Source organism: Pseudorasbora parva, chromosome 1 (assembly GCF_024679245.1).
Source record: "Pseudorasbora parva isolate DD20220531a chromosome 1, ASM2467924v1, whole genome shotgun sequence".
NCBI lineage: Eukaryota > Metazoa > Chordata > Actinopteri > Cypriniformes > Gobionidae > Pseudorasbora > Pseudorasbora parva.
Window position 1 is genome coordinate 17,473,264 of NC_090172.1, and position 72,089 is coordinate 17,545,352.

The 72,089-nt window shown below is 41.7% G+C and overlaps 1 protein-coding gene across 1 annotated transcript; it reads right to left on the reverse strand.

Annotated features, from left to right (window-relative positions):
- Positions 1–26,508: 26,508 nt before the first annotated feature.
- On the reverse strand, positions 26,509–29,512 carry LOC137080215 (putative nuclease HARBI1). The gene is made up of 3 exons (XM_067447593.1): positions 29,366–29,512; positions 26,810–27,643; positions 26,509–26,712 (listed from the first exon to the last, which is right to left on the reverse strand). Exons 1-3 carry the CDS (start codon positions 29,510–29,512, stop codon positions 26,509–26,511), a joined length of 1,185 nt encoding a protein of 394 aa, XP_067303694.1.
- Between the last annotated feature and the right edge of the window lie 42,577 nt (positions 29,513–72,089).

A 72,089-nucleotide genomic window follows, 5' to 3' on the forward strand; every position in this document is an offset into this window, starting at 1 on the left:
GTCTCATGGCAGCAGCGTCCAACGTTATACCTCTTGGCCTACTGTACATGAGGCCACTGCAGTGGTGGCTCAAAACAAAGGGATTCTCCCCAAAGGGGAAATCCGCTCCGCACGATCACAGTCACGCGGCGATGCCTACGTGCTCTGGTCATGTGGAAAAACCCGGGGTTTCGATCTCAGGGTCCCGTGTTAGGGGCTCATGTTCGTCGCGTAACGCTAACGACAGATGCCTCTCTCACGGGCTGGGGGGGCGACCACGAGTGGTCGCTTATCCCAGGGTCTATTGCAGGAACATCAGCGGCACTGGCACGTAAATCGGCTAGAGATGCTCGCAGTGTTTCTTGCATTGAAACAGTTCCTGCCCGACCTCAGGGGCCACCATGTGCTAGTCAGGTCAGACAACACATCGGTGGTCGCCTATATAAATCACCAGGGGGGTCTGAGGTCCCGTCCGTTGGACAAATTGGCACATCGGATCCTCCTGTGGGCCCAAGGGAAATTGCTGTCAGTCAGAGCAGTATATATCCCGGGGGTCCTGAATCAGGAAGCAGACAGCCTGTCGAGGCAGGGGCCGAGGCCCGGGGAATGGAGACTCCACCCAGAAGTGGTGGAGCTCCTATGGAAGGTATATGGGAGCTATTTGCTTCGGCGGAGAGTTCTCACTGCCCGCAGTGGTTTTCTCTGACCCATCCAGCCCCGCTGGGGTTGGATGCCATGGTACAGGAGTGGCCGAGGCTACCTCTGTACGCCTTCCCCCCGATTGTCTTGCTTCCAGGAGTTCTGGAGAGGGTACGCCGGGACGGGGCCCAGGTACTTCTAGTGGCTCCGTACTGGCCGACCCGAGTATGGTTTCGGACCTGATATCTCTCCTGGAAGGCTCTCCGATGGAGATTCCGACCAGGAGGGATCTACTCTCTCAGGCGGGCGGGAGATTCCTGCACCCACGCCTAGAGATGTGGAAACTGTGGGCCTGGCCTCTGAGGGGGCTAGGCTCATAGAGGAAGGTCTCTCGGCCGAGGTCGTGGAGACCATCCTTCACTCCAGAGCTCCGTCCACGAGGAAACTGTACGCTCTGAAATGGAAACTTTTCTCAGCATGGTGCAGAGAACGCCAGTGGGACCCAGTTAACTCCCCGGTTGGTACAGTGCTGGAGTTTCTGCAGGCAAGGTTCTCGGCAGGGTTGACCCCCTCCACAATAAAGGCGTACGTGGCGGCCTGGGGTGCCTTCCACGTCCCTTTGGGTGGAGTGTCTTTGGGAAGACACCCTCTGATTACACGTTTCCTCTGTGGCACTTTAAGGTTGAGGCCTGTTATGCACTCGAGGGTCCCAGCATGGGACTTAGCCATTGTTTTGCGGGGCTTGTCCGAGCCTCCGTTTGAATCCTTGGAGGAGGTGTCGGATAAGTTCCTCACCCTCAAGACTATATTCCTTTTGGCTATTTCATCTCTCAAAAGAATAGGAGATATTCAGTCCCTGTCTGTAGGGCCCTCATGTCTAGAGTTTGCGCCGGGGATGGTGAAAGCATTTCTACATCCCAGGCCGGGTTATGTCCCCAAGGTTCCTACGAGCCCACGGGGCCCCATTACTCTTCAAGCATTCTGTCCTCCTCCTTTCACGACGTCAGACCAGGAAGGATTAAATCTGCTGTGCCCTGTTAGAGCACTAGATACTTATTCCACAGAGCTGCCCTGTGGAGGAAAACTGATCAGCTGTTTGTCTGTTTCGGGCCCCCTAAGAAAGGGGCCCCAGTATCTAAGCAGAGAATGAGCAAGTGGGTGGTCGAGGCCATCTCACTTGCTTATGAGGCGGTCGGGCAGCCATCTCCACTGGCTGCCCGGGCGCATTCTACCAGGGGTATGGCTGCTTCTAAAGCATTGTTGTCGGGGGCTTCCCTCCTTGACATCTGTAACGCGGCCGGTTGGTCGTCTTCATTAACTTTTGTCAGGTTCTACGAACTAGACCTGGCATCTACTGTTGGGGCACAGGTACTCTCGTAACCGTGTGCGCTTCGGCTTCACACATACGAGACACTTGGTCCTATGGCGTTGTGGGTATAAGCGTTCTCACAGCGTTTCGACGCAGCTCGAGTTCCCCGAAAGGGAACGTCTCAGGTTACGTATGTAACCCTAGTTCCCTGAGGGAACGAGACGCTGCGTCGCTTTGCCATACTCCCGGCGTGTCCGTGATCACTTACTTCAGGCTTTATCAGAAGTTAGTTCCTGTTTGTTTGCACGGACGTTTTATAGCTTCCGGTCGATGACGTCATCACGCCGACGATCGATCTTTTTTCCGATGGAATGGTTCTACAGGCGCTTCACGACGCATTAACGCAGAGGCGTTCTCACAGCGTTTCGACGCAGCGTCTCGTTCCCTCAGGGAACTAGGGTTACATACGTAACCTGAGACGTTATCTCTACTGAAAAAAATTTGTTGAAATAACAAAATCGCAAAAAAAATTTTTACAGTGAAGCTTTTTGAAAGTTTTCTTCAGGCAAGTTGTCTTTTCATTAGGGAGTAACGTACATCTCTCATTATTTTTGTGACTCCAGGTAAGATTTGTATTTACTTAACGTTGCTTTTTGTGCCAGTTGTATTTCTGACACAAAATGTAATTGTAATAGCACTTCTTTTTCGTTTTCAGCTAGCGTTAAAAGCTAAGTTACATTAAATTTGACCATCAGAGCCAAGTTTTCAAATCTACATTTAATCGAAGCAGACAGGAAGAGATGAAGATACTCCCCACAGAAGTTACTGGTAAGTTTAGTTGCTTTTTGCATAAATAGCTCACTGTTCAGTGTTTTCCTTGGCTGCTATGCATTTGCTAGCTAACAGTGATAACAGTTAACATGATACCGACACCAGCTAATGTTAGATATCTAGCAACTTCAGCACTGGGTAATCATAATGTATAAGGTCCCTTTGTATAGACTTTGATGAATCTGTTTAAAAGTGATGTGGTGGCATTTGTCTGTCTTAAAACAACTATAAAATGCATCAGCAGAAAGCATAATTAAGTCATTTTAACATGTAAGTTACAAGATTACATGAATTCTTTTTATTTGCAAAATGTAGTTGTATATTTCTGATTTCCTGAGAAATGTAACTTCATTGTATTGAGGTAAATGATCTTTGAAAAGTTTGAAATAACTTTGTTATGAACATAAATGTACTTTGTCTTGAGCTGACCCATACGGAAATGTAATATATGTACATATATGTCCCTATATCCGAGTAGTGATGTCATATATGTTTCATATAAGGTGTTACGCTAAAGAGTGAAGTGAATTATGCTGCTCTGTTGCGGTTGTGCTGCTGCTGTTCCTTCTGTCTCCCCTAGAGGCCGCGCTGTGTCCCGCTGGTTACTGATTGTGGGTTGGGCAACCGCTTTAAAAACACCTGCCTGATGTCCGGGGAGGAGGCTTCTATTTTCCACCTGCTCCTTTTCATCGACGGAGCGAAAGCACCGCGCTCGTACATCTTACTATGCTCCGGAAAGGGGATAATCATGTGTTTTAGTTTATGGGTTACTTTGAGAGCTGGTGGGGAAAAGGTGAGGGGTTTTCTTTCACGTTGTTTATCTTGTCGGTAGTTTAGTGTAGCAGCTAGAGGAACCGGAAGACTCACGACAACTTGTCTTTTGTTTGGACGGGAGGTAGGCAAGTTTCACCTTTCTTTACAGACATGTGTAGTCAGGGTTGTTTTTTTGTGTTAATTTCCCACCATGCTCTGTTTGTTAAGTCTTATTCTTTATTAAACTAATTTGTTGCACCGTCATTGCGTCTCTATGGTCACTTTGTATGTTATGTTATTCCATTTTTCCTGTTTATTTAATGGTGACGTAACATATAAATGGGGGCTCGTCCGGGATTGTTACGCTAAAGAGTGAAGTGAATTATGCTGCTCTGTTGCGGTTGTGCTGCTGCTGTTCCTTCTGTCTCCCCTAGAGGCCGCGCTGTGTCCCGCTGGTTACTGATTGTGGGTTGGGCAACCGCTTTAAAAACACCTGCCTGATGTCCGGGGAGGAGGCTTCTATTTTCCACCTGCTCCTTTTCATCGACGGAGCGAAAGCACCGCGCTCGTACATCTTACTATGCTCCGGAAAGGGGATAATCATGTGTTTTAGTTTATGGGTTACTTTGAGAGCTGGTGGGGAAAAGGTGAGGGGTTTTCTTTCACGTTGTTTATCTTGTCGGTAGTTTAGTGTAGCAGCTAGAGGAACCGGAAGACTCACGACAACTTGTCTTTTGTTTGGACGGGAGGTAGGCAAGTTTCACCTTTCTTTACAGACATGTGTAGTCAGGGTTGTTTTTTTGTGTTAATTTCCCACCATGCTCTGTTTGTTAAGTCTTATTCTTTATTAAACTAATTTGTTGCACCGTCATTGCGTCTCTATGGTCACTTTGTATGTTATGTTATTCCATTTTTCCTGTTTATTTAATGGTGATGTAACATATAAATGGGGGCTCGTTTAGTCGGGTTTTGAACCATATTTGTTAAAAAAAAAATATATATATATTTTTTTTCTGATTTTCATTTTTGTGAAAATCTTTTCTGTGGTGGTCGCACTGCGCGCTGTGAGTGCGCATTTGTTTGAACCGCCCTTTGTTCTTTATGGCCGTAGTTTTATGGTGTATATTTTTCTTTTTTTCCCCTTTTGCTCGTTTAGGGAATTTTTTGTCACTCGCAATGTTCGATTTAGACGCGTTTATTCTGGCTCCTTCACAGGATATTTTGTTAAGTGTTACGCGTGATGACCTTGTTAGAATCGCTGGCCACTATAAGCTTGAGGTGAGTGGTAGCCCTTCCAAGGCTGATTTGCAAGATAAACTTATGGAAGATTTGCGAGAAATTGGAGTGTTTGGGAAAGTGTCTTCGGATGTATCTACGGCACCCGATCAGGGTAAACGTCTTCCTATTGATTCGTCACCTTCACCCAGTAAAGCAGCACTAGAATTGAAACGTTTACAGTTAAGAGAAAAGGAAATTGAATGGGAGCGCGAAAAAACTAGGTTGGAGGCTGACAGACAGACAGTACGAGAACGAGAAAAAAGAGATCACGAGTTTAGATTGAAAGATCTTGAGCTTGCGCAGGCATTACGTATTAAAGAGCTTGAGCTGAAAGCCCGTGAGGCTGGTGTTCCGTTCAAGCCAGATCAATGTGATATAACTCGTAATATTCGCCTCGTTCCACCTTTTAGTGAAAGCGAGGTTGACAAATTTTTTGCACATTTCGAACGCGTAGCGACAACGTTTAAATGGCCCAAAGAAATTTGGACCATGACGTTACAATGTGTTTTCACTGGGAAAGCGCAGGAAGCTTACTCCTCATTAACTCTTGAAGACGCAGCAGATTACGATAAAGTCAAACATGCTGTTTTACGCATCTATGCTCTTGTGCCGGAGGCTTATCGACAAAAGTTTCGTAATTATTATAAACCTGAAGCTCTTACCTATGTCGAGTATGTTAGAGAGAAAGAAATGTTGTTTGATCGTTGGCTTAGTTCTCAAGAAGTAACAACTTTTCAAGCTCTTCGTGATCTGATTATTCTTGAAGATGTTAAAAACGGTCTTCCTCAAACAGTTGCAACGCATGTTAGTGAACATAAGAATTTGACTCCTGCTCGTGCGGCTGTGCTTGCTGACGAGTATGTACTCACACATAAACGTGTTCCTTCTAATCCTAGATTTTCAACCAATGTTTCAAATCAATCGAATGTCTCTAAGATGTCTAGGGAAAACGTGCCTGTTTCTGCCCGCTCTCCGGACCGGCGTTCGTCAGGGTCTAACGTTACAGTTCCGACCTGCGCCTATTGTAAGAAACGTGGTCATGTTCTGGCTGAGTGTTATTCTCTGAAGCGTAAAAATAAGGCGGCGGGTCAACCAGCTTCTTATCGATCTGAGGTGGGTTTGTGTGTTGCGAACATGCCTGTGAGTGGGGACAATGCTAATACTGACAATCATAGTTTTGCACCTTTTATAATGGATGGCTTTGTCTCTTTGCCTGGTGAGTGTTCAAAAATTCCAATAAAGATTCTGCGTGACACGGGCGCCTCACAGAGTTTTATCGTGCAAGATGTGTTGCCTTTTTGTGATAAGACTTTTACTGGTGATAGCATTCTTGTACGTGGATTTGAAATGGGGTATGTTAATGTCCCTCTGCATGAGATTTCTCTTGTGTCTGACTTAGTTACTGGCAATGTTATCATGGGCGTACGCCCCTCCTTGCCTATTAAAAATGTAGCAGTGCTACTTGGTAACGATTTGTGTGGTGGAAAAGTTTTGCCTTGCCCCATAGTGTCTCATGCATCGTTAAAAACATGCTCTGATGACTTGTCAATTAACTTCCCTGATGTTTTTTCTGCTAGCGTGGTTACGCGTGCTATGGCGAAAGATGAAAAGGAGAATGAAATCGAGGATCAACTTGATCTTAGTGATACTTTTATGGCTCAACCTTCACTCCCTAGCGACAGTGATTTACTTTTGAATTCTGCTTCACTGTCGTTTCCTTACGATGTTCTTAATTTGTCTATGAGTCGGGAGCAGCTTATTAAAGAACAGAAAATTGACCCATCTCTGTCTTCTTTTTTTTCAGAAGCTAAGTCTGAAGAAGACATTGAGCATTCGCCACACGGCTACTTTTTACGAGATGGTGTCTTAATGCGCAAGTGGAGACCTCTTATGGCCTCCGCACAAGATGAGTGGAGAGTTTTTTTGCAAATGGTTGTTCCAGTCTCTTTTCGGGATAAGGTTTTAAGTTTAGCTCATGACCATCACTTTGCGGGTCATCTTGGCGTAAATAAGACCACTGACAGAATTTTGCGCCATTTTTTTTGGCCAGGTATTAAAAGAGATGTTGTGAGGTATTGCCGAACCTGTCATTTATGTCAGATCATTGGTAAACCTAATCAGGTGATTCCTCCTGCGCCTTTACAGCCGATTCCTGTTACGTCTGAGCCTTTTGAACACGTTATATTAGACTGTGTGGGCCCATTGCCTCGAACAAAATCTGGGAATCAATGGTTACTAACCATTATGTGTAGTGTGACTCGTTTTCCAGAGGCTGTTCCGCTTCGTAAAATCACCACTCCTGCCGTTATTAAGGCCTTGATGGGTTTTTTCTCTCTCTTTGGCCTTCCGAAAACTATTCAGTCAGATCGCGGTACTAATTTTATGTCCCGTGTATTCGCTCAAGCTATGCGCCAGCTCGCGGTCCATCATGTTACATCCAGCCCGTATCGTCCTCAAAGTCAGGGTGCACTCGAGAGGTTTCATCAAACGTTGAAAAATATGCTCAAGAGTTTTTGCCTCGAGTTTCAGCGCGATTGGGATGAAGGTGTTCCGCTAGCTCTTTTTGCTGTGCGCGAGGTAGTGCAGGAAAGTTTGGGATTTAGCCCGTCGGAACTTGTTTTTGGGCACACAGTTCGTGGGCCTTTAAAACTGTTGAAAGAATCGTGCCTCGCTGAGCCTAAGAAGTGTCTCAGTTTGTCTGATTACGTGTCCAACATGCGTAATAGGCTTCGTTGTGCATGTCAGTTGGCCAAAGATAATTTGGGTCTTTGTCAAAAAAGGATGAAGCAGAGGTTTGATCAGAAGGCTGTTTCTCGAAGCTTTAGAGAGGGTGATAAAGTTCTTGTGTTGATTCCTGGGATGGGTTCTGCTTTGCAGGCTCGTTACAGTGGGCCTTATCGTGTCGAACGGCGAGTGAATGATTTGAATTATGTCAACTCTACACCAGATCGAAGGAGAAAGACCACACTATGCCATATTAATCGTTTGAAATTGTATCATGATCGAGAGGAGGGTTCGATTTCTAAGCTCAAATCTCCTTGTACTCCTACTGTCAACAATGATGCTTGCGCAACAGAAGTGGCGCTGTCTAAGAGATGTGGTGCTGAAGTTGTTTCTTCACTGGTGACTGTGAAGCCAGCTAAACATGTGTCTCTGTCGGTACAACAGGGTGCTGTGGCGAATGCTTTGCTGGAGGACGAGGGTCGTGTTCCATCTGTTGAAGTTATTGAAGGGAGAATGAAGAATTCTGAGGTTCTTAATGACTTAGATTCATTTTTGTCTAAGCTGTCCGCGTCAGAACGTAAGGATTTAATCTCTTTGATTGAACAACATGAGAGTTTGTTTCCTGATGTGCCTCGTCGCACAACGGTAATTGAACATGATATTGATGTGGGGGCTACATGCCCAATAAAACAGCACCCTTATCGCACCAACCCATATAAAAGGTTGTTAATTCAGAGTGAGGTAAAATTTATGCTGGAGAATGGGATCGCGGAATCTAGCAATAGCCCGTGGAGCTCGCCATGTTTACTTGTTCCAAAGAGTGATGGTTCCATGCGCTTCTGCACAGATTTTAGAAGGGTGAACGCCGTTACTAAATCTGACAGTTACCCATTACCGCGTATTGACGATTGTGTTGATCGCCTGGGTTCCGCTGTATTTGTCAGTAAAATTGACCTGTTGAAAGGTTACTGGCAAGTCCCGTTGACCCTTCGTGCCAAAGAGGTCTCCGCCTTCGTGACTCCAGACCACTTCCTGCAATATACCGCCATGGCCTTTGGCCTTCGAAATGCCCCTGCCACCTTTCAGAGGCTCATCAATGGCGTTCTTGATGGTGTGCCTAACTGCGAAGCCTATTTGGATGACTTGGTGATTTATAGTGCCACATGGCCTTCACATATGACCCACCTTTCAACTGTCTTTCGCAGGCTGTCGGGAGCTAATTTAACCATTAACCTGGCTAAGTGTGAGTTTGGCCAGGCTACCGTGATATATCTGGGTAAAGTGGTTGGCCGTGGGCAGGTGCGTCCTGTCCAGAGTAAAGTTGAGGCGATTTTGAATTATCCTCCTCCAACTACCCGTCGCGAGCTCCGTCGTTTTCTTGGCATGGTAGGTTACTACCGGTCATTCTGTAAAAACTTTTCAACTTTTGCCTCGCCTCTTACTGATTTGCTTAGTTCAAAAGTAACCTACAACTGGACTACACGAAGTCAAGCTGCTTTGGAGTCAGTTAAAGCTCTGCTGACTACTGCGCCCGTGCTGGCCGCTCCTGATTTTTCCCAGCCTTTTTCCATCGCTGTGGATGCAAGTGACTTGGGAGCGGGAGCTGTTCTTTTACAACTTGACGGGGATGGTCTTGAACACCCCGTCTGTTTCTTTTCGCGCAAATTTAATTGTCATCAGCGTGCTTATTCGACAATAGAAAAGGAAGCCCTTTCTCTTATGCTCGCCGTCCAGCATTTTGAGGTTTATGTCGGAGGTTCTGCATGCCCGGTTGTGGTTTACACAGATCATAACCCTTTGGTTTTTCTTGATCGCATGCGTAATAGTAACCAGCGCTTAATGCGTTGGAGTTTGATTCTTCAAGGTTACAACTTGGAGATTAGACACATTCGAGGACGTGACAATGTAGTTGCAGATGCATTGTCTCGTGCTTGAGAGAAATATCCCTGCAAATAAATTGTGGGATTTAAATATAAAAAAAAAAAAAAAAAAATGCACTGTTGCCCATTAATATATATTTTCTCATTTGTTTCAGTTTAACAGGTTATGGAGCCGTTGCTGAATGGTTTGTAAAAAAAACACGTTCATTTGTAAAAAAAAATTTTAATTTTGTAGTTCATTTAAACCCCAATTTATTTTTTTTAAGGGTAGGGGTGTTACGCTAAAGAGTGAAGTGAATTATGCTGCTCTGTTGCGGTTGTGCTGCTGCTGTTCCTTCTCTCTCCCCTAGAGGCCGCGCTGTGTCCCGCTGGTTACTGATTGTGGGTTGGGCAACCGCTTTAAAAACACCTGCCTGATGTCCGGGGAGGAGGCTTCTATTTTCCACCTGCTCCTTTTCATCGACAGAGCGAAAGCACCGCGCTCGTACATCTTACTATGCTCCGGAAAGGGGATAATCATGTGTTTTAGTTTATGGGTTACTTTGAGAGCTGGTGGGGAAAAGGTGAGGGGTTTTCTTTCACGTTGTTTATCTTGTCGGTAGTTTAGTGTAGCAGCTAGAGGAACCGGAAGACTCACGACAACTTGTCTTTTGTTTGGACGGGAGGTAGGCAAGTTTCACCTTTCTTTACAGACATGTGTAGTCAGGGTTGTTTTTTTGTGTTAATTTCCCACCATGCTCTGTTTGTTAAGTCTTATTCTTTATTAAACTAATTTGTTGCACCGTCATTGCGTCTCTATGGTCACTTTGTATGTTATGTTATTCCATTTTTCCTGTTTATTTAATGGTGACGTAACATAAGGCAATACATTATTAGCACATTTATCCATTCTCATGATATATGAAGATATAGGTTTATACCATGTATGAAACACCCATAGAAGAATTATTATATATACATATATTAAAATTATTTATATGTTGACTTTTTATATGGTACTGTATGTTAACGCCATATATGCAAACAATATATGTTGAATTTATATATATATAAGTTTATTTAAACATAATGTATGCAAACATTCAGTATGCTTGTATAGGATTTTATAAGGATTTATATAGTGGTGTTTGAATCCTGGCATTTCATTCTAATTTAGTTTTGGTTCAGGCTTCGGACATTAAAAGCTCCATGTGTGTTTTTCTCCCCGTTGTGAGTGTACAGTTTGAGCATTCACTTGGTCTCGTGAGCATCTAGTTTTGCTTGGACAGTATATACTCTTTTGTCCATGTGTTTAGGGTTGTTTGTTTAGCATGCGGCTTCTGCTCATCATTAGCCATGGTGTGTACACTCATGACATTTTTCATCCTGTCCTCTAGAGGGCAACAAAGGGAGGAAGGGGTTTTAAGGTTACGAGTAGCATAGAGGAGAGGCATTGCAATGGAGCATGGGTGAAAATGCCTGGAATCACATTGCGTTTGAGAGTTAAGTGAATTGTACATTCTAATGCTTTACAATCTTATTCAAATGCACATTTTGATGTACCCATAAAAATGTTAATTCATAGTGTTTGGAAGTTTGCAGAGAAGCTAGCAGAGGACTCTGTTATGGGGCTTGAGTGCACTGATACCTACTTCTGACCTGTGTTGGATTGTGCCAGTGCCTAATCTAGGATTTAGTATTGTATATCTTCATTGCCTGCTTGGACTGGGCCTTCTACAACACTCAAATAAGAGACTTGCATTGCAGACTGTATATCCTTTTCCTTCTACGGCATTTTGAATTGTTTGGTACTGTTTTTTGTTTGTGTATCACTAGTATTTTGAGTACTGTTGTTTTTTTTTTACTTATAGTGTTAAGCTTCGATATTCACAATGCTGTCTTGGATATCTGTCCATGTGCTAATTGTTACTATGTTATCTAATTCAGTGGTTAAATAGATACAATTTATTTCCACTCCCACATTTAGAATCTTACAGTTAGTTTGAACACAAACTATTGGCAAAAGTGAATTCCCGTTTTTTTTTAGGCTTTCTTGTTGTATAAAAAACTAAGGAGAGCCAGTTACAAGCATGACAGGGTTTGTTTGTTTCGATTGTTTATTTTTGAAGTCTAATAAAAAGCCCATTAACCTCTGCACCCTTGAGTCCTTCATCTCTTGCCTCACCTGACAATAAGTAACATTATAAATATTTGTTTTATACATAGTATATATTTTAAGACCCTACGACATTTGACATTGATAGTGATTTGTCACATATATAATTTAAACATATGTTGACTAAAGATATATGTCAATATATGGAATTTCTGATGCTGTGCATATATGTGCATTTATGTTTTTACTCTATATGAGCATATTAGGATATTCATATATGAGACCTATATGTCAAAATATGTATTATACATTCATAAACATATATAATATATGGGATACATTTATATGTCAATATATGGAATTGTTCCAATTTCTAATATGTTTCATATATGTTTTTACTTTATATATCACATATATCGCATATATTGATATTTCATATATACACATATATTGCATTTCCGTATGGGGACAGCTAAGTATGGCAACATTAGATTGGCGTTATTTGTTCAAGCTTGACAACATGACTTTTTTATTTTCTAAAATATATTTTTAATTACAGATAAGTAAAAAGATTAAATTGTAAAACGGGATGCTTATGAGTGTAACGTTACATCTGAAACTGCTGAGGATGTGAATGGTTTGTACTATATTATCCACCAGGTTCATTATACTCAGCATTCTATAATTCTTAAAAATAAAACAAATCACCATCTGCTTGTTTTTTATGAAATATTAATTCATTTATTTTTCCCTTTAGATCAGTTGCTATAGAAGACAAGCTAAGAAGAGAGTAGTAAGTATGATTTAATCTCATGGTCACCTCTGTTGTAGAGATTTTGAAACAGGCCTAATGCAGTTAGGGTTGCCACCTTCAATACAAAAAAATAAGGGACGCCTGCCGCAGCGGTGGCCACACCCCTCGGGGCCACGATGACCACAGTCCCGATGGTGTGCATAACTTAAAACATGTTTTCATAATTTGTATATATATATATATATTAAGATTGATACCAATGGACATTATAATAGGATATCTGCTATTGAAATCAGTGTGAACAGATGCACTCAGTATAATACAGCTATGACAATGAAAAACAAACTCAGCTGCTGTAACCTAGAGGGGAGTAGGATAAGAAATTGCTAATTAACTCAAGTAATTTTATAGTGTTGTGAACAAAGATTTTGACTAAAATATTTGTCATTGTTTGCAGTAACACCATCCAAACAGTGAAACCACACCTAAACAACTGTACATTATATAATATCTACAATCATTTCTTATTTTAATAAAACACTTAACAACATTTTTATTTTTGGTAAGTTAAGTAAATATATTTATGTATTATTCCGTTTTTTATAGGCTATTGTTAATTCTATAGTATTGGATGATGCAATTATTTAAACTTGTTAAGCATAACAAATAGTTGTTTATTTTATTCCTAAATGGTCCTATTTTGATTAAATATGTATTAAATACTTAACCTTAATAAACAAATCATGCCATAACATCATTAATGTAGCCTACATTATTAACATTATTTCTTAATAGGCAGCATATGAAATCTAACGTTATCAATCAAAAAATTATTTTGATATAGGGTTTTTGGACCTGCCTCCGCCATCGATTCAAATGGATTCTGCCCATATAGAAAAGAACCGGCGACGCGGGGTCCCCTCCTCTTCTGACTCTGATTGGCCGTGATTCACGGCCGTGAACCTGAAACAAACCAATCAAACAAACCAACAACGGCAGCGACCCAATTAGGGGCAGAATAGGACGTGTCTTCACACAATGCGGGTGGACCTATATAAAATACGGGACAAATCGCGTCCCGTATTGCTTTGATACGGGACGCGTAATATTTCCTGAAAATACGGGACGATTCCGTACTTCACGGGACGGGTGGCAACCCTAAATGCAGTGTGATTCATTAAAGGCTTCATTAAAGGCCCTTATGTATTTCGACACCCATAAGACTTTTCTTCATCTTTGGAACACAACTGAAGATATTAGTGTTGAAATCCGATGGCTCAGAAAGGCCTTCATTGGCAACAATGTAATTTATTCTCTCAAGACCCATAAAGGCACTAAAGACGTCATTACAAAGCCCATCTCGCTACAGTGGCTCTACAATAGATGTATAAAGCGACGAGAATTTCGTTTTTGTGCGGAAAAAAAACAGAACAACTTGTATAGTGATGGACCGATTTCAAAACAAAGCTTTGAAACGTTATGAATCAGTCTATCGATTCGGATCGTATGTCAAACCGCCAAAATCACGTGACATTGGCAATTCGAATTATGACCCTTTAAGTCTTGATAGGAAAATGATAGCAACTGGCTCCAAATGGCTCATTTGTGTGCTTCCTTTGAGTCAAAACTGTCCGTTATTTAATAATAAAAAAAGAAATTGGTAAAGCCGCAGGTCACTTGTCATAGTCGTCCTGGCATGCAGCATTTTGCACAACTTCTAATTTCCTTAAATCTCTGCAACAGAGGTGAAGCGTGCATGTTATCATGACCACAATATACACATTCATGTGAAATATAGGTTTAAATAAAACACAATAAAGTGGCGAAGGGGTAATACTGGTGTGTTTTATTTCATAGAATAAAACAAGAAAGTGTCTTGAGCTTGTGTTCACCAAAGACCTTATTTCAGCCATTTAAACAAAATGGCATTCAAGAAACACGTTGACATCACTACAAGAGAACCGGAAGTGCAAAATGCTAATTGGCTTCCATGTTTTGGCTTACAAAGTGATGTCACACCTGCACCACTCTATTATCACTATACAACCTACCCTGATAAACAAAGGTTGCATTATTGCTTCAAATAACAATATCAGTGACTGGTGAATCTCTGCTAACTGTAAGGCGTGTTGATGGTCTTCTAATCTTATGTTCATTACAGTGACCGCACCATCACTGGCTGCAAGTGAGGTCAAATAAACGAAACATACTATTAAATGTATTAAAAGTGTACTTAAGTATTCTTTTAGTACAATTGAAATATAATATAAACATACTACTTGAATTTCAAGTGCATTTTTTTATACATTTAATAATACAGCCTTTTCAACCTGGGCTTTGTTCTCCAGTAACTTTTATTCAATGATGTCATATTCCAACACAATCACATGAGACTGTGTATTAATAGTATAAGTGTGCAATCGTGGAATGTATGCCAAAATGAGTTTTGGTGTACACACACTAAGCAGTTTTTCGCGTGCATATGATACGTGCTTTATAGCGTGTATATGGCCCTTGGGTAGGATGGGGGTGGGGTTTGAGCATAATACGCCAGAAAGTGCATATCCTATTCACACGAAAACTGGGTACCATATGCAAAAACTAATTTTGCTGTATACATTTCAAAACATTGCACACTTGTATTATTTATATGCATTTTTGTGAGAGAGAGTGTGCTTTTTAGTAATACAAGTAAACTGAAATGTTCTACAAAATGTATGAAAATAGCTCTGCTATAGCACTTCATTGATCTTTCATTTATTATAATGTATTTGTCAAGAGAATATGTGTAATAACTCGTCACTTGAAGTGGGATCCATATGCGAGCTTTAATTCAAATGTTGCGGTACAGGCAATGGGCAGGCACCAGTAAACACTGAAGCAAACGTGGTCAATTGGCAGGCACAAAAACAGTCACAGGTCCAAAACCAAACAGAAAGTAAACAATGGGCAGGCAGCAAAAGATTACAGGAGAAGATGACAGAAAGGTCTCAATACGTAGGCAAAATGAGAGAATCACTCAGAGATGTTCGCTTTAGCAAAACAAAACTTCGCAGTGGGGAACAGGATTGGGCCAGCTTAAATAGGCCAGAAGATGAGTTACAGCTGGAACGACTCATCAGTGTCAGTAGCAGGGTTGATGGGAATTGTAGTTCGAGGAATAGAAAGTCAATACTTGGGCGAAGGAGCCCTCTGGTGGTTAGAGCAGGGGACCGCAGAGTTCGTCCTTGTGACAGAGCCCCCTCCCTGCGAGCGGCTCCTGGCGCGAGGGAGCAATCGGCGCCGAGGCCTCCCACGTGGCCGAGGGGCTGGCCTATCTGGGTGGGTGCGGTGGAATTCCTCCACAAGGTTGGGATCGAGGATGTCATCTGCGTTGACCCATGATCGTTCCTCCGGGCTGTACCCCTCCCAATCGACCAGATATCGGAGCGTTCTTCCTCTGCGTCTGGAATTCAGCAGCTCTCGGACCTGGTACGCCTCTTCCCCCTCCACCAGAATGGGTAGGGGGCACTGGTAATTGGACCCCCCCCCCCCCCCTCCTCACTTGGACCAACCGCGGACTTAAGCAGGGAGACATGAAACGTGGGGCAAATGCGGTCCTGGTTAGGCAGGGCAAGGCGATAAGACACCTGGGTGATTTGTCGGACAACTTTAAATGGGCCCACGTACCTGGGGCTGAGCTTCCAAGAGGGGAGTCGGAGTCGTAAGTCCCTCGTGGACAACCATACCCACTGGCCCGGGCTGTATTCCGGACCAGGGCGCCGGCGACGATCAGCCTGTCCTCTCTGTCAACGAATGGCGCGCTGGAGGTGAGTGTGAGCCTGGTTCCAGGTCTCCTCACTCCGGTGTAGCCAGTCATTAACCGCCGGGACATCAGTGGATTCTCCTGACCAAGGAAATAACGGCGGTTGAAATCCCAGTACGCATTGGAAGGGGGTCAAACCCATAGTGGGCTTCCGTAAGGAGTTCTGGGCATACTCTGCCCATATCAAATAGCGACTCCAATCGTTCTGATGCTGGTTGCAGTAGGATCGTAGGAAACGGATGATTTCCTGGTTTAATCTATCGACCTGTCCATTGGACTGGAGCTGTTCAAAATCCAGAGTAGCAGCGGCTGACCATTTGAGGCGATTGGCACCCTTCTTGACCATGGACGTCAGGGGGTTGGCCACAGAGCTGAAGTTCCTGATGAAGCGTCTGTAAAAGTTTGCAAATCCCAGGAAGCGTTGAAGTTCCTTCAGGGTTGTGGGCCGTGGCCAGCCAAGAACTACTCTGACCTTACTCTCGTCCATGGCGACCCCTTCTGGACTGATGACATACCCCAGGAACGTGGTAGACGTCCTATGGAACTCACACTTCTCCGCCTTGGCATAAATCTGGTGCTGAATGAGTCTCTGGAGTACAGCCCTGACGTGCTGGATGTGTTCCTCATAGGTGTCTGAATAAACCAAAATATCAATATATACAATAACAGACCGATTGAGCATGTCTCTAAAGACATCATTGATGAAAGACTGGGAGACAGAGGGACTGTTCACCAGGCCGAAGGGCATCACAAGGTACTCATAGTGCCCTGTAATCGTGGAGAAGGCGGTCTTCCACTCATCCCCTTCTCGTATGCGAATGAGGTTGTATGCACAGCGTAGTACTAGTTTTGTGTAGCATTTGGCCGTTCGGAGCTGTTCCCGGGCCGCGGGGACCAAAGGTAAAGGGTATCGGAACTTGACCGTTATCTCATTCAGGCCTCGATAATCAATGCAAGGCCGGAGGCCACCATCCTTTTTCTGGACAAAAAAGAATCCAGCTGACGCAGGGGATGTTGAGGGTCGGATGAAGCCTTTGGCTAACTCCTCATCTATGTACTTGGTCATGGCCGCAGATTCAGGCTGAGAGAGCAGATCGATGGCGCAATCGCAGGCCCTGTGCGGCGGTAGTTGGGATGCTTTGGCCTTGCTAAAGGCTATAGACAGGTCAGCATACTCGATTGGGAGGTTGGGTACAGAAATGCTCTCCTCCGTGGCAGTTATAAACCGGACTGGCAGGTGTGGAATCTGAGAAAGACATTCAAGGTGACAGGATCTGTTCCACTGGGCGATCTGACCGTCTCGCCAGGAGATGTGAGGATTATGTCGGCGGAGCCAAGGTAAGCCAAGGATGACAGGGGTATGAGGCGTGGAAAGGAGGTAAAATTGAATGTTTTCTGAATGGAGTACACCAGTGTGCATCAACAGTTCTTGGGTGATGAATGACACCTGTCCCGAGCCAAGTGGACGTCCATCTATCGCCTCCACTGTCAGGGAAGAAGAACAGCGGGTGAGAGTAATGTGGTTACGTTGAGCGAATTCCTTAGACATAAAATTTCCAGCTGCCCCTGAGTCTAGTAGGGCGGTAGTGGCGATCTTATGACGATTAACATTAAAGGTTATGGGTACAGTCACACACAGGTCAGGGTTTAGAGCATCTAGAGCAACACTCACCGACTTTGGGGACTCGGGTACTGGCCTTGAAGGGCAGGAGACTCTAAGGTGACCAGGTTGTCCGCAGTACAAACATAGGTGCTGAGCCATGCGCCGATCTCTCTCTGCAGCAGACAAGCGGTAGGTGTTTACTTGCATGGGCTCAGTCGTGTCTGTGTCACAGGTGTTGGGCCTCCGTGATCTGATCAGATTGTCGATCCGAATGGCGAGCTCGATGAACTGGTCTAAACTCCTCCCCTCATCCCGACAAGCCAGCTCAGACTGCAGTTCATAACGTAACCCTTTCCTGAACAAGGTTTTCAGAGTATCGTCAACCCAGGAGGTTTGTGCGGCGAGGGTGCGAAACGCAAGTGCATACTCCGCCGCGGTCCTTCTGCCCTGAAAGAGTTCTAGAAGGCGATCACCAGCACTCTTGCCCTCCCGGGGATAATCGAAGACCTCACAGAATCGTCGCAGGAAGATGTCAAAAGACGTGAAAGCTGTGCCTCCTTCTCTCCACACCGCCGTGATCCATTCTAGAGCTTTGCCAGTAAGCAAGGAGCATACAAAAGCGATCTTACCAGCCTCGGTGGAGTATAGTGTGGGTTGTTGCTCCACAAACATTGAGCATTGGAGAATAAACCCCTTGCATTTCTTTGGGTCTCCGTCAAACTTGTCTGGGAATGCGAGGCAAGGACTCACTTGAGATGGCACCCCTGACACGGAGGTGATAGCGGCGGTGGGCTGTGTGGCAACTGCCTCTGGTGGGGAGCTGTGAAGGTTTTGGAGGGCTTTCACTAGTTCTTCTGTGAGCGACGTTAACCAGTTGAGCTGATGCTGGTGCACCGCTAGTTGATTGGCCTGGGCAGACAAGGCAGACTCCAGATGGGAAACGGTCGCTGGATCGTGGGGTGGCGAAGTTTTCTGTAATGACTCGTCACTAGAAGTGGGATCCATATGCGAGTTTTAATTTAAATGTTGCGTTACAGGCAATGGGCAGGCACCAGTAAACACTGAAGCAAACGTGGTCAATTGGCAGGCAGAAAAACAGTCACATGTCCAAAACCAAACAGAAAGTAAACAACGGGCAGGCAGCAAAAGATTACAGGAGATGACAGAAAGGTCTCAATACGTAGACAAAATGAGAGAATCACTCAGAGATGTTCGCTTTAGCAAAACAAAACTTTGCAGTGGGGAACAGGAGAAGGCCAGCTTAAATAGGCCAGAAGATGAGTTACAGCTGGAACGACTCATCAGTGTCAGTAGCAGGGCTGATGGGAATTGTAGTTCGGGGAATAGAAAGTCAATACTCGGGCGAGGGAGCCCTCTGGTGGTTAGAGGAGGGGACCGCAGAGTTCGTCCTTGTGACAATATGTATGCTGCTGTACTTTTTTAATGTACTCAAGGAATTTATTTTGTAATGTATATAATAAAGTACATTAAAGTTTTCTATACTATTTCAAAGTGTGTCCGTGTCTTAACATTTATATGTAATGATTTTGCACTTTTTATACCATTCTGAATACTGAAAAAACAGCATTATAATATACTATTAGTGTAAAATTAATGTAGTTGTAATATACTGAAATGCTAATAAAATCTTCTTGAAGTCCATTAAAATTAATTATTAAAAATATATTTTAAATACATTTTTAAAGAAATACATTTAAATTGCACTAAATGTACTTAAATTGTTCCATTTTAGCACAATTTAATATATTAAAATATATTGCAAATAGCTTAAAATTGAACTTAAGCATATCTTAAAATACACTTAATATACTTGAAGTTGTTTCAAGATAATACATTTAATATGCATTTAGTATAGTGTAATTTAAATATTCTAAATATGTCCAAAAAAGCACAATTTAAATATATTTATTTTTGACCTGGGAAATTATGATTATAACATAATTATAAAACTCCCTTGTGTGTTTGTTCATTAATCAATTACTTATCGCTTTTAGTACTTCTGTTCGATATTTTGGCACAAATATTCACTAATCAATTACTTTTCTCTTTTAGTACTTTTGTTCGATATTTTGGCACAGTTCACACTGAAAATTTTCTTACATTGCTTATAAATATCCACTAATCTTTCCTTATCTTATAAATATCCCTTAATCTTTCCTTATCATATAATATCTTAATTCCCCCCTCAACATTCTTAGATGTCACAAACCATGCACATCTTAGAATGTTCAAAAGGGTTGTTGCAACAATTTGTCCTTTATCTGAATGGCAAATATCTTCTTGGCCCTCTTTTGTTGCCTTATAAGGGCCTACTTTTTATTCAATTTGAATAATATTTTTCAATTATGGTTGTGGTTCTGTAAGCACTACTTGATAAATATTCAAATAAGTTGTATCATATTGTCATACTAAATCAAGCTACAAGCTTTTGAATTGAAATGTGTGGTAATACCTATAGTCCTAATTAAAACTTTGTTTTAACTTTAGACTGAAATTTATTAGGTATACTTCTGGAGTCGTCTATTTTGAGAAAAATGGAGCGCAGCTGGAAGAAAACAAAACTGCAGGTTTTTCGCAATTTGTGGAAAGAGAGCATCATGGCATATAGAAAGGCCATAAAAACTGCTAGATCTGCTTATTTCTCAACTTTTAGAAGACAACAAACACAACCCTAAGTATTTATTCGATACAGTGGCTAAATTATCAAAAAATAAAGCTTCAACTTCTGATGTTTGTAAACAACACAGCATTTATGACTTTATGAACTTCTTTACTAGAAAGATAAATGCAGTCCATTGATAATATTAGGAATAAAATTATAACCATGCAGCCGTCTACTACAGTATCATTTCAGACAGAGCATTGTAGTGTCACTGAGGAAAAATTACACTCATTCACTACTATAGGAGGAGAAGAATTGGCTAAACTTGTTAAATCATCAAAATCAACAACATGTATGCTTGACCCTATACCGACTAGGCTATTAAAAGAGATACTTCCAGAGGTCATAGATCCTCTGCTTAGTATCATTAATTCATCCTTGACATTAGGATATGTACCGAAAACTTTTAAGTTGGCTATAATTAAACCACTTATTTAAAAAACGCAACTTGATCCTAAAGAATTAGTCAATTACAGGCCAATCGCGAATCTACCATTTATATCAAAAAATACTAGAAAAGGCTGTGTCTTCACAATTATGTTCCTTTTTAGAAAGAAATGGTATCTGTGAGGATTTCCAGTCAGGATTTAGACCGTATCATAGTACTGAGACTGCTCTAATTAGAGTTACAAATGATTTACTCTTATCATCTGATCCTAGTTGTATCTCTCTATAAGGGTTACTCGATCTTAGCGCTGCATTCGATACTATCAATCACAATATTCTTCTGAATAGAATCGAAAATTATGTTGGCATTAGTGGAACTGCTTTGGCATGGTTTAAATCGTACTTATCTGACCATTATCAGTTTGTAGCAGTAAATGAAGAGATGTCACACCGATCACAAGTTCAGTATGGGGTACCGCAAGGCTCAGTGTTAGGACCGTTACTTTTCACCCTGTATATGCTACTACTGGGAGATATCATTAGGAAGCATGGCGTTAGTTTTCATTGTTATGCTGACGATACTCAGCTCTATATTTCCTCTCACCCTGACGAAACCTACTGTCCTGGCCCTGCCAGTTTTAGTCAAGTGACCTCTAAAGGCTATTTGGAATATAGCAGGAAGTTTGAGGAGTGTGACCTCATTAATGAGGGACGATGATGTCATTATATTCAGACTCAATCTGACTGTAGCTGTGTCCCAAAGTCAAGTGCGCGCACTTCGAAGGCCGCATTTGAAGTGCGATTACGTCATACCGGCACTACGAAGACTGTCCCAAAGTGAAGGCTGCACCCTCTGAAGGCCGCATTTGAAGTGCGATTACGTCACAGCGGCACTACGAAGGCTGTCCCAAAGTGAAACTGCACCTCTGAAGGCCGCATTTGAAGTGAGATTGCGTCACATTGGCGCGACGAAGGCTTCCGCAATTCATGAGCGACTTCAAAATGCGCCCTTTGGTTCTCAGGCAAAGGAAGGGTACAGCAGATGGGACCTTCCCACAACTTCACAGCCTTCCCTATCCCAGAATTCATAGCACACTGGTGACTGACTTGTGCGGGCGCGGGATTATATTTCCCAGTTAAAGACGGTAGCGGTCGGTAACATAATTGTAGGCCTATAGCCTGGATACTATTGAACACAACAGCGCAAGCGCTTGAACTTGAAGAAAACAAAATGTTTAGTGCATTACTGCATTTGTTCCCAGTTCCCTGACTGAGCAACCTACATCAACTTTAATTTCCCAAGTAGCAAAAATGTTATTTATTTCTCATTCTCAAGAAGGAATGAGTCCATTCTCCCCCTTTTTGCTCTTTCTGTCTCTTTTATTTTTTCTTTCTTTTTTCTGCGCTTTATTTAAATACAAATTAGATCTGCGCAGGGCTGTTATTTCGACCCATCCCGCTATAGGATGTATTCCGCACCGCACCATCCCACTCACCCTTAAAATTCACTCCATGCTCAAACGCTATAAATTAGGCTATTTTATTCCCGACCTCACCAATCCAGCTAAATTTAGATTTTGTTTCCAGGATCTCTCTTTTAAATGTCTCCTGCAGAAAGAGAGACGGGATAACAAAAGTAATAGGCCTAGGCTATGCTGACCATGCAACATTTTTTTCTCATCATAGGCTGTATAGCCTACACCATATAGGCCTAGCAAAAAAATAATAATAATGTCACAGAGAAAAATATCAAAGAATTAAAAAAAAATCAAGATATTGAAAAATATCAATACCAAAAAAATATGAAATATTTGAGAAATGGAGGCAAAATGCAAATAAATGAGAACTGCTGGCTTGCGTAGTTGTAGTGCAAAATAAATATATGAATGAATATATATATATAAATTATATAATATTTTATATAAATTAATGAATGAATATGACGCTATCTGACGACGGTCCATTAGGCTAGCGAAAGTGTTCTCTAAGGCTGAACGTGGCCGGGATGCACAGAAAAATTTCTCTAGACTATAGTTAGCCTATTATTATTATTTTGTTTGTTTTATGCAAATAATTTCTGAATGAAACAAAAATTGCTATAGCCTATTCTTAATTTTCGTTAGGCCTAAGTGTTGGTTAAATACAAGTGAAGTGCTTGTTCTGTAGCCTACATTGTTTATTTGTGTACGCTAATGCAAGTTATAATTTGTACATTAAATTCACATAGGCCTTCATAGGCTACATATATTTTATTGTCATGCAAATAAAATATGTAGCCTAAATTAGCCTCAATTAAATTAAAGGGTTTATAGCCTACTTTACTTTTTACAACTATTATGCTAACTTAAGTTGAAGATCAGAAACCACCGAAATTCAATTTAACAGCTAAGAAAATATTTCTACACTTTCATTCAGCTGAGCGGAAGACCAGGACAGTACTAATGCATAATAGAGACCCTGGAAAGGCCTGTGCCCGCGGGACATCATCTTCTGGGATGATGAGGCATATTTCCACTGTCCGCAGGTTGCAGGGATGAATCGGTCGACGGCCATAAGTCTATGCTACAATGCATCTGAGATGATTTGAGTTCAATAAAAATATAGGCTAGCCTACTTAAATAAAGACTTGGACGTAAATATATATATATAGGCCTACATTCTAAAATCTCCTCACGAACGTCCGCTGTCAGTTGTCACACACCTGTGTTGCCAAGTCTGGAATTGGGATGCATTTAGCCTAGGCTCTGCTGTGGGTTGTTTTTAGCCTAGTCCACAGGTTTAAGTTGTCTTTATTTTAGCAATATTTCTACCAGGCGCAACCTGCGGTTTGACATATTTAGGCCATTTTTTCCCGTGATTCCGCTACTTTTGATTAGCAATTGGAGGGGTTTTGTTGTTCCGACCAGGCAACCCTGTCCATCGGGTTCGGCCTTTGAAGGCTACAACAGATGGAGCCTTCGTAGACTACCCTACCCATGAATTAATTGTGCGCAGGTGATAGGCAATTTGTATTTCAAGAACATGGCTGGAGAGAGTTCTGTGGCATCCGAGGATTTCACATTTAAATGTAAGTATTGTGTTTTATTTTACCGAAATGCTTTAACTAAAAATGTTAGCTGTGTGAAGCTAATCTCTTACGTGATCTTTCTATTGGTTTTAGGGAGCAATGAGCACACAGCTCAATTTATTAAATTAAGAGGTGAAAATGACCACCTATTTCATGGGGCAAAAAACTCCAGCGTCGCTTGGAGGTAAGGCGACAAGTAATGTTTCCATTAGGCCATTATATTATTTATTTATTTTTTCGACTTTATTTTTCTGTTTTGTAGGCCTGTTAGGCTACTTGATTATGCGATTTCTACACCTGTGCGGGAATTCAGCTAATTGGTCAGCTGAAAATCAAACCGTTCCGTCATCAGTTCTTCCTCGGTCCTGCACACCAGAATCATCTGATTCTTAAGTCTTATTGCAGTTTCATTTTTTATTCATCAAACAACCAGAATGGACACAACCCGTCCCGGGTCTAGACCAGCAGTTTTACACCAGCAAAGTGCCAGGGGGACTTGCATCAATTTGAAGTCCCCCTGCCACTTTACTGGTGTAAAATCGCTGGTGTATACACCCGGGACGAGTCTAGTGCATTTAACGTCAAATAATGTAAATGTTGATTTTTAAAAGTAGGCCCGTCAATTAGGCTATTTGGTAAATGTAAACTTATTAGTGGTGTGTGTCAAAAAATATGTTCAAGGACACTGACATGCGCTAAAGCAGTGCATCCAGTTGTTTTCGTTATTTTTTCAAAGGCATCACATTTTATTGTAAATTTGGATATAACCCATAAAACATTTTACCGTTCCAATAAGGAGAAAGTCCATGTGATGGTGCGACGTTTCTGGCAAATACGTTCAATTATAAAATTAGCCTATAAAAAATGCATAGGATGCACACCATTTGCGCTATAGGCCTATGCCTATATAATATGAATGTAGCTACACAGTACCTACACAAAGAAAGCCCAGTATAGGGTCTGGCTGGGGACTGCTTGTGTCGAGCCATTCGACTGTGATTGTTTGAGAAAAATATGGCATGTAGCTGTAACAAACGCGTCCAGCTGAACTGATGACAGAACAGCTTGATATTCGGCGGACCAAGGAGCGCAGCTATAATTATGCTGCATTCATGTGCTCTCGGAATTATCGTAAATACGAGTTTCCTTGATAAAAAAAAACGGCACATTAAAAAAAAAAAAAAAAGGCCTCCCATTTCAAAATGTCAATATGATGAGTTTGTAATTACGAGTTCAGAAGTGGGAATTATCAAATTTGCATGTGAAGGCGGCATTAACGCACAGCTGTACAAATCAGGCCGTTTTAAAGAAAAACAAAAAATCAAGGAAAAATCAAATGTTTTATTTTTTTCCTTTTTCAGAAAACAAGAAAAATGAGCTATTGTCATTTTTGTATGTTAGGCCTATATGAAAGTTTGTATGTTACTTAAACACTAAACGAATGATGCACGGATTTGTATGCATGTCCTGCTGAATCATATTTGTAATTTTAACATTGCATCCTTGTTTTAATATTTTTCATAACGGTTTTCATTTTCTCTTATTTCAGGACAATTCTGGAAAAGATGGCTCTGCTGGGCAAGGTCACTCCCTTTCAGGCCAAAAAAAAATGGGAGAACCTAAAAAAAAAATACAAAGTAAGCAACACAAAACTTTGCTGAAATTAATTATATTGTTGCTGCTGCTGCTGCTAACATGTATGGCTTATTTGCTCTGCCTTAGGATTGCAAGTGTCCTGGGACAGGCCAAGGAGTTGGTGGAAAACCCACTGCTGCAACTTGGCCATGGTTTGTCCTCATGGATGAGGTGTTAGGACAGAGGCCTTCAAACAACCCCCCTGTCCTAATTGCCTCCATCCCTGAGGAAAGACCAGGGCCAAGTTCAGCAGTGGGTGAGGAGGAGGAGGCACCAGCACCAGCACCAGCACCCAGAAAAAGAGGCCGGGAGGATGAGTTGATTGACCTTCTCAGGGAGGACATTCAATTCCAGAGAGAGGCGGAGGAGAGAAGAGCCCAGGAGAGTCGGGAGCGCATGGATTGATTGTTTTATTAAAAATTATTTGTTAACCATTCTCTCAAGAAGAGAAAAAGTTAAAGGCTACAATTGTTTTATTTTGTTTTTGTGTACACTTTTGTTACATGTAAATAAAAGACATGAAATAGGTCTGTATTGTTGTTATTGTTGTTTTTTTAATGCAACAATTTTGCACATAAGCCATTGCCTGATACATGCATTTTTGCCCAAGTACATTTAAACAGTTAACTTGGTAAAATAAATGGTTTGATGCATGACTGACATATTTACAACATAACTTTAACGCAAACAGCATAAGAAAAACCTAAATGTTAAAATTGTGTAAAAAAAGAAAAGAAAACAAAAAAACATTTCTTTATGCATTTATTCAGATGAGCAGGGAGGCCTTTATCGTGCTGCTGGATGGGATGGGATGCCACAATAGAGACCCTGGTAAGGCCTCTGCCGGTGGGACATCATCTGGGATGGTCTCCAGAGTGTTTGTGCATATTTCCACTGTCCACTGCATTGTCTACAAATGGGTTTGCAGGGCTAACACAATCGACGGCTGTCATGTCGCTGCAATATTTTCAGAAAGGGGGAAGAATACATTAATCACACCATAAACATTTCAACATGCTAAAAAGTTATATGCTGCATTTCATTTGTGTCTTGTGTATATAGCTTCACAATTCTCTTACTTGCCTCTTACAAATAGTCATGGTTGGCGGGTACCTCCTCCAGGGCAGACACCTCAGCAGACAGCTGGTCTCTCCAGGGAGCACCACTGACTGTCTCCAAATCCTGCTCCCCCTCATCCTCTGCCATATCCTCCTCGTGCTCATCCTCCGGGGCTATGATGTCACCAACCCCAAGACAGATGTTATGGAGGATGGCACAGGCTGTTATGACCTGAAATGGTAAAAAAGGGAACAAAAGTATAGCTTCACAAAAATAAATCTGTTTCTACTTTCACAGTATTTTGCAAATGTCTTTGCAATTGACTTACATGGTGTACAAAGGTGTGGTGCACTTCCAGCGCTTGCAGGAAGATAGCCCTGAACCTGGTCTTCATCATCCCAAAAGCACGCTCTATAATAGAGCGTGCCCTGGAATGATGGACATTAAAGCGCTGGGCTCCCACACCTTGTACTGGCCTCTTGTAGGGAGTGATGAGGGGGAGTGGGTGTTGGAGACATGGGTACCCTCCGTCTGCCAGGATGAAGTGCCCTGGAGGAGGATACGCTGACCTCCTGTACAGTGGGCTGTGGCGGAGCACTCGTGCGTCATGCACTGACCCCGGCCAGCCCACGTAGGTGTCAATGAAGTGGCCCTGATGGTCACAAACTGCCTGCAGGATTATAGATGGGAACAGTTTCCTGTTCCTGTAGCACTGACCATCAGGGCCGCTTGGAGGCTTGATACGGACATGGCAGCCGTCGATTGCTCCTGCAGCTTTCAGGAAAGCTCTGTGCCTTGACAGCCCTGCAAACCCACGGCAAACTGCTTCCAGCTTCTCTGGGGTGTTGGGGAGGTGGATAACTTTGTGGCGAATGGCCACCACCTCATCAGCGACTCGGTGGACAATGCGGTGGACAGTGGAACGGGGCATGTCAAATGCTCTGGAGACCACCCTGTATGATGTGCCACACGCCAGCCAGAAAAGAAACACCAGGGTCTCAATTGTGACACCCCATCCGTGTTGTCTTTGACTTCTCAACAGACCCAGCAGCACTGTCAGGGCCTCCCTGCTCAGCCGAAAGTCAGGACGTGTGTCACCATCTCCAAAAAACCTTTCCAGGAGTGGGGCACTGAGGTTTATCCTGCAGTACAGGGGTCTGCTCTGATTTAGGGAAAGAAGGAAAAGAGAAATTATGTACAGCTATATGACAAAGTAGGCTAATTGGTGGAAGAAATATAAAGATACTTGAGTAAACTACATTTAGTAACTACTTATAGTACATAAGGGGAACAAGTAGTCATGTGTAAAATCTTACACTGTCAAAATGTATCATGTGTCTTGTAATTTTCACACAAAACAATGAAGGTGATAAAATAAAAATAATGTGTATATTTTCTTAAGAACATTTTCATAAAGCTTTGTTGTGTAGAAATTACTGGTGCACTACGGTGGATGTTGCAATTAAGGTTCTTCAATTTAAAGTAGCCTCCTTGATTTACTGTTGGCTATGTAGAACAATGCACCACATAGTAAAAGGGCACAATTTTGTACTGTTTTTTATGTCTTTGCTTTTTTTAATGTATTCTCACAATATAACCAAATAGTTGCTAAGTGCGTCCCATATTAAAGCCTGCATCCATGAAATGGAGCACTGTTCACCTGTGCAGTGGCAGGACTGATCAGCGGCAGATTAATTCATTCATTTATTCACTGTATTTTATGCTTAACTGCCATGGTGAAGAGAATAAACTATATGAAATTGCACCATGAAAAGACATTAGTCAGCATTTCAACCATCAGGTTTTTTTAATTTTTTTACATTAAGCATCTCTATCATTTATTAATATAGGCCTACATTTAAAGGTGTAAACCAGGAACTCAGCATGCACGCTGCCTCTTATTGGGAAGGGGCAAAGCATTTTAACTTACCTGATGATGGTCTTGGCTAAGCCTGAAGTACATCACCCGGCGCCGCCGGGGGTGACATATTTGCGCCATCTCCTTCATCAAAAGATACAATATATATATATAAAAAAAAACATTTCCATCTCCATACTTGCAATTTATTTCTTATATATATATAGATATAAAAATAGCTGTAGGATAGCTGTCCTCTTGCACCATTGGTATCCGATAGGAATCAATGCAATAGCAATCGTTAACACCTGATAGCGCAATTACGAAATCCAACAAAACTTGGCTGCGCCCTTTGAAGGGCACTCACTCGTTTGGGGCGCATCGTTTTCACCCGTGTTTAGAATGCTTTTATTCTCGACCATCCCACTTTAGATTTACTTTCCAGGATGTGAAATTTAAATGTCCCTTACAGAAAGAATGTGGATAACAATTCAAAAATGTTGGCTATTGCCAAGCCTACAATAATTGTGTTGATGTAATTCACACTGTTAAAAATAGCTCCGAGGAAAAATAGGCTACGACATATATCACTCAATATTTACACACCAATAAACGAAATAAAAAATACAAATAAAGGAAAACCATTGGTTACTAGCATGTAAAATACAGTCTTGTATATGAAATGATTATTTTTATTATTATTATTTTACATGTAGCCAGCTAGCCTACCTAGTAGGCTATATATTATTTATTCCTACATTACATGAAACAATTTGTTCTTGTGCTAGTTAAATGACAATACATGATTCAATAGTACATTACTCAAAGTAGGCTACTTTTTACAAATGAAATAACTGAAGTTTAACATCCCAATGAAGTTTGTTCAATTGGAGTACCATTTACACCGTTGCTGTGGGTTTTAGTTTAAGTCCCTACTTGAGCAATATTCATCCAGAACTTCCCCCGCGTTTGGGTGTGTTTTGGCATAGTTTTGATTAGCAATTGGAGGGCTTTTGTGTTGCAGACCTGGCAACCCTGTCCCTCGGTTCGCCCTTCGTGCACTTCGTGCACTTTGAAGGCGTGGCCTGGCCTTCGAAGTGCATGGCCTTCGAAGTGCGCACCCTTCACTTTGGGACACAGCTTGTGAGTCAGAGACACCATGAGGTTGCACATGTTGTGGGCTTCTTAGTCCAAGGACATTTTCTGTTTGGAGTTTGATGGGGCATTCTTTGTGAGTTTTGCTGATTTTGTTATCTTTAAGTTAAATGCATTTTGTATAGTGAAATTTGATGTATTATATTGTTTGAAATAGCCTGCATGTTTTTCATGGTTTCATGTGACATTGCTTAACGTCTTTAATGATTTGTTTGTCAAAGCAGTTTTTGTTCACATGTATCAGTGCTTATAATTTCTTTCTTTTGTATTTGTATTTTCAGTTTTACACCATTCATTCAGTAAACATTCTCAAACATCACTTCGTGGTTCCGGGAATTATTGTATGAAGGAGTTTAACTTGCTGGATAATTGAAAGTGGACTCAATGAGGCCAGTACAGTAAAAAAAGAGTTACAATCAAGAATCTAAATGTCCTGACTGCCTTGTGTCTGATATTGCCTAGATAAATATGGCAACAGGAGTTACTAGTCTTGCTTGAGGGTGTTTGTACACATCACATCTATCAGAGATTCCAAGGCCAGCCACCCTAAAGTCTTCTGATTGATATGGAGGACTCCGATCTAGAGGTACGATCTGTTGCTTCCAGCTCAGCTAAGTCAAAGTCAAACAGGTCCTCCTGTTCCAAGGCTTCAGTTACTTCAAATGCCAGCATGGTTGCAGCCAAGGCACGTGCAAAGGCTGAGGCTGCCTTGGCTCGTGCTTCATTCTCAAAGAAAGAAATTGAAATAAAAACAGAGAAAGCCCGTTTAGAAGCTACCTTGGAAGCTCTAGAGAGAGAGCGTGAAGCAGAGGCAGCTCTGGCTACAGCTGCTGTAATGGAGGCTGTGGCTGTAAAATTTGAGTCAGAAAGTCAAGGCCTTGCTAAATTTCTACCTGAGCAGAGCACACGACAACGCACTGAAGAATATGTGAGTAAATATAGAGCTAATGGTAGAAGCATGAATTTACCCAGAGCTATACCTTCACAAAACACTGGTAATGCAAATATAGATGCTCCCAACTTACCAGGAGACCAAGGGTCAGATAAGAAGTCACCTTTACTGGGTCATCCAATGAATAGCATCCCCGCAGATAATGCAGATGCCAATCATTATAATTCCTTTAACAGTCGTTCACGCCATGCTATGGATACTCCAGCAAGTATTCCCAATTCTGGTCAACCTGGTCGCTATCTAGTCAGTCCTGCTCGTCGTTGTGGTGACAATTCTTCAACAGATTTGGCCAAATATCTTGCAAGGAGCCAACTGGTTTCATCAGGCCTTATTAGATTTGATGATAGACCAGAGAATTATCTAGCATGGAAGTCCTCATTCATTGGTAACATTGAGACCTTGGATCTCACAGCAGGAGAGGAGATGGATCTTCTGATTAAATGGCTGGGTAAAGACTCAGCACAACATGCTCAACGTATTAAGTTGGTAAACGTAAGGAATCCATCTGCAGGACTGAACGCAATATGGCAAAGGCTGGAAGATATGTATGGGTCACCAGAAGCCATAGAAGGGGCCTTGTTTGTCAAACTGGAAACATTTACCAAAATAGCACCCAAAGAACATCAAAAGCTTATGGAATTAAGTGACTTGCTTTCTGAAGTTGAATTTGCAAAGCGAGAAGGATATTTGACAGGGCTTTCCTACTTAGATACGGCCAGGGGAGTAAACCCCATAGTTGAGAAGCTTCCGTATGGACTCCAAGAGAAATGGATGATGAAAGGTTCTCATTATAAGCAGGAAAACAAAGTTGCCTTTCCGCCCTTCTCCTTTTTTTGTGGAGTTTCTGCATAGTCAAGCTAAAGCTCGCAATGACCCTAGCTTTCATTTTAACTCCTCCTCTGTGTCTTTAAACAAGAGAGACCGATTTGGTGAGAGTCAGAGTAATGCTCGTAAGATCGTTTCAGTGCATAAAATAGATGTTATTTCCTCTTCCAAGTCTACTCGTATTGCTGAAAGCCCAGACAAGCTATGCCCTGTGCACCACAAGCCACATCCACTTCAAAAGTGCAGAGGTTTTAGAGAAATGACGTTGGAGGAACGGAAAAGAATATTGAAGGGACATAATATCTGTTTCAAATGTTGTGCCTCAAACACACATGTAGCTCGAAATTGTGAAGCAACTGTGCAATGTTTTGAATGCAAGAGTTATAGACATCCATCAGCCCTTCATCCAGGTCAAGCACCATGGCTTTTCAAGCCTCCCCTTTCCTTTGTACAGCATGGTGGGGAGAAGGAAGAAATATCAGAGGCTGAGGTTTCGCCTAAATGCACAGAGGTATGTGGAGAAGGCTTTAAAGGGAAATCCTGCTCAAAAATATGCTTGGTTAAAGTATACCCAGAGGATGATCCCAGCAAATGCAGAAGGATGTACGTTATGCTTGATGACCAGAGCAATAGGTCACTTGCTCGGTCAGAGTTCTTTGATGTGTTTAGTATTCATGGCCCTACAGTCCCTTTTACACTCAGGACCTGTGCTGGAGTAGCTGAAACTGCTGGTCGTCGAGCTGTTGGCTTCATAGTACACTGAGTATTCCATTGCCCACACTCTTGGAATGTAATATGATTCCTGACAATAGGGATGAAATCCCCACTCCGGCTGCTGCTGCTAGTCACCGTCACCTTAAGTCCATAGTTCATGAGATACCATCACTTGATGCAAATGCTGAAATCCTGTTGCTATTGGGTAGAGATTTGTTAAGAGTGCACAAGGTACGTAGACAACTCAACGGTCCTAATGATGCAGCATTTTGCACAAAAGTTGGACTTGGGCTGGGTAATTGTTGGTGATGTTTGTTTGGGAAACACACATCGGCCTTCACAGATTACTAGTATGAAAACATATGTTCTTGAGAGTGGCAGACCAAGTCATTTTTCTCCCTGTGAAAGCCACTTGTCAGTCAAGGAGAAGTTCATGCCTCCTCTGCCACACTTGTCTTTTAGTAGAAGTCTTTGTGAAAATCACCTGAAGGGGATCATCGCGGATACAGGAACCATAAGGATGCAAGGAGACATTGGTCAGTCAGTGTTTTGTCAAACTAAGAATGACAATGAGCTTGCACTCTCAGCGGAAGACCGCCGATTTCTCACAACAATGGAGAAGGAATTTTCCCAAGATTCCACAAACAGTTGGGTAGCTCCTCTTCCATTTCGAGAGCAATGACAGTGTTTGCCTAACAACCGCTCATATGCCATGAGTCGATTTAAGTCTTTGAGCCGTACACTTGAAAAACGTCCAGAAATGAAAGTTCACTTCATGGAGTTTATGCAGAAGATATTAGATAGCCACCATGCAGAGATTGCTCCTCCAATACAAGAAGGCAAAGAGTACTGGTATCTGCCCTTCTTTGGAGTATACCACCCTCAGAAACCCAACCAGATACGAGTGGTTTTCGATTCTAGTGCCAAGTTTAGTGGTGTTTCACTTAATGATGTGTTACTTTCTGGGCCAGACATGAACAACAGTCTGCTGGGTGTTCTTCTGAGATTCAGGAAAAATCCAGTAGTGATTACAGCGGATATTCAGCAGATGTTTCACTGTTTTCTTGTCCGTGAAGACTGTAGAGATGTCTTGCGTTTTTTGTGGTATCGGGACAACGATCCAACAAAAGAGGTTGTTGACTATAGGATGAGGGTGCATGTGTTTGGAAACAGCCCCTCACCTGCAGTAGCTATCTTTGGGCTGCATAGAGTTGCTCGAGAGGGAGAAGATGAGTACGGCAGGGAGGTGCGTCACTTTGTTGAAAGAGACTTTTATATGGACGATGCTTTGAAGTCATTTTCGACTGTGGGGGAAGCTATCGATATCCTTTCAAGAACGCAGACAATGTTAGCTGCTTCAAATCTTAAGCTTCACAAAATGGCTTTGAATAATCCTGAGGTATTGGATGCATTTCCAGTGGAAGACCGAGCCAAAGACCTCCAGAATCTTGATCTGTTTGTGGATGAACTGCCTGACCAACTAAGTCTTGGAGTAAGGTGGAGTATTATGTCGGATGTACTGACGTTTCACATTCCAAGAATTGATAGACCCTATACACGAAGAGGAGTTCTTTCTATGGTTAATAGTCTTTTCGATCCACTGGGCTTCTTGTCACCGATAACCATACAAGGACGGCTATTGCTTCGAGAGATGACATCACAAGTCTGTGACTGGGATTCAAGTCTGCCTGAGAATTTGAAAGAAAAATGGATAGACTGGCAAAATTCTCTGTATGGTCTCACTGACATTTGTGTGCCCCGCACATGCTCAGCAATTCCTCTCTCTAAAGCTCAAGGTGTGGATCTTTTTGTCTTTTCAGACGCTTCTGTGAACTGAGCAAGCTGACGAGATAGCCAAATGATTGCATTCAGCTGTTTCTTCCCGCCGGTGTTACGGATCAACTGGGGATCATGTTATCTGAGGACGGGCGCGTGCACGCAGCTAGTTTTACCTGGATATACATCAGATATACATCAGATGTTAGACGAGGACAGATTTGTCACAGCGAATTTTCCACTGAACAGATTTAAAACGCTTTCCACATTATTGGTAAATGTTTGCATAATATCAGGCTCTGTGTTTTCCTCTGTCGATGCTTTGCTGTATGTTTCAAACGCAGTTTAAGGGAATTTTTAATGTGGTTTCATTTCACAACACAGACCACGCCCACATTTTGTTACATTCTTTTCGATGAAAGTCGTATCCAATGACAATTACATTCTATAAATTACATTGTGTCGTATTAGTATCGGAATTTTTATTTTTAATAACTATTGTTTTTGTAATTTGCTTAGGGTATTTTTTAAATTAAAAATTTAAATATATATATATATATATATATATATATATATATATATATATATATATATATATATATATATATATATATCCTAACTAAAATAACTCATAGCCTGTCATATTACCTTTCTCATATTAGCCTATTATATTCTATTATAATCTATTATATTGCCCACCCCTTGCCCACCTGCACATCCCAGCTGATATACAAGATTTGGGGGGTCATTCTGCATTTGAAAGTTTGAAAGGGTTTTAAATCTTCTAAATAAAGTAAAATGATTCAAAATCAAGTAATTTATATATGCCAAAGTCAACTTTAAACATATACAATGTAATTTCCAAACAGCAAACTTGTGGCCAGTGAAAATGCTGAGTGGCTAGTAACTTTGGAAAACCACTAGCCACGGTGGCCGGTGAGCAAAAAAGTTAATGTCAACCCCTGTATATATATATATATATATATATATATATATATATATATATATATATATATATATATATATATGTGTGTATATATATATATATATATATATATATATATATATATATATATATATGTGTATATATATATATATATATATATATATATATATATATATATATATATATATATATATATATATATGTATGTAGTGCCGTTAAAATTAATTTGCGTTAACACGTTAATTTTGACAGGCAATGATATATGATATATAAAGTTTGCTGATGTATGACGCCGCTTATTAGCAGGAGACCGCAATGATTGGTAAAAGTTGCGGTGATTGGTCAAAATTGCGAGTCGCACTGAATTCATGGGGACTGATTGCAAATGACACACAATAAATAATCTAGAATACTTTCATCAAATATATAAATTCAAGCTTAAGTTTAAGATTTTACAATTAGGCTATACTGAGCCTGATCTATCTAAGAGATTTTCTTAGAAGGAAGTTAATACCTTTTAGAAAAATGTCACATGGGTTAAAACTCCTGCTACCCTGATTTGCATTTGTATAGCTCACAGCATGTTCATTTACATGTTAAAGCCTCCCCTGGAGTTAAGGGAAGGGGGGTCTTGGGGGGGACAACTGCCAAGCAAGGCCCACGTCAATTTCTGACAATTCACGGCAGTTTTCGGTGTCGCCTGCAAACTGCCGTGTACAGTCGTAAACCTAATCTTCCACGACAATCTACAGTGCCGCTTACTGACAAAAATCCCACTTTTCATGCAGTGCCAATCAGTGATATTCCTGGGGCCGATAGCTTTCATTTGATATATGACTTGTCTATTTTAGGTGTGTTTGTGTGATAAAAATATGAAATTTTATATTATTTGCGTGATTTTCTCAAGGGGGGGGGGTCGAATTCAGACCGTATTATTTTCTTCTAAGTAATATAAATGCAGAAGTTATTGGGTTATTAAGAAAGAGAGAGACCGCCGAAAAAGGGGCTTATATTAGCATACAGGAGGCTATATAAGACCCTGATTCGCCATAGGTGTCAGATTTTATCTCCTTCAGTGACACCTTTGCTGATCTCCGTTGAGAAGCAACCGCCCGCCGTCGAAGCAAACATCCAGTGGAACCCGCAGCAGTGAGGACGTCGGATTCTCCACCTTCATCTCTGCCGTTCCAGCTACGCCATCCGGTGCTGTATCCTTTTACCTTTTCTAAAAGAGCGTGAGGCGTTAAATGCCACGCATTTCCTGCGGCTCGTGCAGAGCACCTCTCCTCAACGCAGACCGTCAAATCATCTGCGTGACGTGTCTCGGACGGGACAACACGCAGCTCGCGCTCTCCAGAGGTGGCTGCCCCGAGTGCGACGAGATGGCGCTGCAGACCCTTCGGGCTCGCCTCGCCACCTTTGACCAAGTCCCGCCGTCTGCCCCTGGGCCATGCCGAAAGAAGCGTAACGACCAGAGGCCACCTGAGCGAACGAGCGACTGCACGCCGGATGTCTCCCCACGTGTCTCGCCCTGGCCAGTCACCTTAACCTAGGAAGAACAGCGCCCCTCCTTCACAGCGGCCTGTTCAGTTTCCTTCGGTGGACCGTCGCCAGAGGAGGAGGAGGAAAATAGCCTCTCAACAGCCGCGTCTGGCAGCGAGTGGTCAGAATCTGTCTCGGAAGCCCCCCTGCTTCGACTCACACCGCCACAAGCTCCAAGACCAGCACTGACGCGGAGCTTATCCGCGTGCTCACGAAGGCCGTGGGAGACCTCGGGCTCGAGTGGTCCCAGCCCGAAGAGCCAGTGAGCAGCAGACTGGATGAGTGGTTCCTCAAAAGCCGCCGCTTCTCTTCTCCTCAGAAGCCCGCGCCTTTCTTTCCCGAAGTACATGATGAACTAACAAAGTCATGGAAGTCGCCCTACTCTGCTCGCGATAAGTCTTCGTTTTCCCCAGCGCTCTCAACCATCGACAGCGTGAAGGAAAAAGGATACGAGTCTCTACCCCCCTCGAAGAGGCTGTCGCCGCCCATCTCTGCCCGCCCTCCTCCTGAGGATGGCAGGCCAGGGTGCAGCTCCCCTTCAAGCCCTGCCGCACCACTTCAGTTCTCACCGGCCAAGCATTCGGTGGTCGGATTCGCGGAACGCTTTAATGAAACACAAAAAGCCTCTCAGGCCATGAGACACTTTTTACCAAAGCGCTCCAGCTCTTCAGGCCATCAAGATAGGGCTCCGCCCTCTCAGCCCGCCAAGCCGGCTCCGTCACATTCTCGGCCTCGCTCGACTTCCAGAATGTGCCAACGGTAAGATCACTTCCTGCTTCGCTACTGTTCGGACGCTCTTGATTTCTGCTCCGCGCTTTGCTCTATCGCCTCTATATATTATCTCATGATTTTAACTTCTGCAAATCAACACAGTGCTCAAACAACAAAGCTTGACTTCAACGATAAAACTAGAAACTCTGTTGACTGGATTACTACAAAAAAGTGGAATATTTCATCCGAGCTTACATTCCGGAAGGGAAAACACAGCTGCCTACTATCGAAAGGAAAAGAAAATGCCTCCTCTAGCTAAGGGATCTTCTTGCTGCACAAACTGCCACAGACTTTTACAAAGGATTGCAGTTCTTGAAACAAAGTTATTTGCGGAACCACCAAACCAGACGAATCACACAGCAGAGCTTCATTACGAACGCCCTCTGCACACAGCCGGTGAGTCCCATAAATTTAGTGCTACTCAACAGATAGAGAAACAAGAAACTAATCAACACACTAATCAATGGCATAAACAGGGGGCAAGACCAAACAGCCCTCGAGACATCAGATTGTCACGAGCTTCATATATTGCTGCCGTTGCATGCTCTACCCCAGACTCAAGGATTGCAAACACTAGTTTCCGACCACCATCGATACATCTCGAAAACAGATTTAAAGTATTAATGAATGCGGGTGAGGAATCCCCAAACCTGATGAATATAAACGAACACAGATTGCATCAGCCCGCAGCTAACACTAATGCTAACAGGCGCTCAAGGTCGAGCAGACAGCGGCCCTCAGCTCAGAGCGCAGCCGAGCCAAGGACTCTGATAGTGGGTGACTCTACAGTCAGAAACATTCGCAGCAGAGATACAACTACATGCTGTCTTCCATTTCTTTCCACAACCATTTCTGATGTAAACAGGGAAATTGAGAACATTTTGATGAAACATAAGACTGCAAATCAATTAATCATTCATGTGGGGAAGAACGATATTCAAAGAGGGCAGTCAGAACTCATGAAGTCGGACTTCAATGAACTTTTTGAAACACTTAGAAAACTGAAAGTTCAGCCGTTCATCAGTGGACCACTGCCAGCAAGAGGAACAAATAGGTTCTCAAGGTTGCTTGGGCTTAATACATGGCTGCAAAAAACCTGCAACATGAATGGAGTGAACTTCATTGATAACTTCAATCTCTTCTGGAGTCAGAGACAACTGTTTACATCAAATGGACACCACCCAAACAAACTTGGTGCAAGAGTGCTAAAGGACAATATTTATTTTTCCCTTCATCATCCTTCATCCTGTGTGTTTTAAACCCACTCAACCTGATATAGAGTATGGATGACCAGAGGACTTCATTTCAGCTTGTGAATGGACATTCGGTTGACATATCCCAAAAGGACAATGATAACACCACGCAGCCACGAAAATTGCTCATGGATATACTCATCTGATATACTATCATTTTAAACATCTGTTCACTTAAGAACAAATCATTTCTAGTCAGCGTCTTAATAACCACAAACAACCTTGATTTTTTGCTTCTAAATGAAACGTGGCTAGAAGAAAACTGTAGTGCAACAGTCCTCAATGAAGCAGCCCCTCCTAACTTTACTTTTATGAGTGTTTGCAGAGCTGTTAGGAGAGGTGGGGGTGTCGCTGCTCTTTTTAAAGATGTCTTTCAATGTAAGCAAGTGTCATTTGGTGAATATTTGTCTCTAGAATATCTGGGTATTGTGTTAAAAGGTGCTCCACGCATCCTGCTTATCATTGTTTACAGGCCTCCAAAGTACTCTCCAGCCTTTATTGAGGAATTTACAGAACTGTTATCAATAATTTCCTCAGAGTTCGACTGTTTTGCTATTGCTGGGGATTTTAACATTCACATAGATATTATTGAATCCAGTACAACAAAAGAGCTCATGACTGTTCTTAACACTTTTGATTTGACACAGCATGTAAATGGACCCACACACAATCGTGGACACACCCTAGATTTACTTATCAGTAAGGGTCTAAACATTTCATCGATTGTTATTAAGGATGTGGCACTGTCTGATCATTTCTGTATTTTCTTTGACATATCAATCTCTCCTCTCTTCTTCTCAAATATTATAAACAAACACATAAACAACACGCGCACTCTTTTTGCTACTGTAGACAGACTAACAAACCCCCTGAGTCACATGCCCAGAGAAATGCTCTCAGACAGCAAATGCAACGAGTTTGCTTCCTTCTTCTCAGTGAAAATCAAAAATATCAGAAAGGGAATCAGCACATCCTTGAGTTGCTCTGGGGTCAGACAGATCAGACCAAAACCTCAGAAAATTACTATGTCTGATTTCGAAACAATTGACGGTAAAATTTTAGAAGACACAGTACAGCATCTTAAAACATCAAACTGCACCCTTGTCGCACTCCCCACTTCTTTTTTTCAAAAGTGTGTTTAACTGTTTGGAAGCAGATCTCCTAGAAGTGGTGAACTCCTCACTTCTCTATGGGACTTTTCCAACCGCCCTTAAAACTGCAATAGTTAAGCCTCTTCTGAAAAAGAGAAATCTGGATAACTCCATACTGAGCAACTACAGACCAATCTCAAATCTCCCCTTCATAGGCAAAATCATTGGAAAAGTTTTTTTCAATCAACTAAACAAATTCTTAAACTCAAACGGATTCTTTGACAATTTTCAATCTGGTTTCCGTCTGCATCACAGCACAGAGACAGCGCTCATAAAGATTATAAATGATATTCGCTTGAATACTGATACAGGCAAAACATCAATTCTGGTTCTACTTGACCTCAGTGCTGCATTCGACACTGTTGACCACAGCATACTTCTAGACAGGCTGGAAAACTGGATCGGGCTTTCTGGGATGGTCCTCAAATGGTTCAGATCATACTTAGAAGGGAGAGGTTATTATGTGAGTATAGGTGACCATAAGTCTGAGTGGACGTCCATGACATGCGGAGTCCCACAAGGGTCAATTCTTGCACCACTCCTGTTTAACCTGTATATGCTGCCACTGAGCCAAATAATGAAAAAGAACAATATTGCTTATCACAGCTATGCTGACGACACCCAGCTCTACTTAGCACTTTCACCTAATGACTACAGCCCCATTGACTCCCTGTGCAAATGCATTGATGAAGTTAACGACTGGATGTGCCAAAACTATCTTCAGTTAAACAAAGACAAAACTGAAATCACTACATTTGGAAACAAAGATGAAATTCTTAAGGTGAATGCATATCTTAAGGCTAAAGGTCTGATAACAAAAAATCAAGTCAGGAATCTTGGAGTGATTTTGGAGTCAGACCTGAGTTTCAGTAGTCATGTCAAAGCAATAACTAAATCAGCATACTATCATCTGAAAAATATTGCAAGAATTAGATGCTTTGTTTCCAGGCAAGACTTAGAGAAACTGGTTCATGCTTTCATCACCAGTAGGGTGGACTATTGTAATGGCCTTCTCACCGGCCTTCCAAAAAAGACCATTAGACAGATGCAGCTCATACAGAACGCTGCTGCCAGGATTCTGAGCAGAACCAGAAAATATGACCATATCACACCAGTCCTCAGGTCTTTACACTGGCTTCCAGTTACATCTAGGATCAATTTTAAAGTACTACTACTTGTTTATAAATCTCTCAATGACCTAGGACCTCAATACATCGCAGATATGCTGATTAAATACAAACCCAACAGACCACTCAGATCAGCAGGAACAAATCAGTTAGAAATACCAAGAGTTCACTCAAAGCAAGGAGAGTCTGCTTTTAGCTATTATGCCAGCCGCAGTTGGAACCAGCTTCCTGAACAGATCAGATGTGCTCCAACAGTAGCCACATTCAAATCCAGACTCAAAACACATCTGTTTGGTTGTGCATTTACTGAATGAGCTCTGAGCACTGTATGTCCGACTGATTACACCTTATCTATGCATCATTTTTAAAATTCTTTTTATAACTGTTTTAGTCATCATTTTATTATTTTAATTCTCTTTACATTGTATTCTTTTTCTTATGCATTTTTTATCCCCATTTTAATTCCTTTCTATGTAAAGCACTTTGAATTGCCAGTGTGTATGAAATGTGCTATATAAATAAACTTGCCTTGCCTTGCATCTCTGGGGGAATAGGACGCAAACCTACTCTGCCTGGTCAGAGCATTGGCATTGTACCTAGAGCGCTCTGCCCCCTTCAGGCAGTCAGACCAAGTCTTTGTTTGCTTCGGTGGCCACACTAAAGGTTGTGCTGTTACGAGATTAAAGATTAAATACTCTAAAACCTATACCTTTTTTGTGTTTTTTTTCTTTTTTTCTCCGAGTTAGCATGAGGCATATGTAGAACCAGTACTTGGTGATGATCCTTTTACAAACATCGCAATATTCAGTGACGTCGTTACACTCACTTTACCCCAGTAGACTTTACCCCACTTTACCTTCAGTGATATTCAGTGGCGTCGTTACACCCACTTTACCCCAGTAGAAACAACATAGGAAATTCCCACCACTGACATACAGCTACTTCAAGCAGAATGTCTCAAGTCAGATGTTTGAGCTAATGAGTACAATGACTAATATATATACAGAACAAAATGGAGTTAGGGGATATAAACATGTCTCCGCTTTTGAGATTGAACTCCTACATATGGCAATGGGAGTTCTTGGACTTCCAAGAGTGAGAATGAACTGGTCCTTCAGTAAAAATATTGGAGTGCTATCCACCTGTGTCAATTATCTGAAAGCCCTCCTCCCGAATCTTTGTTAATAAACATCGTGTTGTGAACAACCATGAGAGGTCAACTGGAGACACTAATGTTTTGAAGGTAAGACCAATCTATGAGTCCATAAGGAAACCCTGTCTACAGCTACAACTGGATGAAGATCTCTGTATTGATAAGTAGATGTGTCTTTCAGGGGAAAACTATCTGTGCTCCAGTATATCAAAAGGGAAACCTATACCATAGAGAGTGAAGATGTATTTCCTATGTGGCAAAAGTGTGCTTGCTTAGGATTTTCTCATCTACCAATGTGCCACAAAAGAGCTTTCTGAGCGAAGCAAAAATGTTCTAAGGCATGGAGCTTCTGTTGTCTTCCACCTGTGCCAGAGAATCCAGGCTCCCAACTACTACAAGCTCTTTTTGACATCTGCAATGTCCATGAAGTTCTTGCAGAAAAGAAAATCCATGCTGCGGGAACAGCAAGGCTTTGTAGCCTCTTGAACAGCCTCTTTGTAAATCCGCCACTGAAGACAGACAAGGAAATGTCTAAGAAAACATGGGGGAACCATGATGAAGTTAGAAGTAGGGATGGAAAAGTTGTTCCAGTGAAGTGGTCTGATAACTGTTCTATTGTGATGGCATCCAACTTAGTTTTTTGTTGGAGATGAAGACGAAGTTGAGAGGTGGGATCAGAAAGAGAGGCAAAATTTTGTGAAGGTCAAGAAATGAAGAAATACAACAAGGGCATGGGAGGGGTGTACTAGCTTTATCTGCTAATCAGCCTTTACAGGATTGATATCAAGTCCCGCAAATGGCCACTGCGCATGATTATTCATGCTTTTGATGTTGCTGTAGTGAACAGCTCGCTTGAGCATCCCAGGGACAATGAATACAAAGGAACTCAGCCACAGAAAATCATGGATCTCCTTGTTAAAGGGGGGGGGGGGGGGGGGGCTTTTTACTGAGCTTTTTACACTGTTAAAGACTTGGATTCCCATCCTAAACATAGACAAAGTTTCAAAAACTAATGTTGGACGTTTGATGGAGTATTTCTGTGTAAAAAATACTCCTTCCGGTTTCTCACGTTTCCCCTCAGTGACGCACCCACTGAGGATCCTGTTGAAAGTGCCCTAGTTATTGGCGATTCTATTACACGGAATGTGAAAATAGAGACACCAGCCACCATAGTCACATGTTTACCGGGAGCCAGAGCGCCTGACATCAAAGCAAATTTAAAAGTGCTGTCTAAAGCTAATTGTAAATTCTCTAAGATTATTATTCACGTTGGCACTAATGATGTTCGACTTCGCCAGTCGGAGATCACCAAAATTAACATTAAAGAGGTGTGTAAACTCGCAAGTACGATGTCAAAAGCCGTATTTTTCTCTGGTCCTCTCCCTGCAAAAAGGAGTGATGAAATAGTTAGCAGATTATCATCACTCAATGGCTGGTTGTCTAAGTGGTGTCTGCAAAATAACATAGGTTTCATAGACAATTGGAAAAGTTTTTGGGGCAGACCTGACCTGTTGAAGATAGACGGCATTCATCCCTCCTGGGCTGGTGCTGCTCTTCTCTCTAGTAATTTGGCACATAGTCTTAGAACTAAACCTTGACTCACTGGGGCCCAGGTCAGGAAGCAGACAAACTGGCTAAACCAACCGTCTGCTAGCTGTCTCACGTCACCAAAGTCAGCTAAATCCCAGCACATAGAGACTCTTTCACCTAGATATTATCACATAGAGACTGTGTCTGTTCCCCAAATTAGTAAATACAAAAAAACATCAAAACCATTCAACAGTAAAAATTGAATTGATGTCCAACAAATAAACAACAGATATAATACGGATGAACAATTGATAAAACTTGGGTTGCTGAATATTCGATCCCTTTCGCCAAAAACACTTGTTGTCAATGATATGATTATAGATCATAACTTAGATGTGCTGTGTTTGACAGAAACCTGGCTAAAACCTGACGATTACATTACTTTAAATGAGTGCACCCCCCGAGATTATTGTTACAAACATGAGCCACGTCTGAAAGGTAAAGGGGGAGGTGTTGCTGTAATTTATAATAATATTTTCAGTATTACTCAGAAGTCCAGTTTCTAATATAATTCCTTTGACGTTTTGGTGCTGTATGTAACGCTGTGTAGTGTAAATGATAAATCCCGTCTGACATTTGTGTTGGCTACTGTATACAGGCCACCAGGGCACAATACAGACTTTATCAAAGAATTTGCTGGTTTTGTATCGGAGTTAGTATTAGCTGTAGATAAAGTACTAATTGTTGGGGATTTTAATATCCACGTAGACAATGAAAAAGACGCATTGGCATTCTAAACTCTATTTGAGTTAGACAACACGTATCGGGACCCACTCATCGCCTTAATCATACTTTAGATCTAATAATGTCACATTGAATAAATGTTGATACTGTTAAAATTCTGCAGCAGAGCGATGACATCTCAGATCATTACCTAATATCATGTATACTTAATTTACCTAAGGCTGCAAAGCCATCCCCTCGCTTGAAATATGGCAGGATGATAACCACTGCGACTAAAGATTGCTTTGTACATAATCTTCCTCATCAGTTCCATCTCCTCAGCATTACAGATAGCCAAGAGGAACTTGAGGCTGCAACAGAAACTATTGACTCTCTCTTTACTAGCACTTTAGACATAGTTGCTCCCCGGCACTTAAAGAAGATTAAAGCAAATAATCCAACGCCGTGGTACAACGAGCACACTTAAAACAGCAGCCAGAAAAATGGAGCGCAGCTGGAAGAAAACAAAACTGGAGGTTTTTCGCAATTTGTGGAAAGAGAGCATGATTGCATACAGAAAGGCCATAAAAACTGCTAGATCTGCTTATTTCTCAACTCTTTTAGAAGAAAACAAACACAACCCTAAGTATTTATTCGATACAGTGGCTAAATTATCAAAAATAAAGCTTCAGCTTCTGATGTTTGTAAACAACACAGCAGTAATGACTTTATGAACTTCTTTACTAGTATGATTGATAATATTAGGAATAATTAGGAGAAAGTAGAATAGGAGAATTGGCTAAACTTGTAAAATCATCAAAATCAACAACATGTATGCTTGACCCTATACCGACTAGGCTGTTAAAAGAGATACTTCCAGTGTCATAGATCCTCTGCTTAATATCATTAATTCATCTTTGACATTAGGATATGTACAGAAAACTTTTAAGTTGGCTATAATTAAACCACTAATTAAAAAAACGCAATTTGATCCTAAAGAATTAGTCAATTACAGGCCAATCTCGAATCTACCGTTTCTATCAAAAATTTAGAAAAGGCCGTGTCTTCACAATTATGTTCCTTTTTAGAAAGAAATGTTATATTTGAGGATTTCCAGTCAGGATTTAGACCGTATCATAGTACTGAGACTGCTCTAATTAGAGTTACAAATTATTTACTCTTATCATCTGATCGTGGTTGTATCTCTCTATTAGTGTTACTCGATATTAGCGCTGCATTTGATACTATCGATCACAATATTCTTCTGAATAGAATCGAAAATTATGTTGCCGTTAGTGGAACTGCTTTGGCATGGTTTAAATCGTACTTATCTGACCGTTATCAGTTTGTAGCAGTAAATGAAGAGATGTCACACCGATCACAAGTTCAGTATGGGGTACCGCAAGGCTCAGTGTTAGGACCGTTGCTTTTCACCCTGTATATGCTACCACTGGGAGATATCATTAGGAAGCATGGCGTTAGTTTTCATTGTTATGCTGACGATACTCAGCTCTATATTTCCTCACGCCCTGACGAAACCTACCAATTCACAAAATTAACGGAATGCATAGCTGATATAAAAAATTGGATGAATAGTAAATTCCTGCAACTTAATTCAGATAAAACTGAATTTTTAATTATTGGACAGAAAAGCTCCACAAGTAGTAACCTAGAATACTGTATAACACTTGATGACTGCTCTGTCAAGCCCTCGTCGTCAGTGAGGAACCTGGGTGTGCTCTTTGATACCAATCTTTCATTTGAAAGCCACGTTTCTAGCATCTGTAAAACCGCATTCTATCATCTTAAAAATATATCTAAATTACGGCACATGCTTTCAATGCAAAATGCTGAACAGTTAGTACATGCGTTCATGAGCTCAAGGCTAGATTATTGTAATGCTCTACTGGGTGGTTGCCCTGCTCGCTTAATAAACAAACTCCAGCTGGTCCAAAATGCAGCATCTAGAGTTCTTACTAGAACCAGGAAGTATGATCATATTAGTCCAGTTCTGTCAACACTGCACTGGGTCCCTATTAAACATTGCATACATTTTAAAATCTTGCTTATTACTTACAAAGCACTAAATAGTTTAGCTCCCCGGTACTTAAGCGAGCTCTTAACACATTATACTCCATCACGTCTATTGCGGTCTCAAAACTCTGGCCAGTTGATAATGCCTAGAATATCTAAATCAACTGCAGGCGGTCGATCGTTTTCCTTTTTAGCTCCTAAACTGTGGAATAGTCTTCCTAGCATTGTTCGGGAAGCAGACACACTCTGTCAGTTTAAATCTAGACTAAAACACATCTCTTTACTATGGCATTCACATAGAACATTTTTAACTTTCATTATTCAAATCAATTGACTGATTGTTAGGCTGCATTAACTAGGTCAGCCGGAACGGGGAACACTTCCCATAACACCTGATGTACTCGTTACATCATAAAAAGAGTGGCATCTACGCTAATGTTAGTCTCTCTGTTTATCCCGAGGTTTATCCTGGATCTGGGCCCTGTCCGGATCGGATGGTGGACCTGCCTGGACATGACCAACGCATCCTGGAGTGTCTGCTGAGCCGTGTCAAATGGTGTCTCCTCCGAATTTGCCTCACTGGCACGACATGCTCAAAACCTGTCTTCGGCGCAATAATTCCGATCTTTCATGTATTCATACTCTTGTGTAATCGACGCCCCATCCTAAATAAATCTGTCTCTTCCGTGATACCCTGAAATTTTGAATATTCCAATCTAATATGATTTCTGACCTGTAAGGTTGCCAGAATAATAATCTTACACGGTGTGTTAATAGGCCAGAGGAGAACTGGCACCCTGACTGAGTCTGGTTTCCTCGATGCCCCGATGGAGTTTTGGTTCCTTGCCACTGTCGCCTTTGACTTGGCTTGCTCAGTTGGGGACACTAAAAATAAGATTAAAGTTATTCAACTTATTATACAAATAAAATGTATGAATTAGGTCTTATTTAATTCTATAAACTATAATACTGATCTGCCAACATTGTCGCTATATGATAAATTAAAACAAGCTGATAATATCACTGTTTTCTCCAGTACGACTGTACAGCCAAATCTAATTTTGTCGCAATATTATCCTGTTTGACACTGTGAAGCTACACAATCGTGATTGTAAAAGCGCTATATAAATAAAGTTGATTGATTGATTAATTGATTGATTGATAAACTGCGAATAAACACACACAAATGTTGACAGGCCACTAAATACAGTACATACCACAGAGACGGACGTCCTGCTGTTGCTGTTTCTCCTGTTCAATTTATTTCAGCCTCCGAATCTGATTCTGGATCATATCTGTATTAGCTGAATCTGATCGATAGCCATGGGTTTCTCCATGCTTGAGCACGTCACCGCATTGTGCGCTCTCGTCATTCTTTAGCTCCGCCCACACGATACGCCTCCAGGCGCTCGTTTTTTTTCTGGAAAGACTCGGTACAGCCTATATTTCTTTTATAAATATAATAAAACTAAAGACTTTTCGGAGATATGAAGGATGCAAAACTACTCTATAGGTACTCAAGATTGACATGAGATTGACTGAAACTGAGTGTTTCACTCCCCCTTTAATTTATAATAAATGTAGCTGATATGCTTGTGCATTGTGGGAAGCCACAGGGTTCAAAAAAGAGGGAGGCCAAGCAATTCTAATGCAGCCAGTACCTGTCCAACTCAACATGATGAAGTTGGACAAAAGAGAGGGGCAAGGGAATGGCGACCAGTTCTTGAAGTCCAAAAAGATATGGTGGACAACCTGCCAAATTATGATACAAAAAAAAAAAGAAGCAACAAGATGCAAATCGGAAGGTTGTTCTGGAAAAAACTCATCTTCTGTGATAAATGCAAGGTGCTCTACTGCTTTGTGTCACAGAGAAATTGTTTGAAAGATGCACACAGCAAATGAATGTGACTGCACTGATTCATTCTTAGGTTTATTTAGTGAACCTCTTAATCGGCGCCCCTATTTATCAATATCATCCAAATGCGGCCCCAAAAGGGCATTATCGTGCTGGTGGGGGTTACCGTTTTCGCAGACTGGAACAACTCCTTCTTCTTTTTCGCCTCTTCTGCTGAACTGCTAGCTGTCAACATCTGGATAAATATGTTCAACATTTGCTAGTTAGTTACACTCCACTTTGGAAAGCCAAGTGGCGTGTTATCTGTGTGCATTTTGAGCTATCTGTATGTCTACGCTATGTGATTCCATGTGAATAGTCTACACCTAAACGATCCATAATCACCACATGTGATTCCGTGTGTATGTCTACGCCGAAACAAACCATTATGTGTGTGTGTGTGTGTGTGTCCACAATGTAAATAGATTAATAAACATACTAAATTATGTTTTTTTGAAAATGTAAAAACGCAGAATGTGTCCTGTGATGGGTAGGTTTAGAGATCAGGGTTGTGTTTAGGCAATCATTATGGTGATTGAAATGGGCAAATGAAATGTTTAGAATCGGTTGCAGGGCATTTCCGCTGAACTGGTTTGGGGGACAAAATAACACATATGAAATCATACCCATGTGCATTAAGAAACTGATCACGATTGGTCGATGAGAGGCTACCAGGAATGCCCAATAGGCGTTCTTGTTTCAAGTGCAGCTGGACCCTTCTCCTATTTTTGAGAATTAAAAAAAAATGACATACCCAAATACAAACGTATGCAGCTAGTCTATATCCATAAATCTGGTCTTATTTTAAACTAGACATTTGAAATTATGTTACCCAAATGTCATAATAACTCAAAGTAGTATAGGAACAGAGTAAAACAACGGGAAATATGCATGTAAGGGACAAAGTTATTCCCTATGGGAAAAAAATGAGATTTTAATTTTAAGGCCATCAAAAAAGATTATTTATAAAACTGAATGGCTGATCATGTTTTGATTCAAATTTGAGTACGATTCTCTCAAAAATGTAGCTTCTGTAAGCTTTTATGTCAAAACAAGACTAGGCATCCTTACAAGAAAGGCCAAATATATTAGAACATTTTTAATTGTAAAGATTAGTTTTTATTGAAAAAAAATCTGCAATAAACTGCTAATTATAATGAATTTGAATGAATTGAATTTACAGTCCCTGAAAAACTAAAGCAAATATTTACAGAATTTTCAACTGTAAAAAAACTCATAGTTAGTTGATAAAAACATTCTATCATATAGTCTGCGCATGTGCGATTGTATGTGCGTTAAAACTGGCAGGCCGCCCCGCTGATACTATTGGATGCTATGGAGATGGTAAGCATGGTGTATTCATTCACTGCTTACGACATATCTTACAAACACTGCGCAAAATAATGTCTTGATTCGTTACTACGTCCATCCATCAAATCTATGCTGGCTATGCATTGGCTAGGCATTGACGTGCTTTATCCAGCAAAAACCATGGATGCATTTGACTGACAGCTTTAGCAGCCAGTAACATGCTCCGTTTATATCATGTGTCATCAGAGGGCCTGTGATTGAGAGAGACCTGGGAGGGTTTAATATGATGGGAACAGTCCAAAGTACAGGGGAGATCACCAGAATAATGATTATAATTGCTATTTCATTGAAAATGGACATGATTGATTACTCTGACTCATGCAAAAATGGAGAATTTTTAGTTTTATCCCTTATTTTTTCGTTGTTTTGGGGGGGGGGGGGGGGGGGCTTTTGATCTTGATTCAGTATCAGTTTATAGCTAGTATATACTATACATAATAAGAAAAAATATGTTTGTTTTAGCACTAGTTTAAACATTTCTTGGGTCAAATTATATGTGCCATTCCTTAATGTTCACTTGTGAGTGGTAATATAAGTATCATTATTCATTAAAAATAAATAAAAAAATAAAATAAAATATAAGGATGCAAGTTATTCAAGTTTTGAAATTTCATATTTAAAGAAATCTAGTATTTGATCATCATATCTAAATATTTATTAGAATGCAAAGACTGCAATATATTTTTGAGCAACTAGATTAGATACATGTATATTTATTAAAGAGCCATAAGGCACCAAATGGCATTTCAAATAAACATTAATGAGCAATGTACTTTCCGCTCTCAGTGTTTTATTAAATAAATAATGAAACACAACATTGTACTTCACCTGCAAGGCTGCAAACCTCCCGCGAGTGGGTTATACAGACGAGTACCGTCAGCAGATCTGACTCTGATTGGCTGTAGGCACTGCAACACAATCTGATTGGTCACAGACCAATTGAAGAGACATTTGAATTCCGATAAGAAACAACTATTTAACTCATATTTTCTTGCCTTGTATTTTAAGTGTGCGGTTTATTAATATAGATGTGTGTGTACGATTGTAACATGATTCTTCTTTGCCAGTGTAAAATTATTAAACAAATTTACACTTAAATCACAACTAAAGTAGGGCTTATAGCATACACTGCATATATTTAAAAATGGGCTTTTAGTGCATATAATTATTTATTTATATAATAATAATAATTTATTATACCTTATTTATTCATGCTTAAGCTTGAACAGTTAAGCATGAATAAATAACCTTAAACATTATTTAACTTTAAATATACAGCTTAATGATATTAATTATGTATTTTTCAAATATGCTTTTAGCGCATTGTTAACAATGACAATTTTGAGAATAAGTTTAAAATATACAAAAATTATATATATTTTAAATTAATGTTCAAATAAGTACACTTTACAAAAGTACACTGAACTTTCATTTAAAGTATATTTTTCTAAAATATATTTTTAGAAAATATTCTAAAATACAATTATTTTAAAGTGTGTTAAAAGTTGTATTGTGAAAATATGATGCTAATATATTTTTAATATATTAAGAAATTGTACAGTTTTTGTAAGTATATTTCTAATATACTATCAGAAAGGAGAATATATTTGAAATACAATAAAGTATACTTTTTTTTCACCAGGGAAACATTGGTAGACAGCCATTTTCAGGTCTCTCCAGAGATTGGGTTTAAGTCAGAGCTCTGGCTGGACCATTCAAGAACAGTCATAGAACAGTTTTGTTGTGAAGGCACTCCTCATTATTTTAGCTGTGTGCTTACGGTCATTGTCTTGTTGGAAGGTAAACCTTCGGCCCAGTTTGAGGTCTTGAGCACTCAGGAGAAGGTTTTTATCCAGGAGATCCCTATACTTGGCCGTGTTCATCTTTCCCTCTATTGTAACGACTCGTCCTATCCCTGCAGCATAAAAACACACCCACAGCATGATGCTGCCACCACCATGCTTCACTGTTGGGACTGTATTAGACAGGTGATAAGCAGTCCCTGGTTTTCTCCACACATACCACTTAGAATTAAGGTCAAAAAGTTATATCTTGTTCTCATCAGACGAGATAATCTTATTTCTTTGTGTATCACTTAGTGACAATAGCCCCAGCCTTTTAAACACCCTCATATTGCAGGACAGTTTTCGCCCATAGTGTCCGTGAGGCAGCTGGAGGCCGAAAGCACAGACACAAAGGACTGACATCATAGGAAGTCACAGAGAAACTCGCTCGAGCACTTCCTGTTTGCTGTCCTACTTCTGTCAGAGCACAAGCAAGTGAATGCAATCTAACCTCATTTCCAAACCACACAGGCCCAAAATATGCTTTATTATTTGTGTCCTTTTTGTTCTTTTATGAGAAGTTTTGCTCCATGTGCTTTTTATGCAGAGACTCTTTCACTGTGGAGAACAAGACAGAAACTGTGTGGGACTAAATAGAGATGCTCGTTTATTTATTTATTTATTTATTTATTTATTTATTTATTTATCAGCAGGATCAGACGATGATGGCAGCTATTAACGAGTCAAAAGTAAGACAGCCGCCTGACACAACCAGCAGTTTGAGAAGTGCTGCAGATGCGTTTGAGAAGACCAGTGAACACACAAGATAAGAAATATTAATAATTACATACAAACCCTTTAGCTAAACAACATTATGAATTACTAATCCTAAAATTAAACTCTCTGGGTTTCTGCCAATTAACTCTATGAAAAGCCTCCAACATTAAACAAATGACCTGCGGCAAGCTCATTTCTCCTGAGCCGAGAGATGATGCTGCAAGAAAACTTTGCTCTTTTTTTTTTGCTGACATGTTTTATAAAGGTACAGCAAGTTAATAATAGCGTGTGTCCTGAGCTCGGCTGGATCAAGATGTTCTTTGCTGCATTCCTCGAATATATTTTCCCATTTGATTCATCCTGGAGTGGAAATGAATAACTTTGGTTATGCAGCTCTAGTTTTCAGGTGGATTTGTTTCCTGGCAGACGCCGTCGCCTTTGTGGCGAAGTACACAACAGTCCAGTAAACCATGTGTTGAGACGTCACTGCATGCTGTGTGTGTCCATAAGCACTAAATTTAGATTAATAATTACTCTATTATTTTTAGAGTTGCTTTTACAGCTTAAATGTATCTCACATTTGATGAAGTTTGCATCACTTGTTCTGCTATTTTCCAGTTTATTACTGTGAAGCTGCTTTGAAACAATCAGTTTCCAATTGTTATTTGCCATTTTAGCCTATTATCTCCAACCCTGAGCTATAAAAACAGGAATGTATACTTGCTGCATGTGCTGCCTGTGATGTCACTTTTGGTAAACTGCTGCATCATTAACATTATTCTATCCTGGAAACCAAATGCGAGGACCTTGAGACGGTAAGGAATGCATTGTAAATTTTGTCAGTCATAACATGTTTTTGGTAATGAGAAGTAAGTTCTGTTTAATGCATGTTTTAGAGACATGCATTTAGAGAAAAAAAAATATAAAAACACTTTATTGTATTTCAAGTATATTTCCTTCAACACAAATCTTTAAATATATATAAAAAAAATGTATTAGCATCATATTTTCACAATACAACGTTTAACACACATAATTGTATTTTAGTATATTTTCTAAAAAATATTAGGGCTGTCAATAGATTGTATTGTATTTTCTGCAAGCTTAAAGGATCATTGGAGACTCTGAAAGGAAACCAAATAACCAAATATAAGGAGTCCATATAATTCTATAATATAATAAATTCAAATTTGTACGCACTAAACACCCATGAAAAAAAAAACCTCTACTAAAGAACCTTTACAGAATTCATCATTGTGTATAGTATGTGTAGGTAGCAACAACATTGAGATTTTTTTCACTTTAAACATGTTATGTAAAATGGACATTTAAATGTTGCAACTGCAGGAACCTATGGTGAGGCGGCTTAGAAGAACAAACCAATGGGGGTGCTCCAGAGAGACCGCCGAAAAAGGGGCTTATATTAGCATATAGGAGCATATTAAAAATCGACTTAAGCGACACCTGAGAAGCACGAACACGGCGCAAAACGCAATACTCGTTCCCTCTCTCAGGGAACCGAGGTTACAAAGTAACCGAGTACGTTCCCTTTCGAGACGTTCCTCGTATTGCGTATGGGAACACAATGTAAAACGCCGTGCATGCTGACTGACCCAAAATCCCCAACTGAATGAGGGAAAGTCAAAAACCCTCTAGAGAGACCGACACAGTCAGGCTTCATAAGGAGAATTAAAAGAACCAGAAGAGTCGGTTCGTTTGAACACCTGACTGGACATAGTCGGATCTATGGTAGAGTGTAATGGTGCTTATGAACGATTGTGTATAAGCGGAACACAATATAAGCAATCGTGTTGTCAGGGCTAGAGATAGAGCCCTTAGACAGAGAAAAGCACTGCTTGTAAGCTGGGACCTCCGAATTTGTTTAATCTGATAAAAGTGGGCAGAGAGGCCCAGCCTGTCACCGCACAGATATCTTCCATGGAAGTGCCACATGACCAAGCCCAAGACGAGGCAAGGCCTCTAGTGGAGTGGGCTTTAATGACTGTAGGACAGACTAGGTTCTAGACCTATATGCTAGTGAGATCGCATCCACTATCCAGTGTGAGAGTCTTTGTTTCATGACAGCACAACCTTTAGTGTGGCCACCGAAGCAATGAAGAGCTGTTCCGACTGCCTGAAGGGGGCGGAGCGTTCTATATACAATCTTAATGCTCTGACTGGGCAGAATAGGTTCGCGTCTTATTCTCTGAGACGCGGGTAAAGGAAGCAGTGTAATGACCTGCATACTGAAGGGGTTGATAGCACTTTGAGTATAAAACCATGTCGGTTTGAGCACAACCTTGAAGTTGCTGGACCCAAACTCAAGACAGGAAGGGCTCATTGAGAGTGCATGTAAGCCACCCACTCGCTTAACCGAGACCAAAGCTAGCAGAAAAACGGTTTTGAGTGATACGTGCTTCAAGCTCGTGGTCTGAAGTGGTTAGGAGGGGCGACACTTCACGGCTTCTAAAACCACGGCGAGGTCCCAAATAGGGACTAAGGAAGGGGCGAGGCGGGTTTAATCACCTGGCCCCTTTAAGAAAACGTACAATAAGATCACTTTTCCCTAGTGAATGTCCCGCGATCTGTGCGTGGTTAGCTGCTATGGCGGCGACATAAACTTTGAGCGTGGAGAGGGAACGACCCGCGTCCATTAGCTCTTGGAGAAAAGCGAGCAGTTCCGCCAGTTTGCATGTGTGCATTGATATTTCTTGCAGCACACTGATTAGAAAACCACTGACCACTTCAAAGCAGAGCCACCTGATAGTGGGAGCTCTAGCTTCCGAAATAGTGTTCGTAACTTATTGGGAAAATATTTGGCAGCGAGTGTTGTGCGAGCTGAATCGTTTGCGGATGAAGAGACCATTCCCCTGGGGGAGTGGGTGCACTGGAAAACATGTCCAGACCCTGATTCAGAATGCCTAGCACGTGAGCTGCCCTTAGGGAGCTCAGATTGTGCTCTGCCCATAAAAGGAGATGCTTAGCCTTGCGGTGAAGAGAGTATGATCTCAGCTGCCCTGGCGATTTTATGTACGTTACCAAGATGTGGTGGTTCTTATGACGTAAGCCGCTCGTTCATGAGTCTTGAGTCTATGACAGTGCCCAGAAAAGATACTGTACTGATAAGCCTGCCCCTCGAAGGCCAATCTCAAGAATGGCCTGTAGGTGGGGGCTATCTGAACGTGAACTTGGCCTGCCAGGCCTGGGCTCGTGAAGCCAGGGGTTGAATTAGGTTCAGAGCGGGCAACTTAGTAATAGGGGCCTGTTTGCCCAGTTATTTGTGCTGTAACACTGAGCTTGTAACACTCTGGGGATAGTGTTTAGGTCTTGGCGGTGCAGGCTTTGCAGTGGGAGCGTGCCTCACATTTATAGTGCTTGTGGCACGAGTGCACTTGGGTTCAGGAGTGCAGACTGTAAAATGGGCACATTTCCTACATAGAAAAAGCTCTTTTGTGTGTCCGTTGTAAATAATGTGTACACTGTGTAGTGGATACATTGTCTACAGTGTCAAAACCTCTCCAGCCGCCTGAATAGAGGGGACTGGAAAAAGTGATAGAGTGAAAAAAGGCTTGGCAGCCATATTCCGATGGCGTTATTCTCTGACAGTGAGCGCGTGCTATTACCTAAGTCACGCTCTAGTCAGCGAACGCGCACTGTGGAAAGCGTGCGCGCTATCATGACAAGGCAGCCATTACAACTTCCTTGACAGTAACGGCCGTTTCACACCGCAAGCGTGAGCAGCACGTGAGCAGCGCATATTTTTTTCGGCGCCCATGTTAATCAATGAGTGCATTCACACCGGGAGCAGGAGCAGCGCGTGAGCCTCAAGCAGGAGCTTCGCGTGAGCAGCAGTGAAGCGGGGCTTTCGGCTGAGAGCCTAATTTTGCTGCGCTGCTGCGGTCCTGATGCTCAATTAAAGTGAAAGCACACTTTTGAAGGACAAAATAAATGTGATTTCACACAAAAAGTGCCTAAAATACACACAGGAAGCACGTGTAGTGTATTTGAACAATAACTGGATTATGTCAGAAAAGAAAATGAAGAATAAAAAATATCTGGAAGATTTTAGCAATTTAAACTTGTTTTGATTATTCTGTTTGGGTGAAAGTATGGTTATGATTATAAAAAATAAAGTAAATTAGCCAGAAAATATAACAAACTTTCGTTTAGTTTAGTATTTAATACTCAGACAGGTAAAGGCTCTCGGTCTGCAGCTGCAGTCACGGTGTAAAGCGAAAGCACACTTTTGATGGACAAAATAAATATAATATCACAAAAGCGCTCAAAATGCACACAAGAAGCACATGTGTGTGTTTTACCAATAACTGGAGTATGTAATTAAAGAAAACGAAGAATAAAAATCATCTGTAGAAGATTTACCCATTTAAACTTGTTTTAATTATTCAGTTTGGGTTGAAAGTATTATAAAAAGTAAAGTAAACTAGCCAGAAAATATAATAATTTATTTTAATTTAGTATTTAATACTCAGACAGGTTTAGTTTAGTATTTAATACTCAGACAGCTCTATCATTGTGGGAGGCGCTGTTGTGACGCTGCACCAACGCTTCTAGTGTGAATACTCTTGCGTGTCTGCAGCTGCAGTCACGGTGTAGCTACGCTGAAGTGCTGCTCACGCGCTGCTCACGCTTGCGGTGTGAAACAGGCGTAAGTGCGCGCTACAGTGAGAAACGGCTGTGACGTAAGCCGTGTTCTTGACATATCCAACAGCCCGAGTTCGCTGGTCTAACTTATTCTAGTATTCTCTGTCCATGGTGCTTCTTCAGCACGGCGGCGGCGGCAATGATGAGAGCTTCGGTTCACGTTTGTTTATATACTCTAGTATTCTCTGTCCGCGGCAGCTTTTAGCGCGACTGAACGAGAGAAGAGGAAGAGTGAGGAAAAACTGTCTGTCCGCGACACTTCTAAGCGCGACTGAACGAGAGAAGAGGAAGAGTGAGGAAAAACTCTCTTTCCGCGGTGCTACTGAATGAGAGAACAGGGAGAGTGAGGAAAAACTCTGTCTGTCCGCAGCGCTTCTTCAGCACGGCGGCAGAGTGACGAGAGCTTTGGCTCGAGTTTGTTTATATACTCTAGTATTCTCTGTCCGCGGCGGTTTTTAGCACGACTGAGCGAGAGAAGAGGAAGAGTGAGGAAAAACTCTCTGTCTGCGGCGCTTCTTGGCGCGATGGAACGAGAGAAGAGGGAGAGTGAGGAGAGTTCCGTCTCTCCGTGGCGCTTCTTCGGAACGGCGGAACAAGAGAGTCCTCGCATAGAACAAGCCTGTAAGCTCTATGAAGTGGCGTTGCAGCATGTTGCTCACACACTCACACACACACCACACACACAACATAGACACACAGAATAAAGGATATTAAACGCCGGATGGCGCAGCTGGAACGCAGGTGGCTGAAGGCGGAGACCCGGTGGGAATCTGGCGTCCTAGGGGTTGCAGGGATGTTCCGCTGGTTGCTTTTCGACGGCGGTTTGCTTGATTCCGGAGGTCAGCGACGGTGTCGCTGAAGGAGATAAAATCTGACACCTATGGGGAATCAGGGTCTTATATAGCCTCCTGTATGCTAATATAAGCCCCCTTTTTCGGTGGTCTCTCTGGAGCGCCCGCATTGGTTCGTTCCTCTCAGCCGCCTCACCATAGGTTCCTGCAGTTGCCGTGGCCCGGCCAATCAGAGCGCTCTTCGCGCCTGTCTATTGCCGTGCAGCTACACTGCGTTTTACATAGATACATTTCTTAATTAAGTTTTGCTTCATATTCTCGAGAAAAGGAGTTTTTCCCATACGCAATATGAGGAACCTCTCAAAAGTGAACTACTATTACTAAACACAACAGCGTGGCTCCCACCGCTGCACGCATGCTCAGTATATATCTCTGATTATCATCATCAGTTCACTCTTAACAGTAGGTTAAGTCAGTGTACTGTTAACTGAATAACTTTGGGATATTGGTTTATTTCGAGTCCGAGAGTGAGAGAGAGTCAGACACATCAAAAAGTGAAAAACTTAAGAAATTTGTGGATTAGTGCTAGAGACGCGAACTGAACAAATCACTAAACCGCGCTGTGAGTCTTTTCTCTGGTGTATCAGCCTGGCCTTACATTAGCACCGTTTGGATAAATTATATTACTGGATTTAATGCTTAAACTCACAAACAGAGAATCAGGTTAAATAGTTAGAATGAAATTTCCTCCTACCAGGGTTACAGGTGAAGATGCTCAGTGTGATTGATAAACTCCCGACATTTATAATCGACTGTATGATGCAAATTACTTTAATTTTGCAGCTTCACGTACTTCTGTAATTTATTTGTGTTAATTGCGTTAAATTATTTTAGATGTTAACGACTTTTAATTAACCTCATGCGTTAACTCCTTAACGTCGACAGCCCTAAAAATATATATTACAAAAATATACTTAAAATTAAAATCTGTGTAGGTTTTTAAAGTGTACTTATTTGAACATTACTTTAAAATATATATTTGTATATTCTAGACTGTATGCTCAAAATTGTCATTGTAACAATGTACTGTATATTTAAAAAAATACATTATTTAATATCCAGAAGTAGTAATATTTTTAAAGTTAAATTTGAGTGTCAAGGCAAGTCACCTTTATATATATATATATATATATATATATATATATATATATATATATATATATATATATATATATATATATGCTGCGTTTTTGCTGCTCTATGAACGGCACTGACTTTGAATTTTGTTTTATACAATCTTGTGATATGAGAACATTACAGGTTCTGTGGTGAATCAGCTGAAAACAGCCGTGAGCATGCATACATGAAGAGGTAAAGTGGAACACGGCAATACACACAACTACAAACGTTTTACTTTAGCACAACCCATACTGAAATGTAATACATGACTGTATATCCTAAGTGACAGTCATATATGCTAAAAATAAGACAATATATTGCTATCACAAGTACATCTAGATAAATTAATGTTGATATGAGTTTATAACATAAATTGTCCATATTAAAATAATATATTGACATATATAATATATATATATATATATACACACACACACACACACACACACTCACCTAAAGGATTATTAGAAACAACTGTTCAATTTATCATTAATGCAATTATCCAATCATCCAATCACATGGAAGTTGCTTCAAGGCATTTAGGGATGTGGTCCTGGTCAAGACAATCTCCTGAACTCCAAACTGAATGTCAGAATGGAAAAGAAAGGTGATTTAAGCTATTTTGAGCATGGCACGTTTGTTGGCGCTAGGCGGGCCGGCCTGAATATCACCCATCTGCTCAGTTACTAGGATTTTCATGCGCAACCATTTCTAGGGTTTACAAAAAATGGTGTGAAAAAGGAAAAACATCCAGTATGCGGCTGTCCTGTTGTGGTGGCCAAATGAAGCGTTTCGAAGCATTATTGCTTTCTGATACAATTGTGTTAAAAATGGTTCATTACTCAAAGCTTCATTCAGATAGAAATTGCAGCAACATCTCCTGGTGAATTAAATGTAATGCAACAAAGCTGACAACCATAAAATGCAAGTAGGCTTATGTTAACGCCCTGTTTATTACGTGTTTCTGTAGGGGAATTTTACAGATACTGATGAATTTCATGTGTTCACCTTGATAATAAAACATTAAGCATGATGTGTGTGTGTAATTATTTCTTTAGACAAGGACAGAAGATCAGACAAGCTTTAAAAAGTTGGAAACCATCACAGAAATTCTAATGGTTTCTATTAAAATACCAATAGTATTCTTTAATTTCAGTAATGGTTTCTATAGTGTTTTTTTATTTATTTTTTATTTTTTTTATTTTTTTATTTTTTTTAGCATGGCAGTATCATGTGTGAAAGCACATAAGAAATACAGCCGGCAGGTTTCAAACATCTCAACACTGATTGGGCTGTCAAAGCAGTCAGGTGGTTCACTACAGGAGTGAAGCAGTGTGTTTGCTTCAGAAGACATTTTTACGTGACTAGTGATGTAATGATACAAGCTCCGAGGCAGTGGTTCATTGTAGGGTTGAGCGATATATCGTTATCTTATCTATATCGAAATATGAACTTTCAAGATATTACTATCGAAAAAAGCAACGATATAGACAATATAGATTTCCCCTCTTCGCGCTCGCCCTGCATATAACTCTGGCAGTTACAACAAACATCGAGTGTGCCCTTAAATGCATCACTAAAGTCAGCGCGCGCACTAGGGATGTGGGAACTATCTAAGAACTAACTAAGAGGGGGGGCGGCATTTCCATGGTGACGCGTCATTGCTTGTCACGTGCATTCAGCAACAGCGCTGAATGAATGATGATCTGCTTTATGTAATTTTTCCTTTTTCATTCAGAATATTCACAAATGTGTTAGCTATGGCATGAAATATCTGATATTCCGATCGTCAAATACATGCAAGTGGAAGAATATTGTTGTTTAAACACCTTTATAACGATCGTGTTAGTTGAGCTGTATGCGCGATGGGCGCCGCCGTGTTAGTTTGTGCCTCAGACGCAGTTCAGAGAATCGGATCTGTTGGATTTACAACCTCTATGTTAACAACATGTGAGTTCATCCATTTCTTCCCAAATACTTAAAAGTAAGTGGCTTGAACTGGGAATTAATTTTTTAATTATAATATTTTTTTTATTATTTACATAGTTTTATTTATGAATAAAACGTGTTGAATTATAATGGAAATGATTATTATTACCTCTTTCATAGACATCAGTGTGTATTTTACAAACTCTACATGTATTGGTTTTTTTTAGTACTTACGTGAATTTATATGTTTGAAACCTAAAATAAACAGTGTGTGGTTGAAAACACTGAAAAGTTGTGGTATATGACAGCTCTGAGCGCGCCTGTCACTGGCTAAATTCAACATTTGGATTTAGCAATTGATCGTGATGCACTTGATCATACGCTCCAGGGACCAGTCTCTGATTACACCTGTGTGACCGTACGTGCAAAAGGCTTAAAAACAATACATTTTCTGACACAAATTTTTGAAATGTGGACTATTTTTCTGAGAAATGCTTGGTTTTCACCAAACACGTAGTCATATCGTATTGTATCGATATCGAGATATTACATTTTGTCCATATCATTGAGCCCTAGTTTATTTCAAGGACCATTCAAGTTTGAAGCAAGTTTCGGAGCATCGGTGTCAGACGTAACATCACTACAGTCCTGTGGGCGAAAATTCCTTGTTGATGCTAGAGGTGAGAGGAAAATGGGCAGACTGATTCAAGCTGATTTCATTGACTGAAATAACCACTCGTTATAACCGAGGTATGCAGCAAAGTATTTGTGAAGCCACAACAAGCATGGGCTACAACAGCAGAAGACCTGTTAGACCTGTTTTCATTAGGAAAAAGAGGCTAAAATCTGCACAAGCTCACAAAAATTGGACAGTTGAAGACTGGAAAAATATTGCCTGGTCTGATGAGTATCGATTTCTGTTGAGACATTCAGATTGTAGAGTCAGAATGTAGCATAAACAGAATGAGAACATGGATCCATCGTGCCTTGTTACCACTGTGCAGGCTGGTGGTGGTGGTGTAATGGTGTGGGGGATGTTTTCTTGGCACACTTTAGGCCCCTTAGTGCCAATTGGGCATCGCTTAAATGCCATGGCCTGCCTGAGCATTGTTTCTGACCATGTCCATCCCTTTATGACCACCATGTACTCATATTCTAATGGCTACTTCCAGCAGGATAATGCACCATGTCACAAAGCTTGAATCATTTCAAATTGGTTTCTTGAATATGACAATGAGTTCACTATACTAAAATGGCTGCCACATTCACCAGATCTCAACCCAATAGTGCATCTTTGGGATGCGATGGAATCGGGAACTTCATGCCCTGGATGTGCATCCCACAAATCTCCATCAACTGCAAGATGCTATCCTGTCAATTTGGGCCAACATTTCTAAAGAATGCTTTTAGCACCTTGTTGAATCAATGCCATGTAGAATTAAGGCCGTTCAGTATACATGAACATAACATATATTAAAAATTGAGTCCAGATTTGAGAAACGTTGTTTTCAAGCTCAATCAAAAGGACTCTTTATACATCATGTTTTTCATCATGGTGATTCTCTGCTGATGTTTTAAAGGGGTGATGAACTGAGAAATCAACTTTCCCTTGAGCTTTTGATATATAAAAGGTCATGGTAATATACGATTATCCTGTAAGTTTCAGAGCTGAAAACACCCTTGTTAGTCAAAGAAAAGCTTTTATAGACACCAGACCCAGAAAACAGTCCTGTGCTTCTACTGACGTCAGTGCACAATGAAACACCGCCTCTACAGATAAGCGAGTGAAGTTCAGTAACCCCGCCCACCCACTTATGGGATCATGCAGGCAGCAGAAATAAACAAGCTATAGAAGATAGCAAGACACTGCGCTATTCCTGGTTGTGGAAGAACACAGTCGCTGCATAAGGTTCCTTCGGATCCTAATATTAGGAATGTGTGGTTGAACTTTATTTTTAATGAAGTTCCAGCTCACAGACATGTTCACTTAATTTCCCTGCGGAATCGTTTGTAAACAAATCTCCGGTTGATGCTGGATTTGGATCCGACAGGAATGGTGCAACACACCATGTGAGTAAAACGTGTTTTTATATGTAATATAAAATGTTATAGATCATTTTGCTCATGTGTACGTGTCTAACAGAGAGTAAACCTTTACCACGCTGGACTCGTATGGGCCAGGGCTCGTAAAGCCCGGCAGGCCGATGAATCTCTTAATATTCCGTTCTTAATGTGTGCTTTTCTCTCTCTCTAGTTGACATCTGAACGGCGGCGCGCGCGCGCCGAATATGTGTGTGCGTGTCTGTATGTGCACGTGCGCGCGGTTCGCGCGTGTATCGTTCGATCTTGCGGGCTATGTGTAATATAAAAATAATAGTCCAATCAATCGCGGGTCGATGAGAAATAAATCATTGTGATTGATTGATGAAGACGTTTACAGGCCCTATGATCTAGATAATTATTCTGGTTGCTCCCTCTCCTCTCCCTCGTGAACTGAACTGACAGGGGACTGAAGGAAGGGAGCTTGAGCTCATTAAATATGCAAATCTTCTCAAATTCTAGCCTTGGGCATTTACTTCCAAGTCTCCAGTGCGTCACGCCCATCAAAACCCAGCGTTTTGGAGACAGCCTCAAAACCAGTGTAGAAAATAGCCTATTTCTTATAGTTATGATGTTTTTGAATGTAAAAAAACACTCAAACATCATTAGTTGACCTCAGACAACAGTATAAAAAAAAAAGCCAGTTCATGACACCTATAATGAACTTATGTTGAATTATATTATGTTCAATTATATCATGACACCTATAATGAACTTATGAGTTCTGTAGCCCGAGCACAGTGGGATCAAGGCCGGACTTCCATTTCGCTGTTGTGTTGTATTCTCATTTAATGGATATTTCTTCACCTAATCTTCCTTGATGCCACTGGTACAACTAACTTTAAGCTTTAAATCATTGAGTTTGTTATACAGACAAAAGGTCAATGGTTTTCTAAGGTATTTAATTTTTAAGCTTTATTGCCAAACAACCATGACAGAATGGCATTTATGTGACTCTTTCTGGGGTTATTGCGATTTCCTTATTTGATGGGTTTTGTACGGTGGCCGGGAAGTGCAAAACAACATTACAAAGCGTGAAACACTTTTACAAAGCTCGAGACAAATTTACATTTTGGAAAACATTTTTACCTCTTATAAAACACAATTACATGGGCACATGGGCACAAAACACTTTTACCAGGGACGAAACAAATTTACATTTAAAGGCACAATATGTAATGTTTCAGCATTAAAAATATAAAAGATCACTATATCTATGTTATATATTTTTCAAAGTTGTGTTTACATTATCCCGACAGTTCCAATTAACTTCTAAATCCAGAGACATTAATATTTTAATTCGAAGACACGGACCGTGTCTTTATTTCCGTTATGTCGCACGTCTATCACGTCATTTCCGCGTTTGCGTCTTCCTGCAGAACTCGGCAGAACCGCCAAACTCAAAGAGGAACAATGACAGTATAAGGGGAACACATGTATAAAAAAGTCTGTGTGATAATGGATCATGACTACTCGTTGTCTGTACGTTTTGTCAGCTCAACAAAGCGCAAACGTACGGGTGAAAAAAATGACACAGTAGAAGGACAAATTTTAGGACAGTAGAAGAAGCAAGAGACGTGTAATGCCTTGGAGAAGCCTTTGAAAGATGGTGAAATCTTCATGACAAGCTCGGACTGCAGAGAGATGCTTTTAAAAAACAGGTAATTTAAGTAACCATTCAGCTAACATAATCATATAATCATAACGTGCTGTATGTTTGCATATTGCATAGCGATCTTGACCACATTGAGACACGTTTAGCTGAATATGTATACATTTTGTATTGTATCGGCGTTTCAAACAGGCGGATCCTGTGTTTTTGGAGACTGAAACAGCTATTTTTTTAAAACTGATCCAAAAGTATATTTCTATCCGTATATTCGGTGACACGAATATGTCATGTGTAAAACACAGATGGACTAGCTATTATTGGTTTTATATGTAGCTGGAGAAAGTAACGTTAGCTTCATATGGTAATATGCCACTATGTTGGTCAATTAATATAAGGTGACCGTCACTTTTATCATATGTTAATACTAGCTACATATAATATTGATTTAATAATGATCTACTAATTCATATATCTCTGAGTTCCAAAATAAATGTTTATTAGAATGATTGATGAACGTGGGGAGCGACACATTTACTATGTATTAAGTTGGTAATAATAAACTAAATTGAAATTTATTTCCTTATTGAAGAGTTGATAGACAGAATGTTAGACAGAATGTTCGACAAGCGAAGATGCCATGTCAACATATCTATAATTTGAGAAACTCAAATTATGATGCGCGGTTAATATGTCAACATAGCCTACCAACTTATAGGTATGTTGACATAGCGACCGACCGCACAACATTCTGTCTCACACATAAGTAAGCTAACGTTACTGATAAGTTTGTTAAGTAATGGTAGCTCACTGCTATTTCATTAGATTGACATTACATAAAGTGAAAAGCCGTAACTAAACGTAACAATAATAGAGATGTAATATAACAATACGTTACCTTGTCAGTGAACATGTTTTCTGCTGGAGATGCCAGATTCGCTGGTTGACAGTGACAAGGACAACAACTCCCATGAGCCCACGCACTTTCCCGACATCATCAAAGTACGTCTGTTGTTATTATTTTGAATGAGTGACCCCTAGTGGCCAAAAGTTGCATACTGCACGTTTAAGAAAACAAATTAACAAGACGCAAAACACAACGGAAAGGGAATGTACCACATACCGGAAGTGACACAGTGAATGGAATACTGACTGCTGATTAGACAAGACATATGTCAATCATGACATAGAGAAATTATACAGCCGCGGCAGGAGAAAGTTGATTTGCATGTGCATGTGTAATATTAGAGCCGTCTATTTGGCTTGAGCCCTTGTGAAAGTGAAAGTGCCCTTTTCGATCTCACCACAGTGTCCCCGCGAACGCGATTTCTACCCCGCACTGATCGCAATCCCTTTCTTCTCCCAACCTTTCTCTTATCAGCTTGGCATTTAATTTTAAACAAAAATAAAATATCTAACAGGTACTTAAAGGTGCACTATGCAACTTTCCGTCCACTAGAGGGTGCCTATTCAAAACAAAGGTGTAGTTTGATGACGCCAAGTTTGAGCGCAATATCTTGGGACGTGGTCTTCACCTCACAGCCGGTGGAAAATAGGACACGGGCAGAAATCATGTTCATGGATGTGGTTAATGTTATTGTAGTATGAAGCAGAGCAGGACAGAGTGTTGTGGAGCTGAGCAGGGCAGCTGGATCGATTGTTACACAAACACACGGCTCGCGAGCACCGGGGCTTTTATTATGACAGGACATGACACAGTTGCCGGGCGCCTGCAGTATTTCCGCTTTTCCGGTCACGAGCATAAGGTAAAGCAGCTCTGTTTATCATATTAGATGCATTTAAGTGTGTTTAAAATGATGTTATGACGTTACTCTGTGCATTCGCTCGGCGCTGCTGTGACATGTTCACGCTGCTAAGAGAAAAGGGCTTCTGTCAAATAAAACCGAAGGTAACGCAGATATGACGGGATTGACAGGCGACTCCCTCAAAAGCTATGCTGACAATTCCCGGGTCTTAGTTAAAATAGCAATTTTCTCACAATTTACAAATAGTTGGAAACAGTTGGGATATTGTAAGTACTCAACTGAACAAAATATATAACATATAACAATATATATAACCTAGTGGTTTTTGGATATTTTACTGCAAAAATACTACATAGTGCACCTTTAATAGACCAAACAATAGCTATGATAATCTATTTGCACACCTAGAACAGCCTCTGCCAACTTTAATTTAAGAAAAGTTTCTATTGGCAAAAAATAAATAAATACATTTATATTGCACTGGAGTTAAAATGCTATGAGAGTAATGTTTTGTTTGATTGAATATTGATAGGCCTATATGAAATTATTTTTAAATGAAATTATAAGCTACGTTAAATATGAAACAAAAACCACCAGTGGGTGGCAGCAAATCATAACCGTAATGAATCATTAGTAAATCAAAACGTCTCGGCTACGTATGTAACCCTAGTTCCCTTTCGGGGAACTTGAGCTGCGTCGAAACGCTGTGAGAACGCCTCTGCGTTAATGCGTCGTGAAGCGCCTGTAGAACCATTCCATCGGAAAATCGATTGATCATCGGCGTGATGACGTCATCGACCGGAAGCTATAAAGCGTCCGTGAAAACAAACAGGAACTAACTTCTGATAAAGCCTGAAGTAAGTGATCACGGACACGCCGGGAGTATGGCAGAGCGACGCAGCGTCCCTAGTTCCCTCAGGGAACTAGGGTTACATACGTAACCGAGACGTTCCCTTTTGGGAAACTCGAGCTGCGTCGAAACGCTGTGAGAACGCTTATACCCACATCGCCATAGGACCAAGTAGGCATGTGCCGATATCAATTTTTCATGTTGCGATTAATTGATGAAGTTTTATCACGATGTACGATATTATCACGATATTGAAATAAGTTGCAAAAAAATGTGTTGCCATAATAGCTTTAAGAACTATTTTTGTAAGAACAAAAATAACTGAATGTTTAAATACAATAATGCACCAAAAATATATACAGCTCTGGAAAAAAATTAAGAGACCCCTCATTGAGAAATCAATGTTAAGTGGTCTCTTGATATTTTTCAGAGCTGTAAAAGTACAATTTTCAAACAGATTAAATTGCACAAAAATTAGGCTATAAAGAACAACAGGTAGGCTTACAAATTAAAATAAGGTCTCATTTATGCATTAACTAAGATTGAGCAATCGCTACAAATGGTACAGAAAATAATGTTTTTGTTAATGTTAGTTAAGAAATACTGATCATTGTTAGTTTTATCTAAGGTCCATTAACAAAGTTATTTTGATTTTGATTTTAATGTTATTAAACAGTAACTAAGAAATGAACATAGAATGACACATTCTTTATAAGTATTTTTCATTGTCAGTTTGGTGAATAATGAATTAACATGTTAACTAATGAAGTCGTATGTCTCAAAGTTTTACTGAACAATAACAAATAATTAGAACAGTTCTAATCATTAGGGCATGTTGTAGTCCAGATTAAAACATAAAAATGTTTAAGTTTGAAAATAAATAGCCTATTAAGTCTTTAAGTATTTAGTATTTGGTGCTTTGATGAACAACATTGAGATTACAAAAACGAATGGATGTTTTAAAAACTACACGTGGTTTTTGTTTGTTTGCGGGGTTCCCGGGGTAACAGCCGCATTCTGCAGTTCATCAGCGCCCTCTGCTGTCACTGAGCGGCACTTCAGCAGCGCGTCTCCTTCACCGGTTCAGTCATGTGCAAACGCACGTTGGGCTTGTTTATATCTGAGCGCGTGTCCCTTTGACGCAGAATACAGCGGTGTTGAGCATTTATACGGTTGATGGGCAAAGTATTCTTGAATGCATTATAAAAAAATTATACATTGTTAATAATTTATTATTTACGATATTTTAAAGTGCCCACAATAACAATATCGTGCATATTCATTATCGTGATAAATCGCATTATCGAAAATCGGCACATGTCTAGGACCAAGTGTCTCGTATGTGTGAAGCCAAAGCGCACACGGTTACGAGAGTACCTGCGCCCCAACAGTAAATGCCAGGTCTAGTTCGTAGAACCTGACAAAGGTTAGCGGAGACGACCAGCCGGCCGCATTGCAAATATCATGGAGGGAAGCCCCCGACACAAGTGCTTTAGAAGCAGCCATACCCCTGGTAGAATGCGCCCGGACAGCCAGAGGAGACGGCTGCCCGGCCGCCTCATAAGCAAGTGAGATGGCCTCGACCACCCACTTGCTTATTCTCTGCTTAGACACTGGAGCCCCCTTCTTAGGGGCTCCGAAACAGACGAACAACTGATCGGTCTTTCTCCACAGGGCAGCTCTGTGGACATAAGTATCTAACGCCCTAACAGGGCACAGCAGATTCAATCTTTCCTGGTCTGACGTCGTGAACGGAGGAGGACAGAAGGCTTGGAGAGTAATGGGGCCCCGTGGGCTCGTAGGAACCTTGGGGACGTAACCCGGCCTGGGATGTAGAAAAGCTTTTACCATCCCCGGCGCGAACTCTAGACATGAGGGCCCTACTGACAGGGACTGAATATCTCCTATTCTTTTGAGAGACGAGATGGCCAAAAGAAAGATAGTTTTAAGGGTGAGGAACTTGTCCGAAACCTCCTCTAAGGGTTCGAATGGAGGCCCGGACAAGCCCCTCAAAACAATGGCCAAGTCCCATGCTGGGACCCTCGAGTGTATAACCGGCCTCAACCTTAAAGTACCACGGAGGAAACGTGTAATCAAAGGGTGTCTTCCCAAAGACACTCCACGCAAAGGGACGTGGAAGGCACCCAAGGCCGCCACGTACACCTTTATTGTGGAGGGGGTCAACCCTGCCGAGAACCTTGCCTGTAGAAACTCTAGCACTGTACCAACCGGGCAGTTAACTGGGTCCCACTGGCGTCTCTGCACCATGCTGAGAAAAGTTTCCATTTCAGAGCGTACAGCTTCCTCGTGGACGGAGCTCTGGAGTGAAGTATGGTCTCAACAACCTCGGCCGAGAGACCTTCCTCTATGAGCCTAGCCCCCTCAGAGGCCAGGCCCATAGTTTCCACATCTCCGGGCGTGGGTGCAGGAATCTCCAGCCCGCCTGAGAGAGTAGATCCCTCCTGGTCGGAATCTCCATCGGTGAGCCTTCCAGGAGAGATATCAGGTCCGAAAACCATACTCTGGTCGGCCAGTACGGAGCCACTAGAAGTACTTGGGCCCCTTCCCGGCGTACCCTCTCCAGAACTTCTGGAAGCAAGACAATCGGGGGGAAGGCGTACAGGGGTAGCCTCGGCCACTCCTGTACCATGGCATGTACCAACCCCAGCGGGGCTGGATGGGACAGAGAAAACCACTGCGGGCAGTGGGAATTCTCCGTCGAAGCAAATAGGTCTATTTCTGCCTTCCCATAAACCTTCCATAGGAGCTCCACCACCTCTGGGTGGAGTATCCATTCCCCGGGCCTCGGCCCCTGCCTCGACAGGCTGTCTGCTTCCTGATTCAGGACCCCGGGATATATACTGCCCTGATTGACAGCAATTTCCCTTGGGCCCACAGGAGGATCCGATGCGCCAACTTGTCCAGTGGACGGGACCTCAGACCCCCCTGATGATTTATATAGGCGACCATCGATGTGTTGTCTGTCCTGACTAACACATGGTGGCCCCTGAGGTCGGGCAGAAACTGTTTCAATGCAAGAAACACTGCGAGCATCTCTAGCCGATTTATGTGCCAGTGCCACATGACCAGAGCACGTAGGCATCGCCGCGTGACTTTGATCGTGCGGAGCGGATTTCCCCTCGGGGAGAATCCCTTTGTTTTGAGCCACCACTGCAGTGGCCTCATGTACAGTAGGCCAAGAGGTATTACGTTGGACGCTGCTGCCATGAGACCTAACAGTTTCTGGAACTGCTTCACAGTGACGGCCCGGTCTAGCCTCTGTTCTTTGACTGCTGCCAGGATCGATGCTATGCGTGTTGGCGATAATTGCGCCCGCATAATTACCGAATCCCAGTTCACACCTAGAAAAGTGGTTCTCTGAGCCGGAGAAAGCACACTCTTCTTGGCGTTCAGCCTCAACCCCAACTTCGACATGTGCGCGAGAACAGCATCTCGATGCTGAACCGCCATCTGTTCTGTATTCGCTAGAATCAGCCAGTCGTCGATATATTATTCAGTATGCAGATGCCCTGCAGACGCAACGGCGCCAGAGCTGCATCCACACACTTGGTGAATGTGCGGGGTGACAGAGCTAGACCGAAAGGAAGTACCCGATATTGGTATGCCTCTCCCCCGAAGGCAAACCTCAGGAACTTCCTGTGATGTGGAAGGATGGAAACATGAAAATACGCATCTTTGAGGTCTATGGTGACAAACCAATCCTCCAGTTTGATCTGCGACATAATCTGTCTGAGTGTGAGCATCTTGAACTTGAGATTGGCCACTGAGCGATTTAATAGACGCAGATCTAATATCGGGCGTAAGCCCCCATCCTTCTTTGGCACGATGAAGTAACGGCTGTAAAACCCAGACTCCCTGCCGGGAGGAGGAACCCTTTCTATAGCCCCCTTTTGCAGGAGTGTCTCTACTTCCTGTGCCATTACCAGAGACTGCTCCGGGCCCACCTCTGTAGGTAGGACACCGCTGAAAGGAGGTTGCCGCCTTTTGAATTGAATGGCGTACCCCCTTTCGATTATCTGCAGGACCCAACGAGATATGTTCGATAGACGTTTCCACTTGTCTAGAAAATCTACTAAGGGAACCAGCCTCTCGAGGCTGGCCTCTCGTGTATTTTGAGCAACAAGCACAGTGCCCTGAAGCGGCGGACCGGCAGGGAACAACTGATTTGACTGCTCGGGGGCCCCCCGAGGGGTGCGTGGACCACCCTCGGGTGGCCCGCGGAGACCAACTGCGCCCCGGCGTTGCGGCGGGGTTGGCAGCACGGCCCCCAGAGGGTGCCATAGGGAAACGGGTACCGTTGGCAGGGGTAAACACCGTCTCCCTATGGGGGGGAAGACGGTAGGGCGTCACCGTCCTGACCGTCCTGGCGCTTCTGGCGTCAGGAACGCTTCGACGAGGCCTTCTTGGCGATCAGGACTGTCCTCAGATCAGCCCTGCCCCTCGAAGCCACCCCTCGTCCCCGCGCTGAGGGGGAGTTCGGGTGGCGACGCTCTGCTTCTGTTTAGCCCTGTGCGAGGCGCTCGTACTCGGTTTGGGCTGCTGGATGTCAGCAGCAGCCCCAGGGACCTGGATCCGGAGAGGAAGAAACTGCTTCAGCGCCGCAGCTTGCTTTTTCAACTCCTGGAACCTCTCGGTGACAGTGTGAACTGCGTCACCGAAGAGGCCTCCAGGAGAAAGCGGCGCATCAAGTAGGAAGGCTTTCTCCCTCTCCTTGATGTCTGTGGGGTTGAGCCAAAGATGCCTCTCCGTGGCCACCAAGGCTGCCATAGAGCATCCAACACATCTGGCCATCTCCTTGGTGGCCCGGAGAGCTAAATCGGCAGAAGAACGAAGCTCAGAAACACTATCTCCCCCCACAACATCACTATTATCCAGATCCCTCAGCCGGTCAGCCTGATATGCCTGCACGATAGCCATCGTGTGCAGGCACGCAGCCGCCTGACCCGCTGCCGAGTACGCTTTGCCCACCAATGCCGATGTTGTTTTTAATGGTCTGGTGGGCAAGGTCGGGGCCTTGAGGGACGATGCCGAGGAAGGCGAGAGATGGCTCGTGAGCGTCTCTTCAAACTTTGGCATCGCCCCATAACCGTATTGTTTCAGCCCGGCGATGTTACTATAGACCGAAGTCTGCGGGCTGAAAACACGATAGGAAGCCGGTCTCTTCCATGATCTTGCCACCTCGGTGTGCAAGTCATGAAAGAACGGCAGGCCCCGCCGTTGAGGCTCTGAAGCACGAGAAGGCAGGAATCTTTCGTCTAGCTTGCTAATACGCTTTCTTCCTGCCTCAGATCTCTCTGTGGGCCAGTCGATGTTAAGTCTGGCCACTGCTCGCGTCAGAACCTCAACGAGCTCCTCGCATGCAGGG

Excerpts from the sequence above, each read along its gene's own strand:
- LOC137080215 (XM_067447593.1), bottom strand. The coding sequence starts at position 29,512 with ATGTGCAACCTCATGGTGTCTCTGACTCACAAGCTGTGTCCCAAAGTG. Across the intron at positions 27,644-29,365 it reads CCGAGGGACAGGGTTGCCAG|AGCAGACCCCTGTACTGCAG; the intron begins GTCTGCAACACA and ends TCCCTAAATCAG. Across the intron at positions 26,713-26,809 it reads ACCACACCTTTGTACACCAT|GTCATAACAGCCTGTGCCAT; the intron begins GTAAGTCAATTG and ends TTACCATTTCAG.